Source organism: Diabrotica virgifera, chromosome 3, assembly GCF_917563875.1.
Source record: "Diabrotica virgifera virgifera chromosome 3, PGI_DIABVI_V3a".
Lineage (NCBI taxonomy): Eukaryota > Metazoa > Arthropoda > Insecta > Coleoptera > Chrysomelidae > Diabrotica > Diabrotica virgifera.
In genome coordinates this window covers 46,193,675-46,265,763 of record NC_065445.1, presented here as the reverse complement: position 1 = coordinate 46,265,763, position 72,089 = coordinate 46,193,675, and the positions used below count along the sequence as shown (strand labels likewise).

The following is a 72,089-nucleotide window of genomic DNA, read 5'->3' as shown; positions in this document are numbered from 1 at the left end:
GATCCCGTAACATCCACAAGAGATAATAGGAGGAAAATATATCAATACCATATTAACAGGATGGGTACGTATTTTCGGCTGCAATGCTATTCAAATGGGGATTCATTTTTTTCGAATCCTGAGAAAACTAATAAGTATTTTTGAAAAATTTAAACGCAGAATGAAAGATTACGTTATTAGCGAGGGCCGAAAGTCCCTGAGAACTTCTATAATGTTTATTTTAATAAGTTACAGGGGTAAAAAACTAAGAGAAAATTTAGTGTTATATTTAATTTCAAATATCTCATTCAAAATATAATTTTTATTTAATCTAAGGGACTTTCGGCCCTCGGTCATAATTTAGTCTTTCATTCTGCGTTTAGATTTTTCAAATATATTTATTGGTTTTTTTAGGATTCGAAAAAAAAAAAATCAACACAATGTCCGTGGTAATATTTTCCAAATTTATCTTTGTCATACAACGCATTCAGTCACAAACCATACATACTCATAGACGTTTTACGACCATGTTAATCTTTGGGATCGAATTAACGCCATCTCTTGATTGGAATGGGAACTAAATTGACAAATTTTAGTTACATAGGAAATTCAAATTATAAATTTTGCGGGATTTTTGATGAAATTTCGCAGGAAATTAAAACAACAGAAAGACAATTCAATGTTTTATTCAATGTTTTACTGAAAACTTCAAATGTTCCAATTTGTTTTCAAAATGCTATAAACACTACTGCCATGTGTCACGTGAAAGCACTGATGTGTAATATTGAGTTGAATGAAAATTTTTGAAAGAATCTTGTAGGATGATTGTTTATATAAATACCTTATAATCTTTTACAAACTTCCAAAAATATATAGGCCCGAAATGTTGATGACACACTTGTCTATTGGAATAAATTGTTTCAGGATCTATTATATTGTTTTTTAAATGTGGAGAAACACAAAACGGGATGATCAATGTAAACTAAAAATTCTACTCACAAAAACGGAGAGGAGGTTAATACAATTGATTAAAATTGTGATTAAATCTAATTAAAAACGTAACACAACTATAATAAAATATTTAAGCCACAAACTGTAAAATAAAAAGTAAATAACAAATTAATTTAATTGTCAACTGTCAGTTGTTAAATATGACAAGAGAATTGACTGACAGCGACATCTGTGGATTGGAATGGTAACTAATTTGCTGTCTTGACCTTGACAATTTACGTGAAACGTCTATGAGTATGTATGGTTTGTGCATTCAGTCGAATAGAATATTGTCATCATATTGTCAGTCAGACACTGACAATCAGTGTCAATTTTAAATATTTGACATGAATCGGGAATATTTTGAGTTGTTGATTAAATAATTGATATACAGTGATGAGCGCACTAATAACCGGCAAAATAACGCAAAAGATGAAAAACATATTAAGTTATAAAGTGAGATAAAAAGAGATGAACCTAGTGGAGGTGTTAAATTTAGCGATAGTAACTTATAGACTGACATTAAATTGATTGTTTTCCACCTTTAGACGTATCGGACGAATTTGAGAAATGCCACTGTCACAGTGACAGTTTTAGTTGACATACTCCTCTGATAGGTCTAAAGGTGGGAAACAATCAATATAATGTCAATTTATATGTTACTATCGCTAAATTTAACAACTCTACTAGTTTTATTTCTTTTTACCTCACAACTTGATATGTTTTCCATCTTTTGGGCTATTTTGCCGGTTACTAGCACGCTCATCACTGTATTGATTTAAGATGTGAACTTTTATAAATAGGTATTTATTGTGTATTATTTATGGAAGATAGAAGCAGAGAATACATCAAGATATATTCTGTGATCCAAGTATTTTGCTGTTAAAGATGTTCAAAATTTTAAGCGTTCCATAGTAACAATATTTTATTAAAAAATCGCTTTAACACTTTTCCTCTTTTCTTGATCGAGTATTAGTTTTTGTTGTAGGTACATATAAATTATTACAATCATTGAATACATAGCTAGTGAAAAAATTATTACATTTATTAACTGAATGAATAATTTGCAATTATACAAAAAATAACAGTTATCCGAGAACATTAAAAAGCCATCTCTTTAAGTTAGTTATGACATTGTCGAGTAGAATGACATTCTAGTAATATTTACATATCCATAGAAGTGTGAATTTTACTACACGTAATTTGTCATGTAAAGACAGAAAAGGTAGGGATAGCCGTAAAATATTTGCGAATTATGTACCCATGGCCTTAAAAGGAGTATCCGAGAAACATAAAACAATATGAAATAAATTCTACATTTTAACAATATTCAAAACAACAGACACATTGAGATCTAGTTTATCTGAAATTAAATCTAACAATGAACAAGAAAGAACTAAGAATTGTATTTATAAAATACATTTTGAATGCGAACATTTTTATTTAGGTGAAACATCAAGACCAATAAACGTTAGAATAAGTGAACATCAGTCTTATATTAAAAATAGACAGTTTGATAAATCTCAAATATGTAAGCACAGTGTGTGTTCAGTGGAAAGAGTCAAGTATTATTCTGAAAGAATCAGAAGTCAAAAAAATTAAATGAAAACAATTGTGTCGCAAATTCCTCGACAGAATGCAGTAGGATGTGGTCATCCATATTAAAACAGGAAATGAATTGAAAGAAAATATCACGATTAGTAAGTTAATAACATATCGAAGATACATCATTTATATTTTAGTATTATTTATATATTATTAATATTATTTATATTTTAAAATAACATAGGTACATATAAAATCAGAGTTTAGTGTTAACTTTGAGATTAAACTGAATGCAAGACCAAATACTCACCATATCGGGATAGCATCATGCGATTTTTTCTTGGTTTTTATGAGATGTACTATGGAATCACTAACACCAGAATTTTACTGTCACCATTGCATGTGGTTGTCTTTTTAAAGACAAATCATATTATATTTTTTGGTGTGTGATCATTGAACAAATTAGCTGAGTACATTTTCGAAGTATTAAGTATATCTTGAGGGTCCACTATTACTTCATCTTAGTTATTATTACATATATCATTTTTTTTTGTTGGCGATATCAGAAATTTTCTTAATTTCGTTATGGAGATTGAAGCTCTCGCCGAGTTTATATAGGTTTTTAGCTTCGGTGGTAAATATATAAAGAATAATTAGTGATAAAAAGTGTACAAAGGTACATTACTTCGAGTATAACAAGTCTAGAATATATACCTGAAAGCGAAGTGTTTGCAAATAGGGTGAGGTTTTAAGGTAACTTTTGGAGAAGAGGAACAAATATCGAAAATAGAGAGCTGTATGGGAAATCTGAAATGAGCCAGATTATTAAAGCAAAACGACTGAAATTTTTAGAGCAGTTGGTGAGAATAGCAAATAGATAATAGGTAAAAGGGTCCCTCTTCTTCTTCAGGTGCTATCTCCGCTACGGAGGTTGACAATCATCATAGCTATTTTAATTTTTGAAGCAGTAGCTCTAAATAGTTGTTTTCAGCAGCATCCAAACCATTCACTCAGGTTCTTCAGCCATGAAATTCGTCTTATTCCGATGCTTCTTCTGCCATCTACTTTTTCTTGCATTATGAGTCGTAGGATGCCATACTTCTCGCCCCGCATCACATGTCCGAGATACTGTAGCTTTCTTTCTTTAATTGTAAGTTCAACTTCCTTCTCTTTACCTATTCTTCTCAGTATTTCATTGTTCGTAACTCTATCTACCCAGCAAACCCTCATAATTCTTCTATGGGTCCACATTTCAAAGGCGTTAAGTCGTCTCATTGTCTCTACATTTAACTTCCATGATTCCACTCCATAATGTAGTACACTGTAGATGTAATATTTTGTTGGGCGTACTATCTGTTGCAAGATTATTCGGATGGAATTCCCCAGATTAAGAGACTGGACCGATATCAAGCACAAAATGACTGTACTCCCTTAATGCTGTACCGAATAGTCACCCTTAGACTTTCTTTTCATTAGGTTCAATTTTAAATTATATCCAAAATTTAAAGGTACTTTACTAAATGATAAATCTGATTAAATCCGAAATATCTTGCAACGAATAGTACTTTAAGAGCTAATGTTAAATATTTGCTACATAGGATCTTTTTCATTTTTATAAAATTAGAACGTGCTTTTTCGATTCTGACTTTTATTTCTGTAGTGTAGTCATTATTTTCTGTTATAAGTATTCCTAGGTAAGTGTACTTTTTTACTCTTTGGTTCTGCTGGCCCTCTACTATCAAGATTTCGTTAGTATTATGGTTGTTTTTAATAACTTTCATAAACTTCGTCGTTTTGATATTGAGAGAGAGTCCGTACTCCCTACTACACTATTTTACTCATGAGTCTTTGCAGGTCTTGTAAACTATCGGCTATCATTACTGTATCATCTATATATCTGATATTGTTAACTAAAACTCCATTTACTCTTATGTCGACTGTTTCATCTTCCAGAGTTTCTCGCATTACCTCTTCAGAATAAGCCTTAAATAATGGAGGTAATAGATTGCAGCCTTGCCTGACTCCTCTCTTTATTTCCATTTCTTCAGAAGTTTCCTTTTCAATTCTTACTATTGCTCGCTGATTGTAATAGAGGTGTGTTATTAGTCTTAAATCTCTTTCATCTAGGTTTTTATTTTTTAGGGTTTCCATGAGTCGATCGTGTTTTACTTTATCAAACACTTTATTGTAGTCTATAAAACAGACGTAAAGAGGATGGTTAACATCCAAACATCTCTGTGTCAGCACGTTGAAGGAGAGTAATGCCTCTCTGGTATCCATACCATTGCGGAACCCATATTGAGTGTCACTAATATCCAGCTCCAGTTTAGAGTGTATTCTGGCGTGGATAATTTTCAATAGAATTTTCAAGGTGTGACATTAAGCTTATGGTTCGGTAGTCACTGCATTCTTTGGCATTCACTTTCTTTGGCAAACACACAAATACTGATTTCAACATTTCTCTAGGGATGATTCCTGTAGTATAGATAGCGTTGAACAGTTTTACTATTATGTCCAGGTTTTTCTCGTTGACCAATTTTATCAGCTCGCTAGGTAATTCATCTGAACCAGCAGATTTATTGGTTTTCATAGTGTTTATTGCCTGACTAACATCTGATTTGGTTATCTCTGGGCCTACATCTCCCGTTTGGCTATCTACGGGTGTACTAGCTTCTCTCTGGTCATGAAATAGTTCCTCGACGTACTCTTTCCATCGTCGTAGTTTTCGTTCTGTCTCCATTATAATATTTCCATTTTTGTCGAGCAATATATTTGACGTTCTTCGATTTCATATTACGGCTAGTTCTGTGACTTTTTTATGTAGGTTGAAGTTGTCATATGTGTTTTGCAGTTCTTCTATCTCTCTACATTTTTCAGAGAAGTAGGTTTCTTTCGCCTCCCTAATTTATCTTCTTATTTGGTTTTGAAGCTGTTTATAACAGGTCTTATTAATGGTTTTGTTTTTTCTTCTTTCATTCATCAACTCTAGAATTTCTTCCGTCATCCATTCTTCTTTCTTACATTTGGTTGTAGTAAGTACTTTCTTACTTGGCTCTAATATAGAGGTTCTGAAGAATTGCCACTGCTGTTCTACGTTGCAATTATTTCCTGGGTTCTGTCTAGATTTGTGTTGATTTCGTGTTTCAGATTTTCTTTTGTTTCTTCTGACTTTAGTTTCTGTATATTAAGTCTATTGTTGTTGCATCTTTTTTGCGTCTTTTTTAGTTGAAGTTGAAACCTAAGAATAAAAAGACTGTGATCAGAAGATACGTCTGCTCCTTGATAAGCCTTTACTGCCTGAATTGAGTTTCGATATCTGTGCTTTATTAGGATGTAGTCAATTTGTTTTCTGACGATTTTGTGGTCCCTGTAGAGATGAAAAGGGAAGAGAAAGACTACAAAAAAGTGGCTTGAAGCTAATAAGGAGGCCTTACAAAATGGGAAGAATGAACATATAAATTATTTATGTTGTATTTAACAGAATAATTATATTTAATTTTAAATATTTAGCATAAACGTTTCTCTTCCTTGTTTGTATCGTCCACCTCCATCGAAAAGTAAATCCACAAAACAAAAATAACGAAATGGTTCCTGTCAGTTTAGCAACGTGCTGAGATGTCGTTTAGACTCGAGAATCCCTCATGACGAAATTCATGACCGCCTCATCGCCGACACCACCTACATCACTTACAATTTTTTTTGTTCAACCTCGAAATCCAAATTTACGATGGGATATCGAAAGTGAAAATTGGTGTTAATATTGTTGAATTCAATAAATGATTTCATGAACAGAATCGTTACACAATTTTGTCATATATGGTATTGGCGCCAGACAAACCGAAGAAGTGAATACAATTACTAAAGTAACAAGCACATTTACTTTCGAATCACCAACCCAATTTTCAAGTCTTTACAAGGTATCTTGGAGTACGTTTATTAGCAAATGTGAGTTTTTTAACCATAGTTGTTTATATGATAATTAGGACAATAATCTCGTATTAGTTAATACCGTTAAAATTTCGCGTCAACATGTTTGGTTTGATTTATTGGTTTCCTCGTAAAAAGTAATCTTTTTACAAGGAAAATTATATTCGCGCTTTAATAATTATTTAAACCATATAGTCAGAGTTACCGAATGTTTTACTATTTTTGCTATCATATTGTATTATTCTAGTAGATACTATTTTTACTAACTGTTTCCAGTTAGTGTTACTATTTTTTCAAATTATTGAAGTGAATAAATTACACATACGACGGAGGTCGTAATAAGTACTTAGCCTTACCGCCGGATCGCGCCAACATCTCAAGAGTTTGCTATCGTGAACAACTATGTTCTGGTAGATAGCGAATGTCAAAATTTCAGCCTAATCAATAAGGATTACACATAGACGGAGAGGCAGCGCTGAAAAATCTCTTGAAATTTACTAAAGCTAGATTTTTCACAGTTGATTACTGTGAGTGTGTAGAGAAACATACTGCGGTCGGTCAAGCGAAACGTAGAACAGGGGTTACTGGGAGGGTATCAAAATTGCTTTCCTACGAAGGTAATTAAATCCATTTACTAAGGCTGAAAATCAGTCCATACATTCTAAATTAAATATAAATAAAAGGTATTGTAGTCGGCCTCCTGTATGACGGGACAGAGCCGGTCGATCGGCCCCAATAGTCGATTGAGGAAATTAAGTATTTTGGATCGCAATTTTTTCGTCCAGCATGGATTTACTTGAAACTTCTACAGAAGGTAGGGAATAGTCCAAGGATCATTTTCTATACCATGCCGCTATCATACGCTAAAACCTTGGGGGTGGTTGCCACCCATCTCGGGGGTTGGAATTTTTTATTACATTTTAACCATGTAATTCGATGGAAAAAGTGATTCTAAGAAAAAAATGTTTTCTACATTTTCTTTGTAAAACTAATATTTTTTGAGTTACTCGCGCTTGAAAATACCAGTTTTTCGACGAAAAAATTGACTTTTTTAGAGGGTTTTTTGAGAATACCTCGAAAAATATGCATTTAATCAAAAAAACTGTTGGTACCAAAATTGTATCTTTAAGTAACACCAACCAAATTCTTTTTCAATAATATCTTTAAGACCAATAAAAACCGAGATACGGCATGTTAAAAGTTAGCTTTTTTCGTCAAATGCATATTTTGAAACATTCAAAGCCTAATAATGGGAAAAATTTGCATTTTTCGAGGAAAACCTAAATAATCTTTTTTCAAGTATACAAACAGACCTTTTAAAAAATAGTAATAAAAAGTTTCTGACATGAAAATTAAGCCACTTATAATTAAAAAAATGTCGGTGCCTGCTTTTCTCTACGAAAAAATCAGTGAAAACTGTAGAGTCAGCTCTTTGGGGAGAAGGGCAGGATGTCAAGATGGGAGGAGAAGTTAGGTTAATGATATGGATTGTCGCTTTGAAATATAATTGTAATAAAGTGCTATATAAAGATTGTCTCAATAATTCTACATGGTGGCAGCGAACTTGCAAATACTCCGAGGAATATTTGGCAAGTAGAACCTTCTTCAAAGAGCAGAAATAGAGTTAAATAATTCCAGGGATGGCAGAGAATCAAGCAGGAAGCCATGTGCTTGCCAAAATGGCAACAGTATCAGCTCCTTCTGAGTTTAATTTCTCCCTTCCAGGATCATGGAATCAGTGGAAAAAGAGGTTACAAAGATATATGTCGGTTAGTGGTTTTATAAACAAACCAGAAGCTGAAAAAATTGATATGCTAGTGTATCTAATGGGGGCAGAAGCAGAGGAAATTATAACTCAATTTAATCTAACGCCCGCACAGCAAGTATATAGTATTATAATCGAGAAGTTTGACGCTCATTTTATACCCCAAAAGAACGTAATATTTGAACGATTCAAGTTCAATACACGTAGTCAACAGCCAGGGGAGTCGGTGGATGCATATATCACTGCACTTCATAGCCTGGCAGAGCATTGTAGTTATGGGGCTCTAAAAGAAGAGTTAATAAGAGATCGCATAGTAGTAGGAGTTTTAGATGTAAAAGTAAGTGAGAGGTTACAACTCCAAAAGAACCTAACATTAGGGGAAGCTGTATTAACAGTACGTCAAGCCGAGCTGCAGAATTCTCAAAACAGGATTCTTAGGCAAGAACGAGTACAAGAAGTAGCTACGGTCAATGCACACAGAGGTAACTACTGGTCACAATCACAAGCAGAACCAAATAAATATGGACAACAGAACACATGGGAGAAATCCAACAAAAACTACAAATGTACATACTGTAGTGTACCAAGCTGCAACAGCCGAGAAAGATGTCCAGCAAAAGATAGTCGTTGTCGATTATGTGGAAAGAAAGGACATTGGCAAGCTAGATGTAGATCCGGCAGGAATGTAAGAGTAGTTGAAGGTCAAAACTGTGCTGAAAGTGAGGTAGGAATAGAAAATGAAATGGAAAACTTACAGGTAAATAACTTTGATTTTCATCTAGGACACATTTACACTAATGATAAAGATCAGTGGTTTGCAAAAGTTTTAGTTGACAATAAATATGTTATGCCTTTTCTTGTTGATACAGGTGCTGATGTAAGTTGTGTCTCTAGAAATATGTTGTCTGATTTCTACAAAAATAAAATGTATGTTTGCCAGGAGTCCATAGGGGGCCCTGATAATAAAAAACTAGAAATTGAGGGTAAAATTGATGTTAATTTGACTTATAATGACAGTATGTGTTCAGAATCTTTATATGTTGTAAAAAATCTAAAGGTGCCTATCCTTGGTCGGCCTGGAATTATAAAATTAAAAATGCTTAATATTAATAAAAATAGTTCACGTTATATTAATAACTTAGTATCTAAAAATATAAATGCATTTGGGGCAGAATCAGAGACCTACAGTGCTAGCAAGTACTCATTAGAAACGATAGCTGAGTCATTTCAAGGAATATTTGATGATATTGGGGAATTTAAAACAGAAATGAAACTTGAGCTAAAATCTAATGTTCAGCCATTTGCTCAGTCAGTACCACGAGTAGTTCCATTACCACTCATGCCCAAGTTAAAAGTTGAGTAGACCGTCTACTTCAGTTGGGTATAATAAAACCAATTGAAGAACATACCAGGTGGGTAAGTCCTATTGTTTGTGTACCAAAGGGTGACTCTGTTAGGTTGTGCGGAGATTACACAGAACTTAACCAAAGTGTATTAAGAGCTTATTTCCCACTTCCAAAAATAGAGAATACTTTGGCTCAACTGAAAAATTCAATAATATTTTCTAAGCTCGACACAACTAGTGGTTACTTCCAAATTAAACTGAAACCATAAAGCCAATTGCTAACTACATTCATCACACCATTTGGTCGATACTTTTTTACACGTCTTCCCTTTGGAATTTCATGTTCTCCAGAATATTTTGCAGTTAGGTTTTCTAAGATTCTTTCAGGTATGAAAGGGGTAGTCTTTTATATGGATGATATTTTAATCCATGCTAGTTCAGTCAAAGAACATGACGAAATTTTAAACCAAGTTCTAATAAAATTACACAGTGAAGGTATAACCCTTAATAAAAACAAATGTGTCATTGCTGCTAAGTCAGTCAAGTACTTGGGGCATATCATCACTACTTCTGGGGTTAAAATAGATCCTGAACGGGCCAGAGCAATTAGAGAATTCCCAGAACCAGAAAATAAAACAGAACTTTTAAGATTATTAGGTATGATTAATTTTGCCGGTAAATATATTAAAAACAAATCTGAAATTTTAGAACCTTTAACATCTCTTCTAAAAAAGGACTCAGTATTCTTATGGGGACCTGCTCAAATTCAAGCTCTAAATACTCTAAAAAAATGTTTAGAAAGTTCCCCAAATTTATCATATTTTGATGCGAACAAAACTATTGTTGTAAATTCAGACTCTAGTTGTTTTGGTATAGGAACTTGTCTGATGCAAGAAAATCTAGATAAATCTCGCGAAATAGTGGCATTTTCATCTCGATTATTAAGTCAAGTAGAGGGTCGATACGCGCAGATAGAAAAAGAAGCCCTGGCAATTACGTGGGCAGCTGAAAAGTTTGCTGATTATATAACAGGGGTCAAAGATTTGATTTTTGAAACAGACTCAAAACCCCTTGTTCAAATTTTACAGACGAAAAATGTGGATGAATTATCTCCTAGGTTGCAGCTGTTTCGGATGAGATTAATGCGTTACAATTATAAAGTAGTTTACATCCCCGGAAAACAGTTGGTTGTGTCAGACGCACTAAGTCGAAGTCCCATAAAAAATTCTGTACCTAGTAATGATGAGTTGACAGGTATTGAAGTCGAGGGATATGTTAAATCTGTAATCCGTAATTTACCCATAAAAGATCGGTTTATAAAGCAAATAATCGAGGAACAAAGCAATGACCCTGTTTTACAAATAATAAAACAATATACGTTGACTTCATGGCCAGAAAAGTCTAAAATTCCCGTGCATGTTTTGCCATATTTTCAATTCAGATATGATATATCATTTTGTGAAAATTTGTTATTAAAAAGTTCTCGAATTATTATACCAGCAGCTTTACAACTTAAATGTCTAGAATATATTCACACAGGTCATCTGGGGGTAGTCAAGTGCAGGGACAGGGCTAAATCTACAGTGTGGTGGATCGGGCTGTCTTCTCAAATAGAAAAAATGATTAGAAATTGTCCCAATTGTGTGGAAAATCGTGAAAATATAAAAGAAACTTTTTACAAAGAAGAATCATGTACACGACCTTGGAAAAAGATAGCGCTAGATCTTTTTAAACTGGATAAATGGTTCTTGATTGTCGTGGACTACTACTCCAGATATTTTGAAATATTTAAGCTCAGTTCCATGACTGAAATTGTTATTATAAATCACTTGAAAGGTTTATTCTCTAGATATGGTATTCCCAATATTGTGCGTAGTGACAATGGACCACAATTTTCAACATTATTTAAGAAATTTGCCTCAAATTATAATTTTATTCATGTAACTAGTAGCCCATACTTTGCACAGAGCAATGGATTAGTTGAACGGGCAGTTAAGACTGCTAAAGAACTTATCAAAAAATAGTGAAGATATATTTTTAGCGCTCTTAGCCTATAGGGCTACACCTTTAAGGTGTGGACTTTCACCAGCAGAGCTGTTTTCCTCTAGAAAATTAAGAACTAATCTACCACAGTTGTCATTAAATTTGGAACAATCGGTTGTTAAGGGGGAGTGTCATTAAGAGAAAGGGAAAATAAGGAAAAACAAGAAGATAATTATAATAGTAGACACCGAGCCAAGGATATGCAACCTTTATATGTGGGCGATTCTGTCTGGATTATTGATATTAGGCAATATGGAAAGGTAATTGAAATTTGTGAAGAACCACGCTCTTATGTTGTTCAAACTAATAGTGGTCAATTCAGACGTAACAGATGGCATTTGGTCCAGGCACCTTACTATACTCCTGATACCAGTAACCAGTTAGTTCCTAAGAAATTTGTTGACGGCAGCGACTTAGCAACTCCAGGCTTCTCCCACAAAGAAAAGGAGAATGAGAATATAAATAATTCCTCTGATACTTTAGAGACTATACATGGGAGTCAGAGTTGTGGAGTCGATGCTTCACCAAATAAAAGTGATGTCCAAAGTGAACACTTACCTGTACAGGAACCTGATCTGTTATTGAGGCCTAAAAGGAACATTAAAAAGCCAATTTACTTGTCCGACTATAGTTGTTAAGTTATGTATTCATTCTATATTTGCTGGGGTCCTGGAATTCTCATAGAGAGCTCTGTGGCTTACCTCATTTAAAAAGAGGAGAATGTAGAGTCAGCTCAGTATGCAACCACTTATACGTTTCCTTCAGAAACGTAGTCGGTACTTGAGACAGAACCTCTTTGGGGAGAAGGGCAGGATGTCAAGATGGGAGGAGAAGTTAGGTTAATGATATGGATTGTCGCTTTGAAATATAATTGTAATAAAGTGCTAAATAAAGATTGTCGCAATAATTCTACAAAAACAACCCTCTAACTACCTTCCTAATTCAAAATTGTTCTTCACTTTTCTGTAGTTCCTTATCCATTTATATTATCAATACACTAAAGGAGTTTAATTTATTTAAAATGTCTAGTTCTGGAAAAATTTGAGTTTAAAAAAAATTGATTTTTTGCGATTTGGTATTTTTCACCTTTTATTTCAAAATATCTCCGAAAATACTGAAGATACGAAAAAAATTATAAACTACGAAATTGTAGCTCTTTTAATGACTTAAATTTCCTTGTGGATACATTTTTATTACAATGAAAAGTTAGCCAGATATAGCTGTTTAAAACCTTTGTTTACCAGCAAACATCCCCTTATTCGAGCCCTTTAAACCCGTCCCAATTAAAAACTAAGGAATTTTACGGAATTTAATTTACACAGTCTTATAGCTCTTTAGAAATTCTACCAAATTTTTTTGGAAGAAACTTTTTATCGCCAAAAATATATAGAATATTTTTCAAGGTATTCTCAAAAAACCCTCTAAAAAAATCGATTTTTTCGTCGAAAAACTGTTATTTTCAAGCGCGAATAACTCGAGAAATATTAGTTTTACGAAGAAAATGTAATAACCATTTTTTTCTTAGAATCACTTTTTCCATCGAATTACATGGTTAAAATGTAATAAAAAATTCCCACCCCCGAGATGGGGTGGCAACCAGCCCCAAGGCTTTAGCGTATGATAGCGGCATGATATAGAAAATAATCCTTGGACTATTCCCTACCTTCTGTGAATAATTCAAGTAAATCCATCCTAAACGAAAAGATTGCGAGCCAAATTGCTTCATTTCCTCAATCGATTATTGGGGCCTACCGACCGGCTCTGTTCCGTCATACAGCTGACCGACTATAATAACTTTTATTTATATTTAATTTAGAATGTGTTTACTGATCAAAGCAACTTTGATACCCTCTCAGTGATCCCTCTGTTCTACGTTTCGCTTGACCGACCGCAGTATGTTTCTCTATACACTCACAGTAATCAACTGTGAAAAATCTAGCTTTAGTAAATTTAAAGAGATTTTTCAGCGCTGCCTCTTGGTCTAACACCCTTGATAATGAAATTCGGGAGTTACAATCAATAAGAGGATTAATTTGTGTAATCAGGAATCACTCCACCCCACTCTTATGCTCTAGACTCTAGACTATCCTCCAACTCCCTATAGCACGTTAATAGGGTATAGAGGCTACAAATCAGCAAAATGCTTATCATGTTGGAGTTATGGGTACGATATCCTACCCCTAATAATGCCGGACAGCGTGAGGCTCTATTACTCATCTTATCTCTATTAACTTGTCAAGCAAACAAACACGGAATAGGATCGAACCCAGCCTGTGAGACGTTCACACCCCTTAGAAAATGACACATATGTGTTAAAGTTCATTCCGGCAAAGAGAATTGATTTGAGTTCATCAGAAACTACTCCTTCTTCTTCTTCTTCTTCTTGTGCCACTCCTATCGGAGATTGGAAATAATCAAGGCTATCCTGACCTTGTTTACAGCTGACCTAAAAAGTTTATTAGTGGTGCAGCCAAACCACTCTCTCAAATTCCGCAACCATGACATTCTTCTACGGCCTGGCTTGTGTTTTTCTTCTATTTTTCCTTGCATTATATTTTAAAGTAATGCGTATTTACGTCCTTTTATCAGGTGACTCAGATATTCGAGTTTTCTTCGTTTTATCGTTAACAAAATTTCTCGGTCTTTTCCTATCCTTCGTAATACTTCAAGATTTGTGGCTCTTTCAACCCAACTTATCTTCAGCATTCGACGGTAGGACGACATCTCGAAATTTTCAATATTTTTTATGTTGTTCTGTTTGAGAGTCCAGGCCTCTACACCGTATAATAGCGTGTTAAATACGTAGCCTCTTAGCATTCTTAGAAATTACTCCACCTCGCCCCAATTCTTCAGACCATCCTCCACCAACCGATAGCACGCTGATGCGCAATAGTGGCTATTCATAAGCAAAATGCTTGTTACATGAGAGTCCAGGGTACCTACATGAAATACTTCTCCTAATTAGACTGTAAAGCGTGAGGCGCTATAATCCTAATGTTATTTTAGTTGACATATTTATCATCATTGTGCTTTTGCTTGCCCGGACGACTAGTCCTCACTCCGAACTGGGTTCAGTTGGGCGACTCAGCGCTTGACAGTTTGGACCCCTCGGTCTCCCTTTGTGTTATTAGTAATACTTCTTTGTAGTTTGCGTCGTTTTAAAGTTTTTTTGGTTGGCTAAGGCAGGCTTCTTTTTTATATATTATTTGGAGATTTCTTCTGGATTGAAGCCTCTAAATCTCTTTATCTTTGTGATGCCTGACTCGAGTTGAAGTGTTTATCTTCTTGCGATTTTAACTTCATGGATGTATCAGATAGAGCTACATGGTTATAATTTCATCTTAGTATTCATATATGGAATATATTATACCGTATTTAGTCCGTTCTTTAACGGTAAAATATTGCAAAACCTCTAAATTTTAAAGAACCGCTTGGATTGATATGAAATTTGGCATACACATAGAAGTCAAAGAAAAAAATTGATATTGTGCCGATATGTGCTTTTGCCCTGGGGGTGGTTTTCACCCCCTCTTGGGGGTGAAAAAATATTCGTCCAAAAAAAGTGAGGAAATGGATAAACTGGCTAATTTTAAGTAGCTTTTGTTCTATAGAGTTTTTCACTAAGTCAATACTTTTTGAGTTATTTGGCAGTGAATATGTTCATTTTTTCAACAAAATAACCACGCTTTTAGACGGTTTTTCGCAAATAACTCAAATAGTATGTATTTTGTCGAAAAAACATTTTTAGCAAAAATATAACCTGTAAAGATTTTTAAAGCAGAGTTATAGCTAATGAAAAATAGGTTCATATTCGTCAAATTCCAAATGGAATATTTTATGGTGAAATACCCAAAAATGAAGCACATTTCGGGGAAAACTCATTAAAACTTATTTACAGCGTTTAAAAAAAGCTTCATTTTTGTTTTATAAAAAAATTTTTAGCATCAAAATTAAACAAGTTAAGCTCAAAATAAAGTTAGTCTCTTTTGGTTTTGGTAAAAAATCTAGAAAATCACCCCTATTTAGTATCTTAAATGAACTTAATCGTTACGATTTCACAAGTTTCTTGACTCGTGTATATATTGTTTATATGACCTGTAAGTTTCATCGGTTCAAAGTCCTTATTATTTAAAGGGCTGTAGTTAAAAGTGGTTGAACGAATCACTGATCACGAATGTATGCAAATTTTGAAACACCAAATCTTGATCAATTTTTGTCTAACAGAAAAACAAAAAAATACATGATATTCAGAAAAGCAAATCTGACTTTTTTGTTTTTCAAGATTTTTGGTATCTCTAACAATTTTTAAGTTATTTTAAAAAAAATCATATTTTTCAAAATTTAAATTTTTAAAAATTTTATTTTGAAACCAAATTTTTTCAAAAATAAGCACTTTGAATCGATGAAACTTACAGATCATATAAACACATCATAAGTAAAATAATTTGTGGAGCGGTAACGATTAATTACATTTAAGTTGCTAATTAGAGGGTGGTCTTCCCAATTTTTTTTGCAAAAACAAAAGGGACCAACTTTATTTTAAGTGTAACTTGCTTAAATTTAATGCTAGAAACTTTTTGTAAAAACAGAAATAAAGCTTTTTAAACACTTTAAAAAAGTTATAATGGGTTTTTCCTAAAAAAGTGCTTAATTTTTTGGATATTTCACGTCGAGGTATTCTATTTGAAATTTGGTGAATATGAATCTATTTTCATTGGCTATAACTCTGGTTCTACGAGATCCAGAGACCTAACGCTTACACCATTCTTTTTACTTTTTTATAGGCTATATTTTTGCTAAGAACGTTTTTTTCGACAAAATACTTACTTTTTGAGTTATTTGCGAAAACCCGTCTAAAAATGTGGTTATTTTGTTGAAAAATGAACATATTCACTCGCAAATTACTCGAAAAGTGTTGACTTGGCGAAAAAGCTCTATAGAACAAAAGTTACTTAAAATTAGTCAGTTTACCCATTTCCGGACTTATTTTGGACATATATTTTTTCACCCCCAAGAGGGGGTGAAAGTCACCCCCAGGGCAAAAGCACACATCGGCACAATATCACTTTTTTTCTTTGATATGTAAGCTATACGTATGCCAAATTTCATGTCAATCCAAGCGGTTCTTTAAAATTTAGAGCAAAACCCGTGAAAGAATGGACTAATTGATTTTGGTTGGTTTTCAAGCGCAGATAATTTTTCCCTGGCTTTTTCTTCTAATATTTTCAGTGCTCTCACTTGCCTCAGACCTCAAAACAAAAAGCGTTCAGCTACGCATTTGGGCACTTTTGATATTTCTCTCAAGCTTCTGTTGTGGGTTGCTTGTATATTTTGCACGTGTGTCCTATGCGAGAAATTCTTAAACAATTATCCGCAGTGTAATAATATTTAAGTCTGATTTTTTGTTGTTGTTAATTTGCTTTTTTTTCTTGTGAGTCCTCTGATAGCCGCTCTATAGCTGCTTCGGTCTTTTAGATTGTTGCAATTACATTTGGTAAAAACGTTAGGCTTTTATCCGATGTTGCTCCTAGGTATTTGACTTCATTTTTCCATTCGATGGGTCTGTCTTATACTAGTATTAATTGTTCTTCAGGATTATCTCTTCTGTTTCGTGCCTTCCGTAGCTAGTAGTGTGATGCCTAGATATTTAAACTCCATCACTTGTTCTCAAGCGAATAGAGCAAACAATGCCACAGGTTGCCTGAATCACACAATATGGGGAAATGAAAATATCGGAAAAGAAATGAAAGGCAGAATTTAAGAAACAGTCATCAGACCAATAATGACATACGTGGCAGAAACATGACCCGACACAGAGAGGACAAAAAATTGCTCAAAACAGCGGAGATGAAAACCCTTCGAAAAATCGATGGTAAGACTCTATGGGACAGAGTTAGAAATACAGCTATATGACGGAGATGCAAGGTGCATAACATTAATAACTGGGTAAGAAACAGAAGAATAGAATGGAATGACCACATAAGCCGAATGACAAAAAATAGCGTAAGATGTAAATTAATAAAATTTAAGGACATCGGGAGACGATTCCTCAATAGGAAGACGATCAGTGGGAAGACCACGAAAACGATGGAACGACAACTTTATAAAGACACATTGAAAAAACAGACAGAGTCATGTCTATACAAAAAGAAGAAGAAGGTTATCTATTCTATTTTTGAAAATAACAGCTTGTGTCTTCTCTGGATTTATTGATATTTTCCGTTAAATACACCACTCTTCTATTGTATCCGTTGCCGTCTGTAGGTTTCTCATGGCTACATCCTGGTTTCTATGTTTCGCCAGAATGGCAGTGTCGTCTGCATATGGAATTACTATAGAAGAAGCGAAACCATCACAGACACACACACCTAAACAAGGTCGACGATATTATTTACTATTTATTAAAAGAATGGTGGTAAAAAATGCTAGAGAAAAGTTACCATAAACTCACCGAAAAAATGGAATGACAAGCTGTAGGTACATATGTGTGGGGCAGGCGTGAAAATATACACGCAATTAGGTTAAGAGAGCGTTCAAGTATTACGTAACGCGATTTTTGAAGATTTTTGACCCCCCTTCCCCCTCTACGTAACGCACTGTAATGGGCGTTTAACTATTGCGTAACGCAATTTTTGAAGATTTTTGACCCACCCCCCAACCTGCATTACGTAATACTTGAACGCTCCCTTTAAAATCAAGAAGGAACAAGAGACACTTTGTCCATTTTGTGGAAATAATAAAAGAAATCCATCGAGCAAAACAAAAGTTTGACAGGAGAGTAGCGTTATAATATAATATAAAAAGATGTGATGGACGTAAAAAAAACAAAAGTTTAAAATTGCATAATTATCTGTTAAATCTGTAAATTCCTTTTATTAAAAAGATACCAATTTATAATTTAATATTTATTATGACATGTTAATGTTCCGGGCCCTAAAATTCTTAGAATATGATACCTCGTTAAAATAAGAAAGAACTTCGGGAAGGCAATATAAAATGGCATTTTGGAGTTTATTATTGCCATTAATAGGCGTAAATTTAGTCGTGTGTTACTGAATGAGCCTCTTTAAAAACTCTTTAAAAAGCGAGAGGTGTGATCCTTTTCTTAATTGAACCGCTTCCTCAGGGGGCATATTGCAAGCATGCGCCCCCGTGGTGGACAACCGTGTAATATTATGATACAAAGAGATTTATGCAGATGTCATTTGGTATAACAGGAGCACGATCGCACAAAGGAAGGTGTGTTTCGTAAGCAAAATGGTCAATTTGGAGTGTCGTTAGTATTGTGTATATGAAAATAAATAGAAATAATCCAGCGTTATTCATACACGTTCGTACTTTGAAACATCAACGTTTTCTTAATTCTAAAAGTAATTCTGAATATATTATTCAACAATGTAAGAACAAAGAAAATTAGATAATAAACTTTTTCTTCGACTTATTTTTATCTACTCCTATATAGATGGTGGCTTTTCCATTTTTATGATCCTTTACTGTATAAATAACTTTTCTTTGTGTATTTATGAATCTTTTTCATTTATTCGAACATCTGAGGATAGTTGGGTACAAGGTCTATTGTCATTAAAAAGTGCATGAATGTGTTATTTTTATTTCGCCAGTTGGCCTTTTGCACCTTATTTCGTTATCATTTCTTAATCTGTTTCTTGTCTTTTCTCTGTCTACATGCCACTTTTTATGAACATTAAGACTGTATTAATCTTTCTAAACTTATTCAATTTCTACGCGTTTTGTGTTCCAGTTTTCTTTAACTTCTCTGCACTTTTTTCCTTTCAGGGTTCTTCAGGTGTGAGATGTGGGAAATCCATTATAACTGGATTCTGATCTCATGGTTTATTAGGTTCATGGTTTATTCTCGTTGATTTTATGTACTTCGTACTTCTTAAAATTATCGAGCACAATGGAGTCAATTTGATTCCTAACAAGTCTCTTATCCATCTGTAGGTAATTTCAAAGTGACCAGAAACATCCTTGTCTTTAGGATGTTGTTTGAAGAAAGTAGGTATTAGCTATTTTGCTTTGCTCTTATGTTATAACCTTCAGCGCCATAACCAACGTTGGCGATAAACTCATCCATGGTCATAGTTATCTCTCTTCTTAAGGGTATCATCAAGTTAATTTTGGGATATTTTACTTTTCTCTTTAAATGAAATCGGCTAATATTCTTTAGCCGATTTTAAGTTTCTATTGACTATGTGATAGTACTAGTAACTTAATTTATTTTGTAAGATGATATTGATATAATGCAAAAATTAGCAATATTTTTAAGGGGAACCAGTTATTTGAGCGGGCCGAAAAAATTGAACAAAACAAATGATAGTACCTAGGAGAGCGAAATTTTACTAATCCCATTATAAGATTCCAAAGATTACAGAAAAATAGAAAAAAAAGTGCATCAGAACAATCTTTATACAATTTTGCATTAGATCAGTAGAAAGAATGGTCCTTGAGATCACCTTTACAATTGTATTACCGTAAATAAAACTACAAAAAATGGACATCTCGTAACTTTTGCCCTACCGTATCTTCATTATTATTAATATTCTCTTTTCTACGGGAATCGCGGAGATCTAAGGTTTTATCTTCGGTCATAACCAACTTTTACTCTTCCTATCCTGCATCTTTCAAAACAGAAGTCATAGAAATTACAACAAAAGCAATTCCTCACCCTAACTTCATTAGTGCCATAACACTAAAATCGCAAACTCTTCAGAAGAACAAAAACATGGTGTTCAATAAACTCATATTTTTTTTTCTCTATAACTTCCTTATCTAATTTAACCAAATTCTGCACTTGAGTTGAATATCTGTGCAGCAATATAATGCTACTATTAATCCTTAGTTATTGACATTCCTTTACCCTTAAATTTACCCTTAAAATATGTTAAGGCGCTATTGCTAAGGCACCCATATTTAAAATTGCAAGATTAGGGCGTATCAACTTGCAATCATCTCACAAGTTATGGCACAAGAGAAGTTTTACTTGAGTACCTAATGCTTGTCTAACTAATGCATTATCACAGGTTAGGGCAATATTTAAAAATGAACGGTACTTATCACGCTAACGCAAGCTGTATTATGGCGCTCTTGCTAATGTTGAGAGAGCCAAAGTCGGAAATGGTAATAATGACACAGGCACACAATGCAGATTATAAGATAACTAAATTATATTGCATTATTCCACAATGAAGGCAATGCCTAAAGGAATGTGTTAGGTCAAAAAAAGATTTTCCATTTTTTAGGGTTATGGCACTATTTAAGTAGGGATGCCATTTATGGTAGAAAGGATTAAGAAAAAACTGTGTGTTTAAAATAATTTATTTATACAAATCATCTAATATATCTAACTCACATATTATATTGAATAACTTGTATTATTTTATGACAATATTTTGTAGCAATTTTTGTATACCATATACTAAACTAATTGGAAAGTCTTTGTAAATAGAGAAAAACTAGTTCCTAGAAACTAATACATCATAAGCGGCATATGCTATTTCTCTTCCGTCGAATGGTATATAACAATTTCTGTGACTTGGATGTATCTAAAAATATAAACAATTGGATTAAAAAAAATCGGACAATGGTTAATTAAGATTAATTAAATATAAATATTTACTGTCATGATACAATAAAAATTATCGGTTTATCATGAAACCTTCTATCTACTTATGCTTATCTATTTAGATAATAATAAGAGTATACCTATGTCATCAATATTTTTACCACCATTTTATCAATGTAAAACTGGCTGTAATGATGTAGAATTGTGGTAAAAAAATATTTTTAAATTCGAATTTAAGACATACCAACAATACCAGGAAGTCGGAGAACAACTCATCTAAAATCTCATAGGTACACAAAACATTATGTCAGAATCTGATATCCCTAGGATAATAACATCGTCCTTAATTTTTTTTCGACCACACACATGCTGTGTCCTACCAGATTCAGGCCAAGTATATCAATTTTTGAAAAATCGTACATAACCTAATAAAACCAGGTTATACATCCTCCCTGGATTTTTTTTTAAATAATTTTTATTGAGAAATATTTCCGGAATTTTAATCGAAATGTCAAACAGAAGTTAATTAAAAATTTATTTTTAAGAGAATTGTGAATTAATCTGATATAAACATAACAAACAAGTTAAAAATTTCAATTTTTCTCTTTCTTAAAAATGATCAACTACTAAAAGTGCTCAAGAAAATCATCAATATAAATACAAACCTTGCCCACAGTTTGGGAATGTTGATGCATAACTCGTCCGATGTAAAGCTTTTCGCCATTAACAGTTCTACCACCTTCAATTGCATTATGCGGCACTTGTCCACCAAATCCTGGAACCCAATGTGCAGATGTATGAGATAAAACCTAAAAGTAAAAGATATGATAACTAGATATATTGTACACAGTGATACAAAAGATATTTGGGTCACTAATATTCTCTGTCTTTCTCTCTCTCTCTCTCTCTCTCTCTCTCTCTCTCTCTCTCTCGCTCTCTCCTTCTCTCTTGTCGTTTTTCGTTTTCCCATGGATCGTGATATCCTCCAATACTGATAACAAATTTGCTTCACTGGTCTCTATCTTCAGCTGCTTTAAGAGTTTCGCAGAATGGGTGACCCGCTGAATTCTGGATTTGGTTGAACCATCTGGTGACCGTCCCCCTTTTCTTCTCTAAGGAATGTTTCCAGACAAAATAAATCTTTCTAAATTATCATCTCTTTCTAAATTATCAATATTAAAGAAGTGTATAATTCGCTACACATGTTATGGGCAAACTTTTTTAATACCAAGTTGGTTAAAAACGGAAACGTTTGTCCAATGAGGTGTCCAAGATATGCACAGAATTCTTCTCCAACACCACAGTACAAAGGCATCAATTTTTTGGGTTCTTGTGAGCGAGGAGTCCAGGATTCTGCCCCATACAGAAGTTTTGTGAATGCAAGTGCACCAATGTCATCTTTATTTTTTGGGAGAAAGATTTATCTTTCCAATCTTTAGTTAGGCAGCTCATCGCATTTTTCGGCATACTAATGAGTTTTCGGACTTCTGCTGCACAGTTCGTTATGATAGATTCGAGATAATTGAAGCTGTCTTCTGCAGATGTCTTCTAAAAACTCTAATACCTTACCAATTACCACCACTGTATAGAATGAGACTGCAGCGATATGTACAATGGTATCATTAGGCTTTAATGTAATTTCCTCTTTTTCTCGAAAATGTGTATACAGTTTCTGGCGTAGTAGGTCTTATAGTAGCCAATGGTTGGTTTATTACTATTTGGTCTTTTCACTTCGTCTTCTAATTGTAAGAAGTTTTGTATCCTCCTTCGTTTGAGCGCTTCTATCAACTTCATATTCTTACCCGTAATATTCGGAGATCGTACCTGATTGGTGTCCAATTCTCTTCAATCTGTATATATCTGACACCTTTGCAACCGCGGCAAAGAAATATGGATATGCTGATTAATTATCATCACTAGCCACCCGCCATAATAGAATAAAAAAGTGCAAGCATCATACAGACAGAAGATTTGATAACTCTAAGAAAATAGTTCAGTGACTAGAGGCTTGCCCAAATATGAGAAAAACGAAAAAAATATATCTTAGGTTGCCTGTTCCACCAGAACATCAGCTCTAAATCTGTAATGTAATGTAATGTACTGTAATGTAATGTAATGTAATGTAATGTAATGTAATGTAATGTAATGTAATATAATGTAATGTAATGTAATGTAATGTAATGTAATGTAATGTAATGTAATGTAATGTAATGTAATCAGCTCAAATTTTTACAATTCAACTTAAATTTAACTAAACTATTAAAGCACAATATGATTGCATAAAAAGGTATTTTAGATCTCATTCTTAATAGTACATAGTAATAAATGAAAAAAATCATTACTATTAAATTTGTTTGCATTTCTACACATTCTCTGTAAGGGTTTATTTACAGTATAAGTTCGATTATGAAATTCTAAATAAAATAAGTCTTGGGACCTGGTGTCTCTACAGGGAGTACGGAAGTAAACCTTTTCCAAAAGAGCACTAGCATCAATGCCTCCTCGTATTAATGTATATGTATATACATCTAGCAATATTCGCCTTTCATCAAGAGTAGTCAATTTAAGTAAAGATTGTAAAACAATGTATTTAATTTCATTTACAGGTATTCTCAATTTAAAAGCAATAAATCTTAAGAACTTTCTCTGTACTCTTTATAATAGATCTTTGTAGCAGTTATAATGTGGATACCAAATATTGCTACCATATTCCAAAACCGATCTAATAAGGGAACAGTAGATATTTGTGAGACAATAAATATTATTAAATTCAGAGAGACTCCGTTTCATGAAACCTAAAAGTTTCATGAATCTATTAGAAACGTAAGAAAAGTGGTCCCTGAAGCTTACTGTAGGTCAAAAATCTGGTACACTAAGTTGTCGAATACTGAGTTCCAGCCTGATTGAACAGCAGCCACGTAACAAAGATCGACACTAAACTCTATCAAACCATGAGGATTACCAACGGAATTATTAAGAGTACCCCTATTCCATGAATCTACCCACCACATACTTACTTTATACGGGGTGTTTCATTAATAATTGTCCATATAGTAACTGGAGAAACCTTAGCAAAAAATACGAAGATTTAACCTAAAACACTTAAATAAAATGTGGTTCCTTACTGATTTACGGGTCCAGGACGTTTCATCGCCGCCGTTTCGATGCCGCCAGTTCGATGCCGATGCCGGCCGATTCATCGCCAGTCAATTAATCGCTATCTGATATATTTCTGAATTTTCGACAGTTACAATTATTAGTTATTTTTAGTATTAATTAGGAATTCTAGGAAATGCGAGATATGACGGCGATGAAATGGACTGGCGATGAACCGGCGGCATCGAAATGGCCGGCGATGAACCGGCGGCATCGAAACGTCCCATTCCGCTGATTTACAGGGTGTTTTACCTAAAATTTTAAAAACAATTTTTGCTTTTTGCTCAACATTTTAACACTGTTCGACGTATCCTTTTCATACTTGGCAGGAAGTATACTCGTAGGTACTGTGCAAACTGCTAAATTATGTTAAACAATCGCTTCTGGCTATTACCAGAGGAGTACGACGGGGGAAAGTAAATGGTTGACCCTTTCCAAATTCTACACCACTGGCGGAATTGCTATTTTAGTTCAATTTGTGGATTCTCCAATACTTTCTATGAAAATAGTATACTATTCATTCGTAAGGATAAAGTCATTAGTCTTCAAGATCTTTTAAGTTAAAAATGAAACGACACGGTTATTTTGATTAATGTATTGTGTCGCTTCATTATTAATTTCAAATATCTCGAAAACTAACCATCTTATCGTTACGAATGAAGAGTATATTATTTACATAAACAGGATGGGAAAATCAAAAAATTACACCTAAATAGCAATTTTGTCAATGGCGTAGAATTTGGGAAGGGACAACCAGCCACTATCCCCTATCGTACGCCTCTGGTAGTAGCTAGAAACGTTTATTTATCTTAATTTAGTAGGGTGTACAGTACTTACCCTTTGTAGCAAGTATTATAAGGATACGCCAAACAGTTTTAAAGTACTGGGTACAAATAATTGTTAAATTTTAATGATATGAATCATATCAAAATGTACCTAATCAAAATAACTGTGCCGTTTCATATTTAACTTCAAATATCTCGAATACTAATGACTTTGTCGTTACCAATGAAGAGTATATTATTTACGTAGAAAGTATTTTACAATCTAAAAATTGCACTAAAATAGTCATTCCTCCAGTGGCGTAGAATTTGAGAAGGGTCAACCATTTACTATCCCCTGTCGTATGCCTCTGGTAGTAGGTAGAAACGTTTGTTTATCACAATTTAGTAAAGTGTATAAGCGTAGCACTTTCTGGCAAGTATGAAAAGGGTACGTCGAATAGTTTTAAAATGCTGAGCAAAAATAATTTTTAAATTTTTAGATAAAACACCCTGTAACTCAGTAAGGAACCACATTTTATTTAAGTGTTTTAGGTTAAATCTTCGTATTTTGTGCTAAGGTTTCTCCAGTTACTATGTCGACAATTATTAATGAAACACCCTGTATAGGATAATAATTAATATGATTTTACCTGAAAATTAGTTTTAGCATATTCCTTTCCATCATAGGAAACATAACAGCAGCGTCGTCCCGGAATAACTTTGGCCGGCAACCAATCACCTTCATGAAAGGCTCTACCAACATAAATTGGTTGCCCATCTATATCGGTACCACCCCTGACTGCAGAGTTAGGCATCGGACTGTGAAGATAGCAGTCCACCCAGATTGCATAACCTATGTAGAGATTTAAATACGTATAAAAACACAAATCTCGGTAAAGCTAGGCAGATTATAACATAAATTAGACTTACTTGAATGAGATGGTCCATGGTGGGTTGGTGGCCAATTTGAATTTGTTGGCGGTTGGGGATATGTTGGCGGCTGTGGATATGTTGGTGGTTGTGGATACATTGGCGCTGAGTTTCCATTGTAATAGGGATTATACGCAGGAGGTGCTGGATAAGAAGGGTAACCTGATGGTGGTCTATTATGGGAATGATGCGGGCAAGTGGCAGGTTGTGACGGATAGTTGGTAACGTTCCTCTGACATTGTTCACAATTATGTGTTGGATATTCTTGTTTAAATCCGTAACCAGCTGAAAACCCACGTAGATATTAAAAAATGTTATTGTAAGCCAATTATAATATTGTCCAATATGCGAAGTTTTTTGTACTTTTAAGACAAAACGTGACAAATATCTTACGTGATATTTTGGTTATGTTAGCCACTCAGTTTGTACTTGTACTATTTTATGTATTATTTTTTGTACATGTACATCTTTTGTAGGTAAATAGTTTTCTTTATTTTATGCACCAGAAATGTCAAAATGATCCAGAAAACAGAATAGCAGTTCATCAATGATTGCTTTCTTTTCATGAGCTACTTCAGTTCATTATCCCCTTCACGAGAAAGGGAATAACTTTGTTGAGGGCTTATCTAAATTTTGTATATGTAAATAATGAATGACAAGTGTTTCCTCGATTTGATAAACATATAAATTAGCCAAATGGGAAATTTAAAGATATGAAATTAGCTTTTAAATAAGGTCATACTTTAAAAAAAAATAAAAATAATAAAACAAAATAGATACATATACAACATATTTAACATATAACATATTTAAGTAAACACTAAATAAGCGAGCGGCACACCCCTAATTTGAGACTTAGAAATTGAAAGAGCGACCATGATAGGTGAATGGCAAATTTTGGTCATTCTTTATGTTTTCGAGGTCGCCGAATCCGAATATGAAGTTTATTTTTACTTATAATTTCAAAAATTGAATTGAATTGTTCAAAAATCAAATTATAAGCAATAATGCGAAAAATCAATTTTGATAATTTTTCAAATTTAACTCGCTGTATCTTTGGTCGCTGTATATATTTAATTTTGAAAAATTTACTCTATTATCTCCGAAGTATTTAGATAACCATGAAATTTCCGAAATATTTAAAAAATTAAAAAAGAGTTGTTAATTTTTAAACATTTTGTCGTCAAATTTCATGTTTACTTAAAAAAGTTGAGTGACACACTTTTTAGTTTATAGTTTTGACTAACACAGCATTAAAACATAAGTCATTAAGAAGTTTTTTGAAAAAATGCAAGTCAAAATATACAATAGGAAAAAAGTTATGTGACTTTATATACGAGTGGCACTCGCCCAAAAAACGCTGATTTCTCGAGATACTGACCACGGTGTGGTGAATGGCTAATTTTGGTCATACTTTATATTTTTGATGGTGATGGAAACGAGATTGAGGTTTATTTTGAATTTTAAGTGGGGGAACATTGGCAGAATCGCAATTTTACCATAAAAATAAAAAAAAAACAATCACGTTTTTCTTAAAATTAACAGTGGCACCATTTTTTTATTCTAAGAAACATTTTGTTCTCTGTACTCTATATTTTAACATAAGCTTGATTAATAAGCTACATTTCAAATGTTGTCACTCAACTTTTGCGATTAAACTTTGCAATTCAGGGATCTTCACCTTTTACTTTAAAAAATTCATAACTTTTACTATAATAAGACTGAAACCTTGAAACAGGTCCCATTGTCTTAAGAAAGGTGAGAACTATACAGGGTGAGGCAAATAAAGGGCCTATTAGAAATATCTCGAGAACTAAAGGCAACAGAATCATGAAAATTTGAATTATGGGGTTTTGAAGGGTCATCTGTTTAATGAAAATATTTTCATCTATTTGCTATTTCCCGTTATACCGGAAGTTGTTTATAACTTCGATTTTTTAAATGGGACACCCTGTACATTTTTATATTTTTGGATTCTATTCGATGTTTTCTTTCTTAAAATGTGAGGTTTTGTAATGTTTACAGGGTATTTTAAAAGATAATTACGTTTATTTATTAATTTCGTAGCAATATTCAAACCCTGTAGAATTGTAGTAATTTGACATCTAAAACTCTACTTACGTTCAAATGATTTTTAATATAGTCTACTATTGTCAAGAATCATTGCTATAGCTAAATTTTTAATTTGAGTATACAGGGTTGGTCGAAACTCGGAATGAGTATTTTTTGAGTTTTCTTAAATGGAATTTTAAATTGAATTTGGAACTTGAAATGTATTTTAGTATTGTAATTAAATGATATTTTAAGGTACTTTTTTATTTCTTAAGCATTCCCTATACCTAACTGCTTTAATTTGTGCTTAATTGTTAATCGCACCAACAATCTAAACTACGTGGGTATTTTGATAGCTAAACCATTATTGGTAATTTTAAGGATCAGTCTGGATTAATATGTATTTATTTCTGAAAAATTATTTGTGATTAAATATTTTCACGGCCAACCTAATGAAATTTTACGTATTTTTTGTTGCAATTAATGTATAGCTTGAATCACCAATAACTGACAAATTAAAGCAGTTAGGTATAGGGAATACTTATAAAATAAAAAAGTACCATGAAATATCATTTCACTACAATACTAAAATACAGAGTGTTCCATTTAAGAAAACTGGGAAAAGATTCATTCCGAGTTTCGACCAACCCTGTATACTAAAATTTTAAAATTAGCTATACTAATGATTCATAATAATAGTAGACTATATTAAAAATCAGTTGAACGTAAGCAGAGCTTATAATGTCAAAATATTAAAATTCTACAGGGTGTGAATATTGCTACGAAATTAATATAAGAACGTAAATATCTCTTAAAATACCCTGTATAATATTACAAAACATTATATTTTAAGAAAGAAGATATTGAGGAGAATCCAAAAATGTAAAAATATATAGGGTATCTCATTTAAAAAAAACGAAGTTATAAGCAACTTCCGGTATAACCGGAAGTTGCAAAGAGATGAAAATATTTTCATTAAATGGATCATCCTTTAAAACTCCTTTATTCCAATTTTCATGATATTGTTGCCTTTAGTTCTCGAGATATTTCTAATAGGACAGTTATCTGCCTCACCCTATATACTATAAAAATTTTCGAAAGGAAAAAATGTTACAATGGAAGAGAGTTGTAAGCGAGTTAAACCCAGAAAAACGTAACTTTATTTCATTTTTATGGTAAAATTGCTATTTTGACAATGTTCGCCAACTTAAAGTTCAAGATAAAACCTCATATTTGTTTTCAGCACCATCAAAAACATAGAGTATGATCAAAATTAGCCTGTCACCACACCGTGGTCAATATATCGAGAAATAAGCGTGTTTTTGGAGGAGTGTTACTCGCCTATAAAGTCACATAACTTTTTTTCTATTGTATATTTTGACTTGAAATTTTCCAGAAAACTTCAATGACATGTTGTAATGCTTTACTCACTGAAGATAGCCTTTAAAGAATAGTTCACAGATTTAATACAAGAGCAAAGAAATTTAACATAACGATTTAGTCGAAATACTAGAACAATAATAATATTCAGTAAAGAACCCATAAGATGTAAACTAAAAGTCGATAGAGTTACTTTGAACAAATAATTGAAATAAAGTTCCTATGGATTACACTAGCCAGTTATGATATTACTAGGACTAGGATTACTAGAATGCCTTATAACTCTATAATTCGTAATTGAGACATTAACTGCGAGATGAAATTAAGAATCTATAAGGCGAGTGTACGACCAATAATGGGATCTGCAAAAAAACAAGACACGAAAAAGCCAAAACACAGATGGTGTTGAAATGAGAATATGTACTTGGAATAATTATTACAGGAATAACGATGGAAGACCAAAGAACGAGTGATAAGATCAGAACAAAATTTATTTGACTTAATTGAAGATGTAAAATAATAAAAATATGACCGAAAGGTTTGCTGCAGATTTAAAAAAATCTATGTGTATGTGTATACAGGGTGTTTGGTAAAGAATATTTGCCATAGCTTAACATTAGATTTCTGAGTTTAAAATAGGTCGATTTAAGCTAACTTACCTTATTACAAAAGTTGTTAATAACCGAAATACAGGGTGTCAAAGTCAAACTTTTATTTTATTTATTGTTGAATATTTCCTGACAAGCATGGGACAACAACACGAAATTTGCTAAGAGGTGCTGGTATTGTGCAATACTCTAAATTATGTTAAACAAACGTTTTTGGCTACTACCAGAGGCGTACGACGGGGGAACGTTAATGGTTGACCCTTCCCAAATTCTACGCCACAGGAGTAATTGCTATTCTAGTGCAATTTTTTGATTCTCCAATACTTTTTATGTAAAAAACATACTTTTCATTCGCAACGATAAAGCCATTAGTTTTCGAGATATTTGAAGATAAAAACGAAGGAGCATAATATATTAATCAAAATAAGTGTGCCTTTTCATTTTTAACTTCAAATATCTCGAAAACTAATGACATTATTGTTACGAATGAGAAGAGTATATTATTTGTATAGAAAGTATTGGAGAATCTAAAAATTATGCTAAAATAGCAGTTTCATCAGTGGCGTAGAATTTGGGACGGGTCAACCATTCACTTTCACCTGTCGTACGCCTCCGGTAGTAGCCAGAAACGAATATATAACATAATTTACTAGGGTATACAGTGCCTACACTTTTTGCCAAGTATCACAAGGATATTTCAAATTATTTTAAAGTATTCTTTTTTTTTAATAATTTATTCTTTGTTTAAAACTTTAAGAACTATGTGTGCTCGGTACTATAAAACTATTTGACATATCCTTATGGTATTTGGCAGAAAGTGTAGGTACTGTACACCCTACTAAATTATGTTAAATAATCGTTTGTGGTTAATACCAGAGGCGTACGACAGGAGAAAGTGAATGGTTGACCCTTCCCAAATTCTACGCTACTGATTTAACTGCTATTTAAGCAGATTTTTTAGATTCTCCAATACTTTCTATGTAAATAATATACTCTTGATTCGTAACGATAAAGTCATTCATTTTCGAGATATTTGAAGTTATAAATGAAAAGGCACACTTATTTTGATTCATGTAGATATTATGCTTCTTCGTGTTTAGCTTCAAATATCTCGAAAACTGATGACTTTATCGTTACGAATTAAGAGTATATTATTTACATAGAAAGTATTGGAGAATAAAAAAATAGCACTAAAATTAAAATTTTGCCAGTGGCGTAGAATTTGGGAAGGGTCAACCATTCACGTTTCCCCATCGTACGCCTCTGGAAGTAGCCAGAAACGTTTGTTTAACATAATTTAGTAGGGTGTACAGTACCAGCACCACTTACAAAATTTCGTGTTTTTTACCCACGCCTCTCAGGAAATATTCAAAAATAAATAAAATAAAAGTTTAAATTTGACACCCTATATTTCGGTTATTATCAAATTTTGAACTAAGGTAAGTTAGCTTAAATCGACCTATTTTAACCTCATGAATCTAAGGCTAAGCTATGGCCCATTCTTTACCAAACACCCTGTATATCTGTAGTGTTTTGGGAAAAATTGATATTATATCCGATTTTTGCCAAAATTAGATTCTTTGTTCTTATGTTGTTTACTAACATTTCTACAATTTGGTAGAGTTTAGTATGTCTATGTATGTATGATAAAGGTAAAATCTTTAAAAATGACAATATATTATTATGTATCCGATTTTTACTTATTAGCTAGGGCAAAACTTGATAATATTATATTACTTGATTTCTTATGTTGATTACTTTTTCTTTTTGGATTGCCAAAACATGATACAAACTTTCAAAATGTCCTCCTTTGCCAAAACACTACAGATTTAGAAAACACGGCCATACAACTTAATTATAAAATATAGTTAAAGTTATTTTGTTAAGCCAAGTAATAAAAAAACTTACCCATATTAATTTAACTTGATTAACACAAGTAAACCAAAAAAGAAAATACGGTTAACCACACTCAATTGTCGTGCGCACTATGTAGGTATTTGTAGAATATAATAGACTCGGATGATACGTTATCAGTAGTTTATCTACATAATATTTATATTTCTACTCGGAATTGATGTTTTGTCAGAAATAAACACAAACCGTTATTATTATCGACGATAAGTTTTGTCGAGCACTTATTATCTGTACCATATAAAACTGGCATTGCAAATTTCACGTTAATTATGATTGCGATGAACACTTTAAATGAAATGAGTTTAAATTGAATGAATCATAAATACTTCACAAATGTTGACCTCTGACATGTTTATACATATTATTATTATTATGCATTGTGGTGCAACAGTGAATACAGATAATCCAATATATAGATACTATAATATAGTGCAGTATGTATATGGGTATTTGACCTTGACCTAGGTATAAATGCAATATCCGGCTCTTATATCAATGCGACATCGAACCTTCTCATAACAACAATAAGAACGATTGGAAGCTTGTCTGCCTTAATGTTTCATCTCGGAATTGGGAACCGTAATTTTCACCGTTTTTATATTTCTCAATCTCAATGTTAAAATGGTCTAAGTTAGGATTCTTAATAAAATCTCGCAGATTGTCACTCGAAAATCTAGAGAATATAGGTGGTTCTGTAAGGTGATATTGTTAGTTAATTAACTCAAAGTAGTCCTTTGAATCAAAATTTTTATAGAAGAAAGTTTGAAGACCCTCACGTTTTTTGATTTGGTCACTGGCAAACTTTTTTTGATGTCCAAGAGGTAGATCATTTGAATGTCGCAGACATACAAAATACTGAAGCGGTTTTTTAAGATGTTCTTCTAACAGCCGTATTACATCACCCTTAACTCCAGTATTTACGACTCTTTAGTCACATGCAATAGCTGGATTTGATACTTTCTGATATACCAGACAGCGGATACCCATATCCCAAATATTTGCACCCTGGCTCATGCAAAAGTGTTATGTGTTCTTCCACGATCGATTGACCATAAAACTTATACCGTTTTTTACTTGAGCTAAAGTTTTGTCGTTGCGTCGGTAAATTTCTTCTTTTAGCATTGTTCTCTCTGATTATATTTGTTTTTGTTTTCCCTATCAATCGAGCTTATCACCATTTTTCTGGGACCTCTTTGATTTAATAGAAATTCGCGCTCATCCAGAGTCACTTTTTGAGATTTGCTACAAAGACAATTAATCATAGTGTCACATTTGCATGCTGCAAGATCGAAAAGTGTAGTTTTACTTTTGTTTTTAAAGCATTGAATTTTATTTTTGTAAAATTCACTGTTTTCACTGTTCTTCAATGGTTTCATAAGTTTCATATATTTGCCATGATATAGGCTTTTAAAAGCTGAATAATTCTTGTATGTTAAATTATTGGAGTTAAAGCCTTTTTCCATATTTCCTCCAATTTAATTGCAATTTGTTCGGCAATACCAGAAAATTCTGGCTCTTTCTTGCTGAGTTTTTTAACCTCTTGGAACTACAAAACTTCATCGCTTGTTTGTATTTCGGTAAAAAATTTTCAGGTATATTTGGTGGATGCCCAAAAATGGGGCGGTCCACAGCACATCTTGATTTTATTCCCAATGATCCTGGTTTATCTATTTTAAAAATCTTTAATTTACAAACAACAATAATAACAAAGTAAGGCATCGCACCGAACATAAGTGAAAATTACACGCAGGGACTCACGAAGCGGGACATTTCAAAGGGGTTGGGGAGACTGAAAAAACACATAAAACTTTAAATATCGTTTAAATTTGTAATTAACAACAATTTATGTTTTCTTTAATTGATCTTAGATCGAGTTAGCACATATTTTATTCCAAATAATATAAATTGAAATTTCCATAAAATTCAGATATTTAATAAAATTCAAGGTCATTGGGGGGCAGAAAATTCGCTTAGAAAAAAAATTAAAAATACTAATATGCTGAAAAATAACACTAGCAACTTTTTCACGCTATTAGATATATACCATTTTTAACTTTTATTTTTTCGATGCACCCTAATGAAAACCCTTCGAAAAATCGACTGTAAAAAACTATGGAACAGAGCTATAAAAACGGGTGCCGGACAGACAAAACTGAAAAAACAAACAGGGTCATGTCTACACAAAAAATGAAGAAGACGTAATCATAAAAATCCAAAAATCAATGTTGCAATTAATGGCTTAATAAAGTTGTTACTTTTCTGTTAGTAATATATTTGATCCCTTTTAAGGTCTTATCATAGACACAATTTTAGATAATGTTGCATAGCTAAAATAATAAAGATTGTACGGAGGATAAAGATTAAATCTTTAAGCGTCAACTGAAGTTTTCGCGATAAAGATCACTTGTCTTGTGGACCGGCCTATGTCCCTGGAATCCATATATATTGATATAATTTAAACTGACTTATTGGAAACCTGGTTTTATAGCTGTTACATTCATGATTCAGTGGTAGGTAGTTGCCTCGGTATTGAGCGGTAAATTTCAACTAAGCTGACATCGAGATCGAAACAATATTGTAGATATATTTGTAGCATATCGTGTTTCTTTCTGAAGTTTAATATCTGTGTTGGATCTTCGCTTTCTGTGGATCAATAATTGTTTATGTTTGCGTTGTGGCGCGATTTATAAGGCAGATGGGCTGTAATTTAAATATATACCGCTTTCTTAATGGTTACGTGCAATGAGACTCTGCTTAATTATTTCGGTAATTTCGAGGAAGAAAGAATGCTGTTTTATAAAGTTGATGATTTGTAGGTAATAATTGCTAACCTGATAGTGATAAACCAAAATTCGTGATGGATTCGACTATTCGACCGTTACTTGATGGAAGTTCATGTTATCTAACAATAAAGCACTGCAGACTTTTGTTTTCAATACTTTCAAAAATACGTGTTAAAAATTATTGTCAGTACAGCTGTTTCGGTAGAATGCATTTCTCGAGTGATGTGATTTTACTAGGCGTCTACACTTTATATTCTTTAATTGGATAAGTTGAGGAGAGGTGAGATGTTTGTCTTAAGTTGGTCATTAAAATTATAGCTGTATTTATAATCGCATTCCAGCCTCGGATTACAGCCGAATTGATAAAAAAGGGAACACCAAAACTTTACGGGCATATAAGGAAACTACTACAAAGATGCATCGACAACAAAGAAGTTCCACAAGAATGGAAATTATCGTATATGTCCGCAATATACAAAAAAGGACATAGAACACAATGTGATAACTACAGGGGTATTTCCGTTACACCAACAATCAGCAAAATATACGGAAGGATCTTAAAAACCGAATAGAAGACGAATACAAGGAAATGGAAGCAGAAGAACAAGCAGGATTTAGAACCGGAAGATCTACAATTTATCACCTTTTTGCAATCACACAAGTCATGGAAAGAAAACAGCGGTTAACCAAGAGATTCATTTCTTATATATTGATCTGAAAAAGGCATACGAGAGTGTACCTTTGGTAAAGTTATGGGAGGCAATGGAGAATACAAATATAAACATAGAAATCCTAAAAATAATTAAAAAAATTTATAAAAACACGACCACGAGAATTAAACAAGGAAACAAAGTTACCGAAGGATTTCTGACAAATAAAGGGCTCAAACAAGGATGCTGCCTCTTTCCAACACTTTTTAAAATATATTTCGAACAAGCTCCTAAAAATTGGAAACGGAAATGCAAGAACATGGGACTCCCACTAAATGACCGACTCCCACTAAATGACCATACACTATATTATACTCTTTGTTTCGCAGACGACCAAATACTAATAGCACAAGACTACGATGATATTTGTTACATGACAAGAAAGCTAATAGAGGAATACAGGAAATGGAGACTAGAAATCAACATAGAAAAAATCAAATATATGAATATCGGTGGAAAGCAGCAGGACTTAATACTAGAAGGAGGAGAAACAATCAGTAAATGTAACGAATATAAATACCTGGGTATGAAAATCACGAATGATGGAACACTGGACGGAACCAATAAAAAAAACGAAATACTCAGGGCAGGAAAGCAATTACGCTCCTAAACTCATAACTCTGGGACAAGTAGATAAACAACCAAAAGAAGAAAAAGATCTATAACGCCGTAGTGAAAAGCATTATAACATACAGATGCGAAGTATAGCCTATCAAGGAAAAATCAAAACTAATGTTAGAGGCCACCGAAATGGATTTCTGGAGAAGAGCTGCAGAAAGATCAAGAAGAGAACATGTCACCAGTGAACCGATACGAGAAATAATAAAGGTCACACATACAATAAATGATGAAATCAACGAAATACAACTACGATGGTTTGGTCATGTACAAAGAATGCACGAAGACAGAATCCCAAAACAAGTACAAAACTAGAGACGGCAAGGTAGAAGAAGAAGAGGTAGACCGAGTAAAAGTTGGCAGGCAAGAATAAACAAAGCCATGGATGAAAGAGGTCTGCAAGTAGATCAATGTGCGGACAGAGAGGAATGGCGAACGGGTATCGGAAGGCGAAGAACGTTGTAAACCGATAATATAGAGTGTCCCAAAAGTAGTGGAACGGTCGAATATTTCGCGAACTAAACATCGGATCGAAAAATTGAAAAATACGTGTTCAATCATTTTCAAAAATCTATCCAATGATACCAAACACCAATCCCCACTATACCCCCTGGAGGTGGGGTGGGGGATAAATTTAAAATCTTAAATGGAAACCCCCAGTTTTTCTTGCAAATTTGGATTCGTTACGTAAAAGTAGGCAACTTTTATTCAAGTCGTTTTTTCGAACTGTGGATAGATGGCGCTATAATTGGGAAAAACGATTTATCCTGATACCATAGGTAAATTAAAAAAACGGTCTAATATCTCACGAAATACACTTTCAAATGAGAAACCAAAAAACAGATTTTTAATCTTTTTTGAAAACGTATCGAATAACACCAAACATGACCCTCCAACCCACCCCCTGGATGTGGGGTGGGGGTAACTTTAAAATCTTAAATAGCAACCCCCACTTTTTAATGCAGATTCGGATTCGTCATAAAAAATTAAGCAACATTTATTCGAAACATTTTTTAAGATTTCTAATAGATGGCGCTAATAAATCGAATTTTTCCAATTAAGGCGCCATCTATTAACAATTCTAAAAAATGTTTCGAATAAATGTTGCTTAATTTTTCATGACGGCTCCGAATCTGTAATAAAAAGTGGAGGTTACTATTTAAGATTTTAAAGTTACCTCCCACCCCACATTCAGGGGGAGGGTTGGAGGATCATGTTTAGTGTTATTCGATAGGTTTTCGAAAAAGATTAAAAATCTGTTCTTTAGTTTCTCATTTGGAAGTGTATTTCGTGAGATATTAGACCGTTTCTATAATTTACCTATGGTATCAGGATAAATCGTTTTTCCCAATTATAGCGCCATCTATCCACAGTTCGAAAAAATGTCTTGAATAAAAGTTGCTTACTTTTATGTAACAAATTAAAATCTGTAAGAAAAACTGGGCGTTTCCATTTGAGATTTTAAATTTACCCCCCACCCCACCTCCAGGGGGTGTAGTGGGGTTGGTATTTGATGTCATTGGATAGATTTTTGAAAATGATTGAAAACGTATTTTTCAGTTTTTTGATCCGATGTTTAGTTCGCGAAATATTCGACCGTTCCACTACTTTTGGGACACCCTGTATATTTATAATTTATTAATTTCCATAGATTTTAATAAAGATAGCTTAAGGACTTTATTTCGAAAATGAAGAATGAATTTGAAATTGTAACTAAAAGAATGATTATGATCTAGATCTAGAAGGTGAAATGCGTACGTGGACTCAGTTTTTCTATTATTCAAAGCCCTTTTGTGTTCTGCTATACGTTTGGGTTCTGCCAGTTTGACCGATGTAAGTTTTTGGGCAGTCACCACATGTAAGTTTGTATATGTTACGGTAAGAGTAGTTAATTGGTAATTGTATATAATTACCGGTAATTGTATACAATTACCAAAGCCGACGGTAAATGTAAGAAATTATTTTCAATTATCTACTTTTACCGGTAATTGTATACAATTACCCAAGAACAGCGGTAAAAGTAAGTAAAATGATGAAATAAAAACAATAAATTTCAACAGCTATTTAAGAAGTGTAGTTTTTATTGAACTGAATTAAACACAAGATACATTTTGTTTAACCAGAATTGAGCTTTTTGCCTGAATTAATACTACTACTTTACTTACTTACTATTTGTATTATTGTGACATAGCAAACTCTCATGGACCTTGCAGTTACATAACTTTCCATTTTTTTACATTTATACTTATCTGTTTTACATCTTTTTTGCAATACTCGCGCAATGAAATATTTAGTTTTGGAACCATGTCTAGAGAAATTAATGATTTTTTGCAAATGGTAAATTGATTTGTGCTATACAACTTTGTCAGTCGCCCTTATTTAGTACCCAATTCGTATAATTCCTTTTAAACACTTATAAAATCAGTCACACATATATAGAATCACTTGATGCACTTTCAACATCTGGCACTCTTAATTTTACTGTAACTGACATTACCAAATGGGGAACATTTCAAGTTTGATATTTCAAGCATTTTCTTCGCTTGCGTTTCAAGACCTTTCTTTGCACGTGTCCACTTAATTGCAACAGAATCTCGCCTCTCTGAAATTTATTAGAAAATAGTTCTTCTAGACTCGCATTAGATTCATTCAATGATGGCTGCTCAGGTTTTTCTGGTTCTTGTTCTATTAGAAGCTGACTGGGTCTGACTGGGTTTCTCCTACTTGTCCTTCTACTTCCAAATCTTCTTCAGTCGAAATATTTTCTAGAGAGTCTTCTGGCGGTGATAAAACCAATTTTGGCAGGAACCCCAAACATAGCTTCATACGGACTGCACTTGATGTCAGAAGGGTAAGCTCGGTTCTTGGCGAATTGTACAGATCGAAGACCCTCTGACAGCTTGTTTTTTTGGTTGGTTTCCAACCAGGAACTTAGTATATTTTCAATGTCTTTATTCGCACGTTCAACAGATTCTTGTGACTGACTGTGTCTTGGATTACCGTGTACCATCATCCAATCTTTCCACATGGGGCACAGTTTTTCTATAATTATGTTGGATAATTCTCGTCCATTGTCGCTTTGAAGAATGCTAGGAGGTCCAAAGGCAGAAAATATGTCAAGAAGAACTAATGCAACTTCTTCTGCACGTTTAGTTTTCAACGGCCGTGATTGTACAAATTTTGTTAAGTGATCTTGGTAGGAAACTTAAGTTACTTATTTTACCAAGATATTCTGGGAAATGTATACAATTATCTGTAAAAGTAGAAAATTAAAGTGTTTTAAAGAATATTTCCTCCATTTACTGTCCATTCTGGTAACTGTATACAATTATCGATAATTGTGTACAATTACCAGATTATCTACTTTTACCGTAACATATACACCACTGTGTGAGTGCTTTTTCTTTTGGAAGTACAGCTGTTTACAGCTTGAAGAGTACATAAACAGGAATAGTTATACGTTGTACATTTGTCTACGTATTAAAAATATTGTGGCCTCTTGATCATACCAGAGGGTGGAGCAAGCAACTTGCCCCAGTAAAAAGAAATCCCAGTACCTCTGATCACAAAGCCTTTGCTACAAGATGGAAATTCTTGAAGACAATTCTTCCAAGGAAAGGACTACGAGAAATAATACCGAATATAAGATATCAATCAAAAGATATGTCTATTATTTTTCAACCTAGTAACTTGATAAAACTACATATTATACAATTTAAAAATTCATGATAATGGACTAAGCTAGGCAGAAAACAAATCAAATTCTTTGTTATGCTGACGACACAATCCTGACATCAGCAAGATGTAACAGGAGAAATAAGAATACTTGGAACGTCAGAAAGGAAGACCTTGATCGGTTACTAAGAAAATGTTAAGGAATACCAAATAACCAAATAAGGAATCTCTGAAAAATACAGGATATTTTGCGATGAAGAATATGGGAACGGAACTAATAGACCATATGAATCGATAGTGAGAGGAAGTCTAAATGACAAAGGATTTAAGATCACCAAAACCAACTTTTAAAAGATGGCGAGATAGTAGGCAGATATGGGGCTTGAAGGTAAATACTCATAAGAACAAAAATTATAAAATTATAATTTTCTATCCTTTAGTACAGAGTTTTCCAAAATTTCTTAGTTTGGGGACCCCTTCTTGACAAAAAAATTAGTTGACGATTTCTTTGTCTTGGAATACCCAGTTCATTCGCCATTTAATAACATTGCCAAATGCAGTGGGAGATGACATCTTTACATCTATTATACGTCTAAGATTTGGTATAAGTAGTTGTTTAACAGAAACAAATGTTTTTACGTGCGCCATCTATGAACCAGTTAGACAATTTCTTTCGTCTTGAATTTTGCTTCCGTAGAAGGACTTATTGTTAAATTGCAAGAAGTAGGTACATCGAGAAGTTTTTGCATCAAAATCTTTACCTTTTCCAATATGGATTGTGTTTAACAGTGTCATTAAAGTTCAGAGCTCGATCAATGAGAAATGGTATAAACTCGCCTTTTCAGAAAAATTTGTGAAGACAAGAAGTGTTTTTTATATTATATAAATCATATGTATCACATGGAATTAAGATGTTTTTAAGAGTTAACTTCTTGAAAGGAGTTTTTAGGTTAAAAGCAGAACTTTTGATGTATTTTTTTTCTTGTTTTCGTAGCACTCCAACCCGGGGTGGGTTTTGGCTGACGGTATAACTCGCTTTCATCTAGTTGTCCATGATAGTTAAGTCAATAAGTAGCTCCATTGCCCCATTAAATCTGACCATATGTTGACCATTGCATTCATGGACGTCCTAAGTATCTTCTTCCTGCCGGGGCTTCCTCTCAAATTAACTTGGTAAGAAAGTTATTACAATCAAAAAAATTTAGTTGGTAATATTGATTAACAGTGACTATTGAATAGTATTTCGTTGTAACAACAATTTAATTTTTTGTTTTAACGAACTTTTAGACATTGATGAATGTATTTGGTAATTGTCACAATGATTGAATAATAATTGTCAAAATAACTAGAGTACATTAATCAATAACACTCAATTTATTCAGCCAATAAATTAGTTTCGTATATTTAATAAATAATAGTAATTCTGGCAGCAAAACACTTTCTTGATTTCGTAGATTATAAGCAATTACCTTGGTTTATCGTGACAACGTACATATTTCATTAAAATCATGTACAAATGTTGTTAATATAGAGTAATATATGATTATTCCATAGATGTAAATTGATTGTTATGACAACGAATGCATTAATCCATCTACTACTGCATTTAATAACCACAATCAATGCGTTCATGGTAACAATAAACGCAGTTGTTGAAAAAATAAATGTTTTGCTTGACCATTTGAAATGTAACGACTTTTCCTTATCGTGATACCCCGAGCTTCTCTCTGCTACCATTGTTTAAAAAGAATTATTTGCCGAAGTGCCGAATAATTTCATTTCGTTTCCAAGTGTAGTCAGTACAAGAAGGAAGTTTTCGTGTGTCTTTTATCGTATTCATTTTTTTCGAATCCTGAGAAAACTAATTAGTGTTTTTGAAAAATTTAAACGCAGAATAAAATATTACAGTATTATCGAGGGTTTGAAGTCCCTGAGAACTTCTATAATGATTATTTTAATAAGTCACAGGGGCGAAAAAGAAAATTTAGTATGATTTTTAATTTCAAATATACCATTCAAAATAAACTTTTCGTTTATTCTAAGGGACTGTCGGCCCTCGGTAATAATGTAGTCTTTTATTCTGCATTTAAAATTTTCAAAAATACTTATTAGTTTTCTCAGGATTAAAAAAAATGGATGCATTTAAAAAGAATTAGATCGAAATTTCAAACGCTTTTAAATGAGCTGTCACATGATGTATATTCCCATTTAAAAAAATCAAAGTTGTGCCTGTCACCTGAAGAGGGATCGCGTAAAGTTCGAAATATTGATGTTAGGATATACTTTTAATATTTTAAAAATCGACCTGTCGAAGCGTTTTGCTTATGTACTAAAAATAAATAAATCAATAAGGGGGGGTGGTAACACTTATTACAGCGTCCTGTATAAGTGAAATCATATTATGAGAAATCACACAGTGTAAAGTCCATTAGGTTTAGGACAAAAACTGGGATTTGCAAAATTATTATTAATCAATTAATAGCATACATTGAGCTAATGCATTCAGTATTTATTAGTTAATTAATATATTTGCTTGTAAGAATAACCGTATTTATTGTGAGAATGATCGGAATTAAAGAATAAACGGAAATAATTTTAGAAATAAACTAAACTGATTGGATGCATGAAGCAGTCTACCTTAGGAGAAATAACACTGTTATTGGCACAACGAATAGTCTTCGTTGACTCAGTGAACAGTGTTCGTAATATCAATAAAGTGATATTTTGGTATACGTAATGAAAGTATTACATATATATAAATTAATGGATGTTCATCCATTTAATAAACGTAATACATTGGATCAACTAACGAAAATAATGAATTGATATACATCGCTTTGTTGTTCCAGTAAAACCAAGAATTGGACAAATTTTAAGTACCTGTTGCTTTTGTTGTCGGAATTAACATTTTTATTAATATTACTTATTAATTTTATTATTATTATATTATTATTACTTATTATATTTTTTTCGTTGAGTATAGGGAGCCTGTGGACATGGCCATGGCCATTAGGGTGTCCCGAAAAATCGCTTTTTGTTTTTGTTTAATACAAGACCTCTTGAAATTGGGGTAATTGCTCGTAAATTATCACAATAATTAAAAAAAAATTATAACAATATATCTTTAGGGTTCTACCGAACTTAAAAGTTTTGAAAAATTGTCATTTTTATGGTAATATTTCACTATACTTAATTTCGCATCCTGAACTAAATATAACACATTATTTAATGCATGACCTCTTAAAATTTATGTGAGTGCCAAAACATTATCACAGCATTTTTAAAAATAAAATAGAAATATATCTTAAGGGTTCTACCGATCTTCAAAATTTGGAAAAATTGTCATTTTTGTGATAATATTTTTTCGGCTCCTGAACTAAAATAAATTGAGATTGTACTGTACTATTTTATAATACTGCGTCGTATTATACTTTCCGTTAAAGTTTAGAGAATTCTTGATAAGAAAGAAACTGCCAGATTCATGGACCGACAGCAGAGAAAAATAGAAGAATCAATGAGGGCAACAAAAAAGTTGTGTGCTACTCAAACGACCGATTCTATATCAGCAAATTGTGATGAAGAAGCAGTGCCTGACTCTTTCTCAACAGAGACACCGTCTACTTCCACGTTTAATAGAAATACGTTGCCGTTGCCAACAGGTGCTTAAGTCAGTGATAGATACGGTTTATCGATGCGATCTGTTGCTGCTCTTGCTTCTGCCGTTTTCGTTGACGTGGGTTTGGTTTCTACCGAAGATCTGACACTGGTTATTGATAAAAACAAAATCCACAGAGCTGTATGTAAAGCCCGAAGAGTTGCTTCAAAAGATGTTGCAGGTATTGTTGTAAATAGCATTTACTTTGATAGACGAAAGGACAAGACCCTGATAAATGAGAAAATAGGGAATCGTTACCATCGCAAAGAGATTTTGGAAGAACACATCTCATTGTTGTCAGAACCTGGATCAATTTTTTTGGGACATACAACGCCTAGTCGTGACACTGCAAATGGAATTTTTACTTCGATCACAACTTTTTTGAGGGTCAAAGTTTGAATTTAGATGATGTAATTTGCGTTGGATGTGAAGGAACAGCAACTAATATTGGTTGGAAGGGTGGTGTGGTTCAATATTTAGAGGAGTATTTGGAGAGATCGTTACAATGGTGCGTTTGTTTGCTTCATGCCAATGAGTTACAGTTTCGTCACTTGTTCCTGACCATAGATGGTTCTACTTCGGGTCCTAGAGAATACTCCGGACCTATTGGAAAACAGTTAGCTGCTTATGAAAATAAACCCACCGTGACTTCTTCTGCTGTGAATGGTAATTTACCTGACTTCCCAAAAATGTGGTCAATGAATTAAGTACAGATCAAAAATATTTATATGAAATATGTCAAGCAGTATTAACCGGTTTCTGTACTCCTGAATTGGCAAACCGTCAACCTGGAAAAGTGGCGCACTCCAGATGGTTTAATACTGCTATTAGTCTACTTAGACTTTATGTAAGTACGCTTAATCCATCAGAAAATTTACAATTGCTTGTAAACTGTTGTTAAAGTATATGCTACGATGTGGTTCAGAATTAAGCAAAAAGCGTCTTTTAAGGATGGAGCGAAGCATATTTTCAACTAATTATGTACTCTCGATTTCTACCCGAAAATCTAAGATCTGTTGTGGATACCGTTATCGAAAGAAATGCCTTTTTTGCCCACCCAGAAAACTTACTTGTGAGTATGTTGTTTGATGATAGAGATCACATTAGGGAGCTGGCATGGCGAAGATTAAAAAAGCTAGAGACACTGAAAGTAGAGGTAAACGCAGAATGTTTAAAACACCAAAAATTAACTACTCTGCTAAAGATTACACCGATATTATTATGTGGCACGAATGCCAGGTTACAACACCGCCGGTTCTTCGGCATATTTCTACTGAGGACCTTCACATCATGGTAAAAGATAAAAGCTTGGATCTTTTTGACTTTTCCTGCCACACACAATCTATGGAAAGATGTGTTAAACTGATTACAGAGGCCTCGCAGAATGTAACTGATGCTATTTCTAGAGATAGCTTTATCAGAACCAGGTTGCAGTCTCGGGCAGAAATGCCAAATTTTGGACACAAAATTAAGTTCAAATTTTAAGTTTTTGTCATCAAATATAGAATCTATTTTGTTTGTTAAGTTGTTTTGAACCATTTTCATTAATTTTAATAATAAAATATCTTTTAAATTCAATTTGTGTATTATTGGAATTATATGATTTAGGTCTGTACAAACGTAAAATTTATACATAACTTTAAAGTCTACTAGAGCCCTGAAGGTGACATGCTATCGTATTTATTTTACATTTTTCATAATCTCTGGAAAATTACGCAAATTTGGATACCTATTGCTATAGTATAGCTCAAAAAAAATTTTATGCAAAGACGGGACACTAATGGCCAGCCCTCTTAGACGTTTGGATTTAATCTCTCGGATTACGTCGCTAGTCATGTACAACTGTTTGATTTCGGAATTGGATCTCATTTGGTATTGGTTACTATTCGGGTCGTTACAAGGTCCAAAGTCTCTTCTGAGGATCTTCCTCTCAAAACATCTGAGGTGCACCATCATGGGCAGGCACCGACTCTGTTTAATATTTGTATGGAATATGTCTTATAGAAAATTTATTATTTGATTATTGAAATTATTATTGTTTGATAAGTCTAAACAGTTTTTAATGTAGGCAGATGATATAAGTCGATCGGATAGCTCAGTGCGACTAGCGGCTGACCCGCACTTCACTTCGCCGTGAGGTACGAGAGTTCAAGCCCAAGCCAGGCCATCGGAAAAACAAAAAGGCTAACGCGTCAGTATAAAATTCTAAATATGAATCTGGCGCTTAGACTGGAATATGCGGGCATCTGATCGACCTATGAGGGAGCAGTACGGCAAGGGATAAGGGCTTGCGGCTCGGTGATACTCCCCCATAGATCCCTACCGAAGGGCGTTGACGCCTAAGAACGGTGTATATACAAGATGATATATAAACTTGATGGAAAGAGCCTTAAGAGACATCACAGAACTTTATGTGGAGCTTGAGAAAATGCGACAGAAATAGGGCTAGCCGTCAGCGTAAATAAACTAGAGCCTTAATTCAAGCAAGAGACCAACGAAACTTGCAGGATTTGACAACAGAAGACGCTAACGTACAAGTAGTAAAACAGCTCACATTCCTGGGTGTACAGATATCTGAGGATAGCATCGAGGAGAAGGAAATACAGAAACGGATAATGCTTGCAAACAAAGTATATTTCTCTGTATCTCAGGTGTTTGAATCCAAATGATATCCTTAGGGAAGTCAAGTTTAAAGTATACAAAACCATCAAACTACCAATAATAGCAACATATAGCGAAGAAATATGGATCATTACTAAAAAGGCAACAAACCTTATTAATACTTTTGAAAGAAATATATTGGGGTTCGGTCCTGGAAATCGAAAGTGAACAAAAGTGAAAATTTTAGCTCTCACAAAAATCAAAAATTAAGTGGTATAAACAAATAATAAAATATTAAAAATAAGACAAAGAGTTAAAGGAAAATGCAGTGTAAGACTATGCATGCCTAGATTAATATTTATAAAATCAAAAATACAGTACCTAATATTTAAGAGGAAATAGTAGCGATCAACAGGTAGCGAAAACGAGTTCCAAGATTGCGGCTGTAATTTTGAATATTTTTTCGAGATATTTGGCACACGTATTCGTAATATAATAAAGAATGGCGGTACAGAGCCCAATTTGAAAAATATATTAATATGTGGAAATTACTCTGTAATTAAATACAATATTAAAAAAACGAGCCTGTACCGCCATTAAGAAGAACAATAAAATACACTTTCTTCAAATAAACTTTTTTATCCGATGCCTAGATTTTGTGTCATTTTGGAACTACTAATGAAATAATAAATTTTATTAGTTCCAATATTGTATTTAATTACAGAGTAATTTCCACATATGTAATAATATATTTTTCAAATTGGGCTCTGTACCGAAATTCTTTATTATATTACGAATACATGTGCCAAATATCTCGAAAAATATTCAAAATTACAGCCGCAATCTTGGAACACGTTTTTGCTACCTGTTGATCGCTACTGTATCACCTTAAGAATATAATCAAAAACTAATTAAAATAAACCACGAACAAAAAACTTGTCGAGTATAGATGAAGACCAGCCATTTAGCAAAATTAAACATAAAAGTCAGGGACGGTTTTGGATAATTTAATCAGGTGGAAGATACATTAATTTAAAGTGGGTAGGTAGTGTTTTCTCTGAACCGTCGAGGTGGAAGGCACTGCCTGACGCCAACTTTAAATAAAATAAAGTTACGGGTATAATCCCACTCTAATGAACAATAAAAGGAGCAAACCTGAGTATGATAATTCGTTTGACAAAGAGGAAGCATTTAAGAAAAGTAAGTCAACAATAAGAACACAGACGACAAAGAAAAACAAGAAATGAATGAAATAAAGAAAATATTATCAGAACTAAAGCAGGATAATAAAACAAAAACAAATAACTTAAAAACAGAAATGAAGGAAGAAAATAAGAAGAGCAGAAATGATATAAAAAACTAAAAGAAGAGATAAAACAAAATAATGAAGAAATAAATAATAGAAAACTAGAAATTCAAAAAATGAAAAATTAATGGACTAAGGAAAGACAAGACTTGATAGAAGAAAATGAATTAATTAAAAAAGAAAATAAAAAGATAAAAGAAGATATAAAAGAACTCCAACGAACAATAGAAATAATGGATAAAGACAAAAGGAAAAATAATTTAATTATTAGTGGGTTAGAAATATATACTGACGATTCAGCAGCACTGAAAGAAAAAGCAGCAAATATGATTGGAAAGCATTTAGGAGTAAATATTAATATTAACCCGCCATTACACGCGCTATGAGTGAATACCTCACCATATTTGTTTATAACCAATGAAATTGTCTTAACTAATACGATAAACTTGAGTACCCAGGAATGCCTTTAGCATCGTTCGTGAGAGGTTATGACAAAGTTATAGAATATTTCAGGCGGTCAGTGTGCGGTGTAATACTTGAAAGAGGTGACATCCCTCTTCAAGTGAGATAATTCCTCACTGTGCGTGCTATCACCGTGAAATCTCGTTTCTGTTATCTCAAAGAAACTTTTAGGTTTTTGCTTAATATTTGGGTAAGTTTAATTAAAATATTATTGTTTAGGTAAGGTTAGGAACAGTGGCGCACCGAGGGAGATTTAGGGGTTAAAATCCCTCCCAGAAAATATATAAATATATATAAAAGAAAGTAGGAAAATGTAACTTTTCTTTCACAAATTATACAAAAAACTTTCGGTGCCCAAGCCAACCTCCCCCCGAGTAAAATTCTAGGTGCGCCACTGGTTAAGAACCCATTTTTAACTTTACCTATTCTAATTGGGAAATAAGCGACAATTTAACTTGAAAAATTGATTTTATTCACGTTTCGAATATCACGTCGGACGTCGTTAAAAAATTTAAATAAATTGTTATTTTAATTTGTATTTTTACTAAAATGGATTTGCGAAAAGAACTTCAATTACTTCAGTGGCTTGCTGAAATTGAAAATAAGGAAAACAAAACAGCGAAGGTTATAAAAATATTAATATTTTGAAAATACTAATAAGGGATCGCAATGCAAATAAGAGACCATTTGGGAATTCGAGATGAAGCAGAGCCTGTAGAAATGGAACAAGTATCTAATAAATGTGCATACTGTCCTAAGAAGAAGAACAGAAAAACTCAGACAAAATTCTGAAAGCCAAATTGTAGAAGACCATTCTGAAGAATAATCTTAGTAGATGTATTTTTTATCTTTAGATTTGTGCAATATTTTTAAAACTTTTAATCGGAGGTAAAACCTCCGTTAACCGAAACCTTTTTAACCGAAACATCGTTTAACCGAAATGGCTAAAAGTTTCAATAATTTCGTCAATGAAAAGTAAATTTAAAAAAAGCAATAAAATTACGGAAAATGAATATGTTTAGAGTGGGTTTTTTTTAATCTTCTATTTTCTTTTGTATTTTCTTTTGACAACGATGTTTTGTAGCTATATCTCTCCAATACTATGTAATTTGATAGAATAAGAATACAAAAAACAATGTTATTTTTAACCGAAATTCTTATTATCCGAAACGGCCTCCCCCCCCAATTATTTCGGTTAACGGAGGTTTTACTGTATATTATTTTTAATTTTGTTTTGTTAAATTAATAAAAAAAATTGGTTTACGAGACTTTCTATAATATGTGAGTACAACCCATTTTATATTTATACATTTGTGCATTCATTCTGCCTCTAAATAAGTCGAATTGATGTAGGTGAGGGCGACGCTCATACGCGTGCAACCACGTCACTATAGAAGACGCGTGTAACGGCGGGTTAAAAGAGCATGTAAGATTGGAATTAGAACATGCTTAATAGAACTAGGAAACGGAGAAGAAAAAACAGCCATTGTACGAAATGGGAACAAACTAAAGAATGTTGAACCCAAGAAAATATGGATACCAGAGGACCTTACAAAAAAAAGAGAGAGAAGAAATGAAATTGCTAAGAGACAAAGCAAGGGAGATGACAGATAAAGCAAAAACAGTGAAAATTGGGTACAACAAAACTTACAGTGGATGGTAAAGAATGGAGATTGAACTACAATGAGGAAAAGTAGTGGAGGTAGCGAGTTCAAAAAACTAGCTGAGCGACAGAGAAGAGACGAAGTAGAGGCCAGATAAGGATCAGAAAACAAGGAAATTACGAATACACTGAACAATGAAAATAAAAGTATAGACTTGATAAGTGATAAGATTAGGTTTAGGAATTCAAATGTTAAACATAATAATGGAAATAGGATGGGTGGTGGAAATATTGGTAGTATAGGTCGTATAAATAGTGGTAGTAGTAGTAATAACAATAATGAAAAATCAAATACTAAACCCACATCCGACACCTAAAAGGGTATAAGGAAGGAGAGAAAGAAAGAAATACATTAAGGAGACTATTAGTATCCATCTGCGACAATGATATGTGGAGAATAAGGTTCAACCTGGAGTTGTATCGATATTAAAAAGAACCCTCTATAATATGCAAAAACACAAGATTGTGCTGAGCAGATCACCTTATAAGAGTGGATACTTTCACATACTACGAATTTGAACGTGCCATCAATAGAACGCACGATGAGATTTCGATGGTAGCTCAAGCAATCCCATGGTAACTTTCACATTACACCGAACGTTCCAACCGCCGTGTGATGAGAAAGGTACCATAGGATTGCTCAAGTCACTATTGGAATGTCATCGTGCGCTCTAACCCTCGCACATTTCAAATTATTAGTGTGTGAAAGGGGGCGTTAGAGGAACTATAGTGGAACGTCGTCCAGTAGGAAGACCCAGGAAGAGGTGTATATGCCCAGTGAGAAGCGAAGATGAAGAGATATTGAGGGTGGACAACTGAAGGAGAGCAGCCAGGGACAGAGATACTTCGAGGCGGATGCTGGAGGAGGCCAGGTCCCGACTTTGTCTGTAGCGCCATAGGAAAGAGAAATTTTGCATTTCGAGCACCTAAAATACCGTTATCATATATGAAAACAATAAGAATAAAAAACAAAGTAAGTTATCAATCGAAGTAGCACAGAAAACGACAATAAATATCGTTCACATACCACCAGATTGACAACAGGTGGAATAATTTCTTTGGTTACAACCTCCCGAGACTTTCAAAATTTATAAATCAAACAGGATGCCCAGGAAATTAAAATTTAAAATTCTGTCATCTTAATTTCTTCGGCATCCTGTTTGATTTATAAAGGGTACCCCCCGTTAAGATAAGCAAAATGCCCTCACTCCCAGAATTCAATTTTATTAATTTTTTTACGTTCTATGCAACTATAAAATGAGATAACGCGGATTTTTAGCTCGCCACCCCCTTACCCCTCCCCCCACAGCCGAAAACGTAAATTTTTAGATTTAATTTATTTTTAGTTGGGTTCTAATTGATTTAAAAATTTCAAAAAATTCACAAGTATAGCTAAGGCTTTTACAAAACATGTCCATTTTTTATGGACCCATAGGTCGAGTGTACATAACCTCAATTTCTTTTTAACTTTTTAAAACCTATAACTTTTTTTTGGAGGGGGCTGCAGGTCCAATTTTTTTTGCATTTTGTGTATTTTATCAAAAGCTATCTCTCTAATTTTTTTCAGATTTTTCCGTCACTTGCGCCATTTTGAAAAATTTAGAAAACTGTTTTTTTTTAGGGGGTTTTTGAAGATTTTCTCAATTTTATAAACTGCAACATAGATCAACTCAAGGTTTTGTTAATAGATAATGTATAATTTAAAATAACTGAGTATATTAGGATATTCAAAAATTGGCGAAACACTTTTAAAGCCCCCAAAAACCATGTTTTTTTAAAGTTTTGTAAGGATTTTTGCAGATCTAATTATATTTATTGTGGTCGATAGAGCCTGAATATTTTTTTTATTTTTTTTACGTTCTATATGATTTTAAAAAATTAGGACTCACCGCAATTTTAGCCCACTTCCCCTATTCCCCCTCCCCCATAGCCAAAATATCAATTTTTCGATTTTTTTTAAGCTGGTTTGCAATTAATGAATGTTATTCGGAAGCTATTTCTTTGTGGCATTTTTGTAATTAACTATTCTAAATGGTCATTTTTTAGTTAAATTGTGGCTTATTTCCCATTTAGAATAGTTAATAATTATTAACTTATAATATACAAATAATTCACACGCACAGCTGAGGCTTTTACAGAACATCTATTTTTATGGACTCCAAGGTTGAGTGTAAGTACATTATTATAAACTCTTTTTTTTTGTTTTTTAATACGTATATTTTTTTGGTGATGGATTTATGTCTATTTTTTTTGTGTTTTGTGTATTTTATCAAAAACTATATTTCTGACTTTTTTCAGATTTTTCCATAAGGTGCGCCATCTTCAAAAATCCGCAAAACTGGTTTGTTCGGTGGTTTTTAGGGATTTTTTCCATGTTATAGACTTCAAAATAGATTAATTCAAGGTTTTTTATATAATGTATATTTTATAGGTAAAGTAGGTATAATTTGAAATAACTGAGTTTTTAGGGATATTTTATATAATTTGCTATTGAAAAAACAAACTGCTAGTTTTCACAATCATAAACTTGTCTGGATGGCACGTTCCACAATTAAAATTACGTTGCACAATTAAAACTTCCCCTGTTTCGATACCTACATCAAAGTTTGTCCGACTAGATACCGTTAAACTATTCAGATATTTTTAGCTTGATATTAATCAACTTTTTTTGGTACGCGGGATCCAGGCCTAATATTTTTTGAGATCAACACAACCTGAATACTTTTTCATTTTTTTACGTTTGATGTGTTTAAAAAATAAGCGTTAGCCCAATTTTAGCCCTCCTCCCTCTCAACCTGCCCAATAAATCATAATTTTTTCGTTTTAATTTTTTTTTTCTCAGTATATCTGTTGCTCAGTTTGTCCTCAAGTAAACTACATTTAACAAAAAATTTCAAATTTTTGCAATAGTTTTATATGTATAAAGTGAAGATTTTTATATAAAGTAAAGATGTCATTGTGATATCTTTTGGGTAGGATACAAAAAACAAAAATAAAACAGAATAATCAATTTAAGAAAAATACATTATTTTAATATATCCTACTTCTTGTCGTTTTGTGAATCAAACCATTTTGTTCTTTGTTAGTTTGTATTTAGTAGGTACCCTAATATTACCTTCCATTATACATATTTTAATTATTCAAACATGTGCTTGTACCATCTACATAACCTATATCTCTGCTCTGCCTATTTAATGTCACTTTGATTCACGTTCACTGCCACGTAAAACACCATAAAAAGAATAAGGAAAGTATTACCAAAGAATATATAGCTCCGTATATACTCGTAGAGTATTCGGAGAGTATATTCGTTGGTATTACACTTCAGTTTTAAAGTCTTCATCGCTGTCTTCGTCTATTACAGGTATAACATAAGATGTATTGTCAAAGAGTTTTGTAAGATATTCTGCTGGCTTGATGATTTTTGTAAAATATCTTCCATGCGATAAATATTATATTATGGCAGCTACATGCGAACAACAGCCTATGGTTATGTTGCCGTTTGCGCAACTCGCATCTACAACAGTATCTATGGTTTAATGTTTTCCGAACCATCTTCGTTTGGCTCATAATGCAAATAGTCCATGCTGTATGCTTGTCCCCATTCCATGCAGGTCCTTCAAAAACAGGCCTGGCACATGGTGCCAGGCAGTACGAATTCAAAAAATCAATTTTTTCACTTAGGACAAACTTGTTTTAGATTCTCTGGATCAACCTGAGCAAAAAAGGTCTCTTGTGATTTTTCTATAAAATTGACTGTCGTCGAGTTACATGCAATTTAAAATTTGAAAAACGCGAAAATGGCCATTTTCAAGGCTTAATAACTCGATTAAAAATTATTATTATGAAAGTTATAAAGTGACCAACTCAAAGTTTAAAGTCCCCCCCCCCCCCACCCTGCAGGAGCATGAAGAAATTTTTGTCATTATTTTATTACTATTATTTTTAATAATTAAAAATGAGCGCTAAGCACGTATTGAACCGGCCGTCCGCGAGAGAGACGTAAATTCATTGGACGTTTTAAAAAAAATATCGATTGGAAGTCAAAAATGCGTTTTAAAAAAATAAAAAAGGGATTTTGAGGTTATATGTATTGTACACTCGACCTACGTGTCTATAAAAAATAGATATGTTTTGTAGAAGCCTCATAAAATTTTTAAATTAATTGCAACTTAACTAAACAGAAAAAAATAGAAAAATTGACGTTTTTGTAGGGACAGGGGAGGGGGTGGTGGGCTAAAAATGCGATTAGTCTTATTTTTTAATCACATATAACTTGAAAAAATGAAAAAAAATATTCAGGCTCTATCGATCTCAAAAAATATAATTAGACCCGCAAAAATCCTTACAAAACTTTAAATAAAAAAACATGGTTTTTGGGGAATTTAAAAGTGTTTCGCCCAATTTTTGAATATTCTAATATACTCAGTTATTTTAAATTATACATAATCTATTAACAAAACCTTGAGTTGATCTATGTTGCAGTCTATAAAATGGAGAAAATCCCTAAAAACCCCCTAAAAACAGTTTTCTTGATTTTTCAAGATGGCGCACCTGACGGAAAAATCTGAAAAAAATCAGAGAGATAGCTTTTGATAAAATACACAAAATTCAAAAAAAATTGGACCTGCAGCCCCCTCCAAAAAAAAGTTATAGGTATTAAAAAAGTTAAAAAAAAAATTGAACATAACACTCGACCTATGGGTCCATAAAAAATAGACATGTTTTGTAAAAGCCTCAGCTATACTTGTGAATTTTTTGAAATTTTTAGATCAATTGGAACCCAACTAAAAAAAATTAAATCTAAAAATCTACGTTTTTGGCTGTGGGGGGAGGGGTAAGGGGGGGTGGCGAGCTAAAAATCCGCGTTATCTCATTTTTTAGTTGCATAGAACGTAAAAAAATTAATAAAATTGAATTCTGGGAGTGAGTGCATTTTGCCTATCTTAACGGGGGGTACCCTTTTGAAAATCTCAGGAGGTTTAACCAAAGAAAGTATTCCACCTGCTGACAATCTGGTGTTATGGGAACGATATTGTCGTTTTCTGTGCTACTTTGATTGATAACTTACTTTGTTTTTCGGTAGATGGCTCTAGTTCATCCGTGACCCAAAGGCCCAAAGTGTGATTCCTGGAGAAATCGGAGAGAAGACGATATGGGACTACTGATGAGGGGGAAAAGACCTCCGAAACCGGTATAAACTCTTCCTGGACTCTACGATTTAACCAGAGTATTATGCAGCTGCTGCATTTTCGTGTTGCAAAGAAATTGAAAATGTTTATAAATTTTTAAGAAAAAAAAAGTTTTCTTTTTTGCTGACCTGCGTTTTTTAATGTAGTAAAATATGTCTTAAATTTGTTTCTAGCGTATAGACATTAAAGAGAGATATATACTTTTGAAAAATGAAACAATATCCATAATACTAAATTACGCCCAACAGTAAATCTGAAACATTTAAATTGCGTCTACCAGCAAAACAAAAAGACAAACAACAACCGTATTTCAGTTGTATGAAACAACTGAAATTAGTCTGCATCATATATGGGTGGGTGCACAAGGATGATATAAAGTGCCATAACGAGTGCAACTAAATGGACTACCTACCAAATAAAAGAATAAAGGGCATGGTTTAGCTGATTCACGATCGGCAGTGCTGCCATCGGTGCCCCATTTATACACCACCGTATAAATATCCCACCTGAGGAGTAGCTCAACCCGGTGTATCACTATACGCTGACAATTTAAACTGAGTTATATGAAATCGGCTGTACAATCGTATTCGACGGCAGTAGGTGGTGGATATATTTTAGGCCAGGCCTTTGTTGAAATATTGAATACATTACTACAAATTGTTTCAAAAGTTATGCATCACCCGGAATTTTCGCTATTTATGCTAAGGTGCATGTCATGATTATTGCTAGAGGCTACATCCTGAAGTAATTTTAGCAAAAAAGTAGACTAATATGGAAAATGTCTGTACTTTGTTTAAAACAAATTGGCTTGTAATTACGTCAACGTAGAGAAGTGTATCATATTAAAGTATTTTTCTGAATGATATTAAGTTGTATATTACTATTTTTTGTATAAATATAATTTATTCCTTTATTCTGAAGTTTATTATATACAATACATTTACAAATATTACTAGAGGTTTAAGATATTGAAAACGTTAGTCATTATAAAAAATATTTTATTAAATACCGGTTATATTAGTAATAGTTTTGTATCTACATCGAATAATACAAATTCTTCAATATAACTTCTTTATAATTTATTATTTTCTTTTTATTTCCATGTTTTATCACGTGCGTCTAAACAGATGAATTTATAGTAATAATACTTTACTACGAAACTTTATAGTTTCGATATTTCATAATTTTCTATATTCTCGACTATCCCGATAATTGAAAATCTGCCCGGAAAAACGTAAGCGACAAATTTTTATAAATTAATATTTTAGTGGAAAACCGTCCTTTAAGCGTTAAACAAACTAGTGACGCTATTTATTAGAATCAAATTTAATTCATTAATAGCCAAAAGTAATACAAATAAGCAACACTTAAATTCATAAAATTTGGTGAGTAGTATTATCAAAATTATTCTTGTTATCATCTAACAAATTTCGTTTTGGCTTTTGCAACGTTTTCCGGGCAGATCTTCAATAATTATTAGATAACTTTCTAAGGGAAATAATGTGCAAAAATGACTCCTCGAGATGTTTTCTGTTTAATATGTCCAATTGTTCATGGATGAAATTCCAAAGAAAGTAAAAATAATAATGAAGAATTGGAATAAATAAACTGAACATTATTTGCTAACCCAGTGTATGTAATACAATAATAATATAAGAAATGGAGGATGAGTTTTCGAGAAGTCCACACCAAGTTTACGCCACGTTACTATACTGTTGTGTTAAATATGATAACGTCAATAAAAAAATGAAGACGTATCGTAATATCAAAAGGGAGTATCCGATGCAAATTGGTAATTGGAAACAAAACAACTGAACCAGATGTAGAGGTAGTCTATCGACCACTAAAATAATATAATGCAACAAATAACTAAAGCAAACGTAGCAAACCATTGGTTGCCTAGACTAGGTACTCTATATGGAGAAATAAATTGTACTCAATAAAAGCTAAATAGTCCAGAAAGCCACTGCGCATCCGCTAGGAAAAATATTCTAATTCGGATTTTTTGGACAATCTTACTCAAAAAGGACTCCTTTTAACTAATTTGCATGTTGCCAGGACCAAAAGGTGGTCGAAAATTTTGTAAACGTTTTTTTTTGTTTTTTTTTCCTAAACTTATTTTTTTTGCATGGAAAAAAGTTTTTTTTAGGTTTTTTGGATCATTCCAAACAGAAAAGGTCTTTAGTGACTTTTCTCTAAAAATGATAGTTTTTGACATATAAGCGATTACAAATTGAAAAATTGCGAAATCGGACATTTTAACCCTGGAAAACTTTGTCAAAAACTGAAAATTTTAATGTTGCCAAGGTAGGTAGATATTCTTTAAACATCGATTGATGAAATCCGGAAGAGCTTTTTGCAATACAATATTCAAAACACCTTTGTTTTTTAATTGCTAATCAAGCGTGCGCGACACTATTTTCCACCGGACAGTATGGTGCAAATGAAAGGAATAAATTCGTTTTTTCGTAAACCGGCGCCTCTAAGGAAAAATCCCGAAACAGGTCGATTTTTATTTTTAATTTATGATATTGTGGCATATTTGGTATACTAGTGACGTTATCCGTCTGGGCGTGATGACGTAATCGATGATTTTTCTAAATGAGAATAGGGGTCGTGTGGTAGTTCATCTGAAAGGTTCTTCAATTCTCTATTCAGTAATGTAAACATTTACATAATTATTTATACAGGGTGTCCTTCTACTTCTTTTTTGTCAAATAATTTAATTTAATAAAAATTTTTTGGACACCCTGTATAAATAATTATCTAAATGTTTATATTACTGAATCGAGAATTGAAGAACCTTTCAAATGAGCTAGCACACGACCCCTATCCTCGTTTAAAAAAATCATCGATTACGTCATCACTAAAGACCGGATTATATGTTCCTGTTTTGACTGAAATATGTGCATATTATGTCTGAAATATGAGTAAAATATGTTGAAAATATTCCCTAAAAGTTTAAAATATGTTCCAAATATGTGGAATATGTGAAAAACATTTTAAAGTAACAAGAAAATATGCATTAAAAAATGTATAAAAGTTTTATTAAATAACGGTAAGTACATATATATTGGCAAAATTAACCTAAATATACGAATGTATACCTATTTAGTACCTATTACTATTACTTACGTTTCTACATTTTATTCCTTCTTATAAAAACAATTCACAATCAAATGTTTTTAAATATTTTCAATAGTAAAATTATGTCGCCTATCCGTTAGTAGTAATTTGTATGTTGAAAATCTTTGTTCAACATCAACTGATGTGATTGGTGCAAACATTAACAATCTCCGCATTTAAATTGGTATTGACATCAAAATCGCCACAAATAATTTGGTTTGCTTCCTGTAATAATAATTTTAAATCACTATTTTTCTGTAAAGTTTCAATCCATTTTTTATTTATTGATTGTCCAATTTTTCCAGAAACTTCTTCAGCGTTTTCCTTAAATTTCTGAATTAAATGAAGGGACTCTTGTAGTGGAAACGATTCAGTTTCAAGATTGAGGATGGTTTTATAAACAAATTCATAATTCGATTTAATAAAACAAAGCTCATTGTGCAGTGATCTGTTTTCTAAACTTGATTTGCATTTTGAAATCGCACCAATATTTGTTTCTTCAAAACATAAAATTAGTTCTTTTGTAGGGAGAAAATGTTCCGCATAAAAACAGGCAGCTTTTAAATATGTTCCCTAACTTGTGAATATAGGCTCCGGTGGCAAAGGAGTATTTGGTAATTTTTCTTTATATACCTGAATCCTTAAAGGCGATTTTACAAATATTTTCTTCACGTTGCTAATTAAACTATTAAATGAAGAAAATGAATTTCGAATTTCTTCCGCCACTCTGTCTAAACCATGCACCAAACACGTCACATGAATTAAATTGGGATATAAAACTTTTAGTTGTTGGCCAGATTTGACCATGAATGTCGGGAAGGAAAAAGTTCATGAATGCATCATTTATAAACCTAACCATTGTTACATGGTTAACTGTGTCAAGCTGTTTACAGCCAAAAATATGTCAAAATATGTAAAAAAATATGCCAAAATATGTTAAAAATATGCCAAAATATGTCAAACGGTCGAAAATATGTTCAAACCATCAAAATATGTTAAAAAACCGAAAATATTCTAAATATGTAAAATTAAATTAGTGTCAAACGCCTTTAATTATCATAATTCGTCCACATCCTGAAGCGTTTGATTGTATCTTTGATGGTTATCGATATGCAAAAAACATATAATCCGGTCTTTAGTCATCACGTCCAGATGGATGACGTCACTAGTATACCATATATGCCATAATATCATAACTTAAAAATAAAAATCGACCTGTTTCGGGATTTTTCCTTAAAGTAGCCGGTTTACGAAATAACGAATTTATTCCTTTCATTTGCACCATACTGTCGGTGGAAAATAGTGTCGCGCACGCTTGATTAGCAATTAAAAAAAAAGTAGTTTGAATATTGTATTGCAAAAAACTCTTCGGAATTTCATCAATCGATGTTTAAAGAATATCTACCTACCTTGGCAACATTAAAATTTTCAGTTTTTCACATAGTTTTCGAGGGTTAAAAATGGCCGATTTCGCAATTTTTCAATTTTTAATCGCTTACATGTCAAAAACTATTATTTTTAGAGAAAAGTCACTAAAGACCTTTTATGTTTGGAATGATCCAAAAAACCTAAAAAAACTTTTTTCCATGCAAAAAAAATAATTTTAGGAAAAAAACAAAAAAAAAACGTTTAAAAATTTTTTGACCACCTTTTGGTCCTGGCAACATGCAAATTTGTTAAAAGGAGTCCTTTTTGAGTAAGATTGTGCAAAAAATCCGAATTAGAATATTTTTCCTAGCGGATGCGCAGTGGCTTTCGGGACTAAAAGTAGAATTTGTTGCAGCTACTGCAGTAGGTCGTTTGTCAAAAATGGGCGCTCCAGGTTTTCTCACCACGACTCTATCCTATCGACAGAGTCTACTACTCCATCTAGAATATGTATGTTTTTGTACTCACTTTATAAAGCTCAAAAAATTATGGGATCTGGATTTCAATGCATATTTTTTTATAATTCTCGTGTCAAAGTTACGCGTGGAGTTAGTCGTATTGATGACAGTTGAGAAAACATGGGCGACCCGTCAAAAATATCTATTTTGCTCTACGTTTTAGTTGATGCAAATGAACCAGTTCTAGGCATTCGTAAAGCGTTGTTTGCATTTAATATCCCGGAGATGTCTAGATATCAACCAAGATATAAGTGCCCAAGATATAAGAGCTGGGGACTTGGAAACCTAGATGGACTTGGCTCCCACATGACGGAAAATTGGATACTAGATTTATAAATTGCACATAGGATACATGGTACATAGGTTGGATGGTTTAATTTGAAGAGAATGAGCTGGGTACTCTGTGATCGCAGAATCGGGGAACGGCTGACAGAAAAGATATACAAGAGTGAAATGAATGTCGACTCGATTTAAGTTCTCTGTTTAACCTAGATATGACAATATCAAAATGCACCGCTAGGAAAATATTCCAATATGCGGTTCAGAGAACCTGTATGAAACGAGTCTTTGTAATCTAATACAGAGTATGGCATTAGTAAAATTGGACCCAGTTATGCAACAAGGAACCAACTGACATAAACATAGTTTTGAGAAAATCAAGAAAAACGTTTTATATGTTTGATGAAATTATTTGGATACAAAAATAATAAGAAACGACACAAAAGTAAACACGTTTATTAAAACTTATGGGTATTAATGCTATAATCAAATTAATAACTAAAAAATTAACTCCTAAAGTAGACAAAAATCACGTGGTTCTTTGTTGCTAAATATAACATTAACAGTCTGCATCTGGTTCGAAATCTAGATTTCCGCTAAATCCGTCTATATGTTGCTAAATATAACATTAACAGTCTGCATCTGGTTCGAAATCTGGATTTCCGCCAAATCCGTCTATATCCTCGACTATAGTACTATCTGCTATAAGATTTTTATAAAAATGGTGGTAACTTAAGGGGATTAAATGCAGATAACTTTGTATATCTTTAATTTTTGCGTCTGAAACTGGCTTTCCTTTAGGCCACAATGGTTCTAAATATATAGCAAACTGTGGCCCAGTTGAAGGTTCTCTTCCTGTTCCCTTTTTTATGCTTAATTCTGTATAATCGTCCTGGTCTTGATACGTCGTTTTAAAAATTATGCTATAAGGCTTTTCCTTACATAATTTAATTTCTTTAGTTTTTAACCAACTTATTGTTTGTTTGGTTTTACTTTTTTTCTGTTGGTGATTCTTTTTCGTAATTTTGCGGTTCTCAAAAAATCTTCCTGTGTTATGATATTTACATTAATCGGTCGTTTTTGCCTACAACTTTTCATTATCTTGCAATATTCGCCAGGTGAAAATATTATTATATTTTGTTGCTTTTTAAGAGCACATTCAACATCTCCAAAATCACTGTCATTTGGAAGAAACGTGTGACCTTGAACTAAAAATCTTAGCCTAATAGTCTTTAAATGCTGTGATTCCTCTAGAAGACATTTTAATAGAAGTACGATTTTAATATTCCTGTTTTGACCTCCGCAAAAGTCGCTCCACAGAATAATGTGCTCAACTTTATCGCTAACATTACTGATAATATATTTTCTTAGACAAGACCCCACTTCTTGAGCTCCGCGGCCTGCCTCTCCTTCGAGCCATAAGTTAAAAGTAGATTTTTTTTAAAGACTAAGTTTTCACTCTAATGGCATATAGAATAACATAATGTTACTCTACATCCCACCAGACGGAAAACAATGGGAACATTCTTTGGTTACACCTCGGAGGCTTCTACAATTTGCAAGCCATACGGATGCTGAGACTAAGGAAGATGAGGGAATTTTACAATTTATAATTCACGTCCCATCTGCTCACCGCGGTAAAGTTCCAACGAGAATGGTTCCCTTCGTACTCCAATGAGAGTAAACATGTAAATCAAAAATGAATAACCATTTTCAATTTCGTTGAAAAACGAAAATACAGCCGCACCATATTGTTCAATCAGCTCAATACACCTAACCACATTTATTTTGGTTAGGTAACATTTTCACAAATTATTGATTCCCAATGATAATCTGGAACCTACTGAAATTTGACTGAAATAAATCTACAACATGGAACCAACTGTTGCATGTTACAGATTGATACCTGCAACAAGGAACCAAAGTTACTTGGTTCGCAATTGAAAACCTGTATAACCGAATTTATTAATCTGCAATATGGTTCTATCGTCCACTAGATGGTGCTGACGCGCCAGAACGTTTGGATCGTTATTGCAGAACTTGAATAATATTATTTACAGTCTATAGGAACCAATAACTCCATTTTCGAAAAAATGTTAGTTGGTTCCTTGTTGCATAACTGGGTCCAATTAGAAAATCTACAGTTTCGTTTTGATTTAAATCCATCTCCTACCATCCCCGATAGTAATATTTCTAGGTCTACCTGTTGTCAAGGAGGCTCTGCAGAAGACAAATTTGCACCAAAACGTCCGTAGTTCTCAATACAAAAATAAAACTATTTATAACGTAGTATGGTTAGAACGCCCTCTAACGGGGAATAAGTTAAATGAATGTCGACTCGATTCAAGTTCTTTGTTTAACCCAGATATGACAATATCAAAAGGCACCGCTAGGAAGAGAGTGTGGTGAGACCTGCGTTGGTCTACGACGGTGAAGTGTGGCCTATAAAGAAAATTCAAGAACAAAGACTGCAACGGTTTGATCGCATTAGACGTAGGCATGAAACCTATATGGGATAAAGAATAGAGCTGTTATAGTCTGGGCTGATTATCGGAGAATAGGCCATTTTTAGGAAAAGTTATTTACCAGCAATTTTATTACTGGAATCGAATTATAATATCCTGTATATTAATAATATAGGTATGCAAAGTCCTCAGATAGTGTGCTACTTTTTTTATAAACAAAATGGCGTCCGAAAATCGTGTTTTTTTCAATTATTGCTCTATAACTCCGAAGATTTTAACTTTACAACAAAAACACTCAAATAAAAATTCACCGTGATTAAATTCTGCATAGAAGCGTGTTTTTCCCGATCTGCTCCGACGAAAACTTTCCTCGGAAAATGCGGGTTTTCCCAACAAAAGCTTTAATTTTCAAATAAAGTTTTAGATAAGTAATTATCTACCAATAATTAAATAATTTGGTGACTTAAAACCCTTCTTGGTTTAGATGATAGTTCCAGAAGCTGGTGAAAATTAAACGAATATTTTAGCAACAATTCAACTGTTAATTAATAAGTTACGGTCGCAATAATAACCAAAATAATTATGTTACACTGATCAAACTTTGAAACCATATAAAGATGAGATGCCTATTTAACATTTTGTCGACAAAATATAATTTTTTTATTTTTTTGCATAATCTTTAAATGTTTAAAAAAAAATAGTTATAAACAAATTAACGTTTCTTAGAAAGTTTTTATTATATTATAATCTTAAAAAATATCTAAAATGCGCATTTCAAATATCTTGAAAATGAATGCTTTAAAACTTTTTTGCAACCATTTGCAAAAAAGTTATGAAACAGCAAAATAAACATATGATTATTACGGTGTTTATAATTTTTTTTAATTCTTTCAAAGCGTAGAAGTGAGTTTAAAGTACAAGCTAATTATTTACAAAAAAATATCGATTATCAGATTAATGGTTATATTTTAATTAAAGATTATAAATATATTTTTTTGTAATTTACACGCGCGAAAGTAGAATAATACAGTACTGTAGCTAAAATTTTCACTCGGGGCGACGGTCGACCGCGCGACGTACACTTTTAATAAATAATGTATGCGGCGTGTCAGTCGCTTCGAGTGAACATTATAGCTCCGACTCTGTATCAGGCCTACTTTTGCGCTAAAAATTACAAAAAGAAGTATTTTTAGTCTTTGATTAAAATATAACCATTGCACTAATTTTTGACATTTTTTGTGAGTAATTAGATTGTACCATAGACTCACTTTTAAGCTTTGAAACAATTAAAACAAATTATATACAACGGAGAATTCGTATATTTATTTTGCTGTTTCATAACTTTTTTGCAAATGGTTGGAAAATTTTTTTTAAGCATTCATTTTCAAGACCTATGAAATGCGCATTTTAAGTATTTTTTAAAATTAGAATATAATAAACAATTTCTGAGAAATGTTAATTTGTTTATAACAATTTTTTTAAACATTTAAAGATTATGCAAAAAAATGAAAAAATTATATTTTGTCGACAAAATATTAAATAGGCATCACACCTTTATAATCTTTCTAAGTTTGATCAATGTCTCATGATTATTTTGGTTGTTATTGCGACTGTAAATTGTTAATTAACAATTGAATTGTTGCTAAAATATTCGTTTCATTTTCACCGGCTTCTGAATTTATAATCTATACCAAGAAAGCTTTTATTTCACCAAGCTATATAATTATTGATAAATAATTACTGGCCCAAAAAATTTATTTGAAAATTCGAGATTTTGTTGGGAAAACCCGCATTTTCCGAGGAAAATTTTCGTCGGAGCAAATCGGGAAAAACATGCCTCTATGTAGAATTAAATTGGGGTGAATTTTTATTTGGGTGTTTTTGGTGTAAAGTTAAAATCTTCGGAGTTATAGAGCAATAATTGAAAAAAATACTATTTGTCGGCGCCATTTTGTTTATAAAAAAAGTAGCACACTATCTGCGGACTTTGCATACCTATATTAATAATATATAGGATCTTATAATTCGATTCCAGGAATAAAATTGCTGGTAAATAACCTTTCTTTGTACTTTACTAATTAGACCAGCGTATTATAACTATTTTTTTTTCAGAATTTAAAGATTATGCAAAAAAAAGAAAAATTTATATTTTGTCGATAAAATCTTAAATAAGCATCTCATGTTTATAATCTTTATAAGTTTGATCAATGTATCATGATTATTTTGGTTATTATTGCGATCGTAAATTGTTAATTAACAATTGAATTGTTGCTAAAATATTCGTTTAATTTTCACAGGATTCGGGAATTTCAATACACGCCAAGAAATCTTTGATGTCACTAAGTTATTTAATTATTGATTAATAATTACTTACCTAAAACTTTATTTGAAAATTAGAGTTTTTGTTAGGAAAACACGCATTTTCCGAGGAAAATTTTCGTCGGAGCAAATCGTGAAAAACATATCTCTATGCAGAATTTAATTGCGGTGAATTTTTATTTGGGTGTTTTTGTTGTAAAGTTAAAATCTTTGGAGTTATAGAGCAATAATTGAAAAAAATACGATTTTTCGGCGCCATTTTGTTTATAAAAAAAGCAGCACACTATCTGCGGATTGTGCATACCTATATTATTAATATATAGGATCTTATAATTCGATTCCAGCAATAAAATTGCTGGTAAATAACTTTTCCATGAATTTTGCTAATTAGCCCAGAGTATTAGAAGTTAATATAAGGAGAGGCAGATAAAAATCAAGGAGAAGATAGAGGGACTGTCTAGCAAAGAATATGAGAGAGAAAGTTTTATAGGTGAAGAAGACCCAATGAACAGAAATGAATGGCGAAGAAGAGTAAGGAACAGCAAAGCCTGAAAAGGGAAAGCTAAGGAGGAAGAAGAAGGAGAAGAAAATTAATTTTACGTCTACAAATATCTTACTTCTTCTCCTTCTTCCTTCTTGTATGTAGGCTTTAAAGCCTGTTTCTTCTTCAATATTAGCCTCCTAAATTATTTAAGTTATCGCACCCTCTTTTTCTTGGTCTCCCAATACTTCTTCGTCCATTTGGTGACTTATCTCGTGCTATTCGTCCTATCCTATCCTCTGCCATTCTACTAATGTGTTCGTAATGTGTTCGTTCCACTCCTTTTTTTCGTTTTGTCACCCATCCATTTATGTCTTCTACATTGCATGATCTCCTTATGTTTTCGCTTCTCTCCCTATCCAACAAACTTTTCCTTGATATTCGTCGGAGTATTTTTATCTCGGTTGTTTCTAGTAGTCGTCTCGTTTTAGATGTGTCAGGTCTTGTCTCCGCCGTGTATGTCAATATAGGTCTAATTGCTGCTTTATAGATTCTTGCTTTTGTGTCTTGTCTTAGGTGTTTGTCCTTCCAGATTGTGTCATTAAGGGATCCCGCCGCTTTACTTGCTTTTAGGGGGACATGAAAGGAGCCTCCACGTAGATTGTGATCACTTGTGAATACAATCGGGCGTCCCCTGGAAACGAGTAATGTCGGCTAATCGTTTCAACACCGGTGCACCAACAACACAGATGCAATCAAAATCAAAACGGTCTTTATCAAGGCCATTTTTGATGACGACCTCAATTAATATTGAAGGACTATCAGCAGATAAAGAAGACCTATTGTCTAATATGTGCAGAGAACATGGTGTCGATGTTCTACTGGTTCAAGAAACCCATAGAGGTACTGCAAAGCCGCAGACCAAGGATTCGGGGTATGAAGCTCGTCCACTATACCTATACTGGAGAGACCACACGACCAATATGGTAGCGCAGTCTTCGTCAGACCAAATATCGACGTAGCATCCACATCTCTAACAGATCAAAATGACATTGAGATCCTCACAGTGGAGATAAACTCCTGTACAGTAACGTCAATCTACAAACCACCAAACGCTGACTTTGCTTTTGAGGAACCGAATAACTTTCAATCACAGCAAATCAAATTCGTACTGGGTGACTTCAACTGTCACAGTGTCGCGTGGGGTTACAACGAAACAGATTCCAATGGCGAAGAACTAGAAAAATGGGCTAAAAGCATGAACCTAAAACTTATTCACGATCCAAAGCAGCCTGCGTCGTTCAACAGCGGAAGATAGCGCAGAGGTTACAACCCAGACAATATATTTGTCAGCGACAGAATTGGAGACCAGGTGACAAAAATCGTTCGAAGCGCCCTCCCAAAGACACAGCACAGACCAATAATTTGTCTTTCCAACGCGGCAATCAGATACGAAATTGTTCCTTTCAAGAGAAGGTTCAACTTTACTAAAGCAAAATGGGAAAAATTCTCTGAAACATTGGATCAAGAAGTTTCCCAGCTAGAACCTTGCCCTGATTCATACGATAAATTTGTAGAAATCGTAAAGCAAGTATCACGGAAATTTATCCCTAGAGGTTGTCGAACTGAGTACATAGCGGGGCTCAATGAAGAATCTAAACCCCTACTTAAAAGGTACGAACAGCTATATGAAGAAGACCCTTTCTCGGAAGTGACAATACAGGCTAGGGAGGAAATGTTACATGCGATATCCGCCAACAGAACGGAAAGGTAGTGCAAGCTGGTCACGAGTCTGGACATGAAACAAAACAGCAGACGTGCCTGGAAGCTGATTCGGAATCTTGGCAACGATCCCGCTGCTCCGGCAGTCAACATGACAGACGTCACACCCGATCAGATAGCCCATCATCTTCTAATGAACGGTAAGACGACATCAAGAAAGAACAAGGTGAGAGCTCAACGGAATATCGACGAAGAAAGAAATGTTCTAGGTACCTCTTTTTGTCTAGAGGAGATGAGAGGCGCGATTCATCAAATGGAAGATATAAAAGCGGCTGGCCTGGACGACATACGAACAGAGCAACTAAAGAACTTTGGACTAAAAACCGTAGAGTGTCTCGTAAAAATGATGAATTGCTGCATCCGTATATTACAAATCCCCAAAATCTGGAGAAAAGCTAGAAAGGTAGCCCTCTTAAAACCAGGGAAGGATCCGGCGGATACAAAGAGTTTTAGACCTGTATCTCTCTTGTGCCACCTTTTCAAGGCCTTTGAAAGAATGATACTGAACCGGATCGCAGAATATGTGGAGACTAAAATTATTCCAGAACAAGCAGGATTCAGGCCCGAAAAGTGCTGCTGCAGTCAAATTCTTAATCTCACCCAACATATTATTGAAGATGGTTTTGAACGGAAGGAAATAACAGGAGTAGCGTTCATAGACCTAACTGCCGCCTGTGATACAGTTAACCATCAACGGTTACTCGCAAAACTCTACGAAACTACAAAGGATTTCCGACTAACAAGGTTAGTGAAATGTCTCCTCCAGAATAGACGTTTCTGCGTAACGCTCCAGTCCAAGAACAGTCGGTGGAGGGACCAAAAAAATGGGCTACCACAGGGAAGTGTCCTCGCGCCGATTCTATACAACATATACACCAACGACCAACCCATACACCAACAAACAAGGCAATTTATTTACGCTGATGATACAGCGGTGGCAGCTCAGGGAAGAACCTTCAATGAAGTCGAAGTGAAACTGACAGATGCCCTGGGAGACTTAGCTCTATACTATGATAAAAACCATCTGAAACCCAATCCCACAAAAACCCAGGTATGTGCTTTCCACCTGAGAAACAAGCATGCCCGAAGGTCGCTGGAGGTAGAATGGCGTGGTCAGATGCTGGAACACAACAAGACGCCAAAATACCTTGGCGTCCGTCTGGATAGAACTCTGTCTTACCGATACCACTGTCAAGATGTCAAGAAGAAAGTAAGTGCCAGAAATAATATCATCCGCAAGCTAACTAATACACAATGGGGAGCACAACCACACGCTCTCCGCACTTCTGCCTTGGCATTATGTTTTTCGGCCGCGGAGTTTGGAGCACCAGTATGGGCAAACTATGCTCACGCAAAGAACGCCGACGTGGCTCTAAATGAAACGGTCCGTATAATATCGGGTTGCCTGAAACCGACACCTATCGAAGAGGTATACCCCATTGCTGGAATTGCTCCACCACCAATCAGGAGGAAGGTCACGTCAGAGGTAGAACGGAAAAAGCAGGAGACGGACCGAAGACACCCCTTATATGACCACCAAACTCAGCCAAGCAGACTAAGATCTCGGAAAAGCTTCCTGAAAACATCAAGATCCATCCCCGAAGCGCCAGAGACGCGCCGAATACACCTATGGCAAGCGTCAACTACCGCGACACATTTTCCTCCCTCGGAGGAAATGGCTGCTGGACACAATTTACCGTATCCGACTTGGAAAGCGCTAAACAGGCTAAGAACCGGCGTTTCACGTTGTGCTAGTAACCTGAAAAAATGGGGATACCAGGAGGACGATACCTGCGACTGTGGCGCGGTTCAGACCAGCCGGCATCTACTATCATACACAGAGATGAGAGAGACCTGCACAGAACAAGACTTAATTATAGCAAATAACAGGGCCATCTATGTGGCCAACCATTGGAAATACAGAATTTAAAGTTGTTGGTGTCCCGGACACGGAAAGTAAGTAAGTACTTGCTTTTAAGCTTTGTGGTCGTACTTTCTCTTCAACATCCCCGTAACTGGTTATATCTAATCCCAGATATTTAAACCTGCTTCATGCTTTATTATTTTCCCATCAATTTCGATTTTACATCCTAGTGGGTATTTACATGTTGTCATACATTTGGTTTTTCTGCTGATATTGTCATATTGTATTTCTTGGCTGTTGTATTGAAGATGTGTGTTAATCTTTGGAGATCGTCTTTTGTCTCGGCGATTATCGCGGCGTGGTCTGCATAACATAATATTTGGATTTCTTTGTTCCCCCCATTCTGTAACCATGACCTTTACGTACCGCTCCTATTATTTCGTCCATTACTATATTAAAGAGCAGTGGGTTTAATGAGTCACCTTGTCTGACTCCGCTTTGTACTGGTATAAACTGCGTTAGTTTTCCATTTAGCTTTGCCTGTATTCGATTATGAAAATAGATGTTTTCGATGGTTTGTATAATATTGATTGGTATGTTCCTTCTATACAGTAAATATAAGACATCTTCGACTTGGATGAGATCGAAAGCCTTGTCTATAAAATATAGATATGCTGGTTTATTGTACTCAATGGCCTTTTCTGTGATTTGCCTCAGTACAAATACGGCTTCTACGCAGGATCTTCCGGATCTGAATCCTTGTTGTTCACCTGATAAAGTTGTTAGTTTATTGATTTTGTTGGTTAGGACTTTTGTGGTTAGCTCAGTAAGTGCGGTGTTCAGTAAATTTATACCTCTATAATTATTGGGGTCTTCTTTGTCTCCTTTCTTAAACACTGCTATCATTATGCTGTTTCTCCATGTGTCTGGCATCTTGCAGTGCAATATTAGTTTTTGTATAAGTTTTGTCATCTCTAGGATTATACTTTCTCCTCCGCATTTTAGAAGCTCGTTGGTTATTCCATCTGGTCCTGGTGACTTTCTGATTTTGAGTGAATTTATGGCTATCTCTACTTCTTGAAAACTGATTTCTATTTCGTGTCTTAATTCAGGTAGGTTATTGTTTTGATTATTATTTTCCTTTCCTTTAAACAGTTCCGTCAAGTATCTTTCCCATTCTTTTGCTGGTATATTATTATATTCCTTCAATTCTGCAATTTCTTTCCGTTGGTTTCTTATGAATCTCCATATTTATTTTTGTGTTTCGTAGAAGTCGCTTTCCATCCTTTATGTAAACTGTTCCCAGTGTTCATTTTTTGTTCTTCTTACCAATTGCTTTGTTTTATTTCGTATTATTTTATAGGTGTCTCTAGATTCTGAAGTGTTTGATGTTTTATACTTCATGTAGGCCTCTCGCTTATCTTTGCATTTCTCTTTTATTTCTTTTCTGAACCATGATGTATTGTTGTTGTTTCTTTTGTTCAGTATGACTTTGCGTTTTCCTAGAGCTTCTGTTGCTACCTCTTCAATGTTGTTTTTAATTTTCTCCCAGCTCGCGTTTATATCTTCGATGTCGTCTATTTGTTTCAGCTGTATCGTCTGTGCTAGCCTCCTTTGGTACATTTCTCTTGTAGAATCGTTCCATAGTGATTCTATATGAATTTTTCTTCGGTGATCTTACAGAACGATAAAATGTTCTTTTTATTGTAAAATATGTCTATATGATATTTCACTCTACTAATACACGAATATAAAAAGTAATTTATAATCATTATCAACACATCTCGAATAAGTATAAAAAAATAATTAATATACCCTTCCATATAGCGCGCAACATCGGCAACAAAATCTTTGATTCGGCTCCACCCTGTTTTACAGTTCAGAATCCATTACTTTCAAAAATGTGTCAAGCGGTAATGGGTCAGGTAGCGAGTAGCGTCATGAAAATAATCTCATACCAATCTTAATTGGACCTGAGAAACATGTGTAGTAAGCTCAAGTAAACATTCACACTTTCTTGTTTAATGCTATTCATCCGAGAGAGACATTGATATTACGCTGATTGAGATAATACCAATCAATCCATTCGCTGGGATCCATTTTCGTAAATGCTGTTTGCATTGTAATGAGAACAATGGCTATTGAAAAGAAGATTTACTGCAAACTAAGCTTGGTTGCTTTTTCTGACTGTTGTATTTGTTTGTGGCATCTGCTTTTCAAATATTATATTAAAAATAAACAAATAGTTTTACCATAAAGTATTTATTGACCAATTGGAGCATATTTATTCTTAGTTCAATCTATTTTTCTTTAAAATCCCCTCTTTTTAACTATCTATCTGCTTTCATTTCTTTATTATACCTTATTCAAAATATATATCTAACAAGCACTGCACCAGTGGAGAAAAAAATGTGCGGGAATGGGGTTGAAACTTAACAACCATTATCTGACAACACTGTTCTTTGCAGATGATCAAGTACTAATCGTAAGCTGTGAAGAAAATGCTGATTATATTCTTAGAAAGCTCAAAGATGAATACGAAAAATGGGGTATCAATATGAATATGCCAAAAACAGCATACATGCGAATAAGCAGTGAAGACGAAGACCCGGATTTGGAAATTAGACAAATGAAAAGGTGCTACGAATACCAATATTTGAGAAGTACAATCTGCAGTAAAGAATCAACGGAAAGAGATACCGATTATAGAGTGCAACAAGGCAGGAAGAGTGTTCAAATTCTGAATTCGATACTTTGGTCCAACACAGATACTTTGAAAACTAAAACGAGAATCTACAAAGTAATAGTAGAGCCCATTCTTACATATGGAGCAGAATGTTGGCAAGACACCAAAAGGAAAGAAAAATGTTGACATTGTTGAAATGGACTACCCGAGAAGAGCTTGTCGTATATCAAGAGGAGAACGTATACCTGAAATTGGAAGAAAAACAGATATAGTTCATAAAACTTCGGAAAGAATAGAAATTAGACAGTTAATATGGTATAAACACGTGCAGCGGATGGACTATAATATACATATATGTTCAAAAAGAGCTATGGAATATAATCCAAGTAATAGAAGGAAACGAGGAAGACCAGTCTACTCTTGGATACAAGGTGGTATGAAAACCACGAAAGACAGAGCCATTAATGACAGAAATACACCGAGTGAGATAGAAAAAGATGGTGATCGAAATGCGTGAAGCGGCAGAATCTGTAGGACCCCAGGTTATACATACAT

The 72,089-nt window shown here is 33.5% G+C and overlaps 2 protein-coding genes across 2 annotated transcripts; one reads left to right on the top strand and one right to left on the bottom strand.

Annotated features, from left to right (window-relative positions):
• The first annotated feature begins 8,081 nt into the window (after positions 1-8,081).
• LOC126882482 (uncharacterized) lies at positions 8,082-9,087 on the top strand. Its single transcript, XM_050647446.1, has 2 exons — positions 8,082-8,963; positions 9,076-9,087. The coding sequence occupies exons 1-2, from the start codon at positions 8,082-8,084 to the stop codon at positions 9,085-9,087; spliced, it is 894 nt and encodes a 297-aa protein (XP_050503403.1).
• Positions 9,088-20,916: 11,829 nt separating this feature from the next.
• LOC114342765 (natterin-4) lies at positions 20,917-32,279 on the bottom strand. Its single transcript, XM_028293557.2, has 5 exons — positions 31,976-32,279; positions 26,028-26,312; positions 25,748-25,950; positions 21,843-21,986; positions 20,917-21,157 (listed from the first exon to the last, which is right to left on the bottom strand). The coding sequence occupies exons 1-5, from the start codon at positions 31,977-31,979 to the stop codon at positions 21,068-21,070; spliced, it is 726 nt and encodes a 241-aa protein (XP_028149358.2). The 5' UTR covers positions 31,980-32,279; the 3' UTR covers positions 20,917-21,067.
• Positions 32,280-72,089: the final 39,810 nt, after the last annotated feature.

Bases quoted from the DNA above. Each gene is read 5' to 3' on its own strand.
- LOC126882482 (XM_050647446.1), top strand. From the start codon at position 8,082: ATGGCAGAGAATCAAGCAGGAAGCCATGTGCTTGCCAAAATGGCAACA.
- LOC114342765 (XM_028293557.2), bottom strand. The intron at 21,987-25,747 runs GTAAAATCATAT...TTTTACTTTTAG, and splicing joins ATGCTAAAACTAATTTTCAG to GTTTTATCTCATACATCTGC. The intron at 21,158-21,842 runs GTTTGTATTTAT...TTATATTTTTAG, and splicing joins ATTCCCAAACTGTGGGCAAG to ATACATCCAAGTCACAGAAA.